The sequence below is a fragment of the Jatropha curcas genome, chromosome 1 (genome assembly GCF_041381405.1).
Source record: "Jatropha curcas cultivar XTBG-Jc1 chromosome 1, XTBG_Jcur_1.0, whole genome shotgun sequence".
Lineage (NCBI taxonomy): Eukaryota > Viridiplantae > Streptophyta > Magnoliopsida > Malpighiales > Euphorbiaceae > Jatropha > Jatropha curcas.
In genome coordinates this window covers 4,219,309-4,291,397 of record NC_143151.1, presented here as the reverse complement: position 1 = coordinate 4,291,397, position 72,089 = coordinate 4,219,309, and the positions used below count along the sequence as shown (strand labels likewise).

Sequence of the window (72,089 nt, the reverse complement as noted above, 5' to 3'; positions counted from 1 at the left end):
TTATTTTACTTATTAAATACTTTAACTTATAAAATTAAATCGATTAAATATTTATTAAAAAATAAAAAATATAAACATTATTGTTCTGAAAGTTATATAAATCACATAGGAAACCAATATTTTGCTCATAAAAATCAAAAACGTTACAATTTACGTTTTAGTGTAACGAGGTGTGAAATTATTATAAAAAAGTGAAGAAGATCGATTTAATAGTTTAAGGTGTCACCAAATTTTTTTGATCAAAATTCAGGAGTTAAATGATGTATTTATCTATTATTTATTTATTTGAGATTTAACTAGTGAAAAAATATTATGGATTCAACAACATGAATTCTATTTACTCACTAAATGGATAAAATTTAATGTGGTTAAGAGGTCTTAAACTCAATATTTCTTACTTTTTATACTTATACGAGGAAATCAATCCACCATATTTAGTTGGCAAATATTATTTATGATTCGATACTTCCATCTTGAATTTGATATTTTGTTTTTTATTCAAAATTTTCTGCGCACGTGGAAGTATTTGAACGAGGAAAAAAAATTGTCAAAATGGTTTTATTTCTTAGCAATAGATTTTTTTTTTTTTTTTTTTTTTTTTGAGAAAATTCTTAGGAATAGACAGTTGAGTCGTTAATTAATCTGGGGGGTTTATGTCTTCATCATGCCACATACAATCTATAAATAAATACAAACATAGAGCGGTCACGATTACGTATAAATCATTTGAAAATTCATTAGACTAGAGCTCCGTCCACGTAGACAGTAGACTAATGCCCTCTCTGGACTCCCAATTTAAAAAAGTCTTACTTGATTGGTATTTTTTCAAAAAAATTGAATTTTCTCATTGTAAGCCTCCATTCTATTTTTCTATATACATAAAATCTCGTCTCAAATGATGGAAATTTTATATTTTTATAAAAAATAAGATAATTTATTATCACAATTATGCTACTTTACTGTGAAACTTTTATCATCACTGTATATGATAATTTAACTTTTCTAGTATTTTATTTTTTTGAAGAGTAATTATAAAAAAATTGAATTTTGGTGACCAAATGTCGCGTTTAAGAAATGTGTTATTTTTTAGAGTTTTCCTCAAAAAATAAAAAATAAAAAAGCCATGAATTAATTTATATCCTTTATACAGCGATGGACATATTTGTATTAAACAGATTGAATTGAATTAGTTAGATTCGATTTTTAACAATAAAGTTTGTTTTTAGGAAAAAAAAAAGAAAAATCAGAACTTTTTTAGTAGAATATATAAATGGTCACTTAATTTACACTTAATTTTATTTAGGTCATATGATTTCAATTTATCATTTTTTAGTTACTCGATTTTAATTTTAGTTTCAACATAATGTCACTTTTTTTTATAATATATAATAACATTTTTTTGTCACAATTATGCTGCTTTTATAGAAAATTTTTATTATCATCCAAATACAATAATTCAACTTTCTTAATTCATATATTATATAATAACATTTTTTTATTCTATTCCATTTCTAATTTTTTTCCAAAAATAAATGCATAGCGTTGGAACCATATTGGAAAGGAGACCAAAATCATATATATATAGCAAGTATTTTTTCCCTAGAAAGTTGACATGTGGCATATATACTTGGCATTTTAATTTGACATATGATATACTTTTCCGATTAGGCTTCCACATGGCTTGATTTGGTTTGGATTTATTTTGAACTAAGTAAATTGGAGTAATAGTTAATTATTATTAAATAATAAATTATATTGCTTACTACAATTATAAGTTGAGATTCTTTTTTGAAATTCAGATGAGCGCTTATTAACTTTATTGTCCTCTATTCCTTTCTTTTAGTTAAAATTTAATAGCTATTGACTTTTTGAGATTTTCTACATGTTCGCGGATTAACCACATTTCTTTCTTGATAATCTCGGCTTCTTCAAGGAGTTGGGTCCAACTTTTAAATCTTTCGTTCCTTCCGTTTTTAGCTTGTGAAGGATTTGATTATTAAACCATTCATTTTTACTTATTAAACATGAGATAGAACACAACAAAATTAAAGAATTAAAAGTTCTAAAAGAATTAAAAAAAAAAAACTTTAGTTTGGCATATCAAGCATATGAGGCCTTTTATTTTTTTTTTATAGCTTTAATATGTTAATTTAACAATAAACAAAATAAAAATCAAATTGAGGTAAATCATAGCAAATAGACTAAAATTTGAACTGAAAACCAAATATTTTTTTCATTTAATTTAAGCATACAAAATTTTTAATTAGGCATATCATTATATCAAATTTATATAAAGTTGATGAAAAGACAAAAACAAAAAGATAATTATCTCATTAATTAACAATAAAAAGTGAAAAATTCAAATTAAATGATAAAATATAGTCATAAAAAACTAAAAATAAAGAGGTGAGCAACGGATAAATTATGTTTACTAATTCATAGACAAATTCAAGAGCAGCAATAGGAATATATATATATATATATATATATATATAGTAGACAAAGAAATGTATATATATATCAAAATTATAGTGTTATACTAAATAGAAAATGCCAAAGTAAAAGTATTAAATGTAGGAATCTCCAACTTTATATTTGATAAAGTTCAAAAATCAAAGTTTGCAACTCCATTGTTCATTTAGACTTAGAAATGATAAATTTAATCTCATCGGTCACTGAATTCTCCAACTTCATTAGAAGGAATAAGATTTTAGAAAATGAATAGGGAGTTCATTTATACTTCTGTTTCATTTGTTTTCGTAAAATAACTTGCTAAAAAATATTTTCCAAATGACTTATTTTCCGTTGTTTGGTTGTAATATTGAGAATTAGTTAAAAATATTAAAGTTTTTATCTCATAAAATCATAAAAAATATTAATAATAATAGAAATTTTATAATTTATAAATTTTATTGTTAAATATGAGAATAATGCAAAATATATATATATATATATAAATTATGAAAGTCGCCAGTGATGGTAGCTAGTAGTGGTGGTCGGTGGTAAATGATGACTAGTAGTAGTGACTACGATGATTAATAAATTAAAAAGAATATAGATCTATAAGGTTTTTTAATGTCCGGAAAAATATTTCTCTCTCGAAAATGGGAAGTTTTTTTCCTTAAAAAATGACTTAATTTCTTTTGACTAGGAAAATATTTTCCGTTGACTTATTTTTCTGAACGCCCAAATAATAAAAAATTGTGAAAAATATTTTATTGCAAGTTAATTTACGGAAAAAACGGAGCCTTAGAAATGATAAATCTAAGCACGCACTAAAAGAACAATTTTTATGATTGAAGAATTTATTGATTTCTAATGTTTATTCATTGAAATGAAATCATTGAATTATCTTAAATAAGAAAAGAAAGAGATAGATGGGTTTCAGCCCTTAAATTTAAATTTCAAAAAACTGTTTTGTTATAGATAATAGATAAAATTTTACAATTAATTCAATCAAATTATAAAAAATAAAAAATTTTATTAAATAAAAGGAAAAATGTTAAAAAGTGTATAAAAATTTAGAAAATTTGTAAAAAATAAAAAAGAAAATATTGAAAGCACAGAGTGTCAACTCAGCTTTTTGCTTCAAAATTATATATATATATATATATATATATAGATATAGTTTACTAATGAAAAACTATAAATTATTAAAAAAAAACAAGAAAGTAAAAAAGTTTTCAAAAATTTTAATGATATTAATTCAAGTTCTCTATAAATTATATTAAAAAAATAATTCTCTTAAAATAAAAAAAATCAATTTCAAATTCGCAATTATTTTAGTATTGTGTCACGTCAACACTCTAATATTCTAAAATTGTACTACACAAGCTTTGAAGGTTGAGCTTTTATATATATATAGATATATATAGATAAATAGATATTGATGTACCATAATGTTCAAGATTGTGCTTAAACAAAAGATGAAAACTTGTATCCTCTCGTATTATTTCTCACTCTATCTCTCTGCACTTGCATATATAACTTTATAATATTGATCTAAAAATTTATTTTGCGATATGGTTTTTTACTACTATATTCATCCACAATCTAATTAGACCATAAAGAAAGATTCTTTTTTTGATCTTTTCCGTGAATCCGCTAAAATTGTAATGCCACTTCCTTCTCATTGTGTTTTGTGGATGGGCGTCTTCCTTTCAGGTGGTGGGTGTAGCTCATGGTGGGTAATTGAGGCCATCAAGCTCAGAGACAGAACAACGTCTCCACTAATCTCCAAAGCTTCTCCAAATTCCCATAGACAACAACAGTATTAACGTCGTTCCTCAAGCTATCGTTGCCAATACACCATTATTATCAATCTAATTAGCTCCATTAATAGATGAGTCGATTCTCCATTGGCAAATTGCATCCTTTTCTACCACCTCGATCGGCACGGACTTTGATCAAAGAAATAAGAAAATGGAAAATTTAATCGATTGAGGAATTCCAATGTGATGGTGTAAGAGTTTTTCTTAGAAGAGAGAGCCTATGGAGCTAATTAAGCGAGTAATGTTTTCTTTAATGGGTTAGAGAAATGGCTATGGGAGAATGAGAGTTGGAAATTAAGAAAGATAAAGGTACATCAGGTGTAAATTTTGGAAGCTGATATTGAGAGTCAAGAGTGATGATGAGGAAGAGAAAGCTGAAAAAGGAACCAGGTTATTGTTATGTTGAATTTAATGGGAGAGTTCACCTATTCCTCGCCGGAGATAGAAAGCATCCTTAACTTGAGGAGTTTGAAGGAACTTGATGGGTGTAAACGGTAGGAGTGTGCATAGTGAGAAGTTCGCGAATTAATTACCAAACTTAGCTAACTCCTAACTAGCTTTTATATGTTAAATATTTATTTTTTGATATTCAAAATTATTACGAAAGTGAGAATGATGAGCCAAATATCTACTGTTAGTGTATTTCGGTACACTTACCTATATTTCTTGAATTCGACAATCTATGTCAATAAGGTAACAACTGCTTTTCAGAATAATTATATATATATATATATAATTTGATACAGCCAGTAATCTCCCTCTTGCTAATGATTGGTTTCAATTATATACTGATACCCATTATATATTTCAAAATCTCTATTTATATATTTATTTTATTATCTATTTGATAATAGAAACATATCAATACTCAAGTATTAATTGAAATATATTCAAATAAAATTAAAATTTAATTCATAATTACAAGTTCTTTTATATGTAAATTACTACTTTAAATATATAACTAAATAATTTTATAATCTTCAAAAAAAAAAAACTAAATAATTTTATAAATAAAAGTTATTTTCAAGTATTAGATTAAAAATTTTTAAAAATTCAGTTACTAATTAATTAATTAGTTAATTCTATTTAAACTTAAAGAATAAATAGGATACATACAAAAAATTAACACTTCATATTTCATCATTAATAATATATATTAATTAAATTATATAAACAACGTAAAATATATATATATAAACGAATCTTTTTAATATATATGGAATACAATTTATAACTATAAATTATAAACTATAAAATATTATGTACAACAATAATGAAATTTGTGGAAAAATGAATATTTTAATAATATTATACAATTTAAATTTTAAAATTTAAATAATAAAAAATATATAATAATAAAGTAATTAACCCGCGCCGCGCTTTACCTAGGTTTTCTTATAATACAGAAGTGGTGGGTTGGAGGGAGTACTTAATAAGAGAGCAAGAGAGATTTTCAATGATCTTTTGCCTCAATAATTAAATCTTAGTAAAGTGAAAAAATAAAATAAAAAACCGATGTCCTAACCTAAAACGTAAAGTGCTCGCCAAATGAAAAAAAGTTTTACAGAAGGCTTGCACGCGCACTACGCAGCCAATAAAACAGCGAGTAGCAGTAACTCTCTGTGAAATCCAAACAAGCAGTTGACCCTTCTGCAAGCTCAGGTTGACGCTTCCTTTGCTCGCATTTGCTTCTGTGTTTCTGTTCTCTTCTTCTTAATCTCTCTCTCAGGTAAAAGAGGAAGAAGAAGCAGAAGACACCTGTTTTGTAGACTCTGTAGATCCATCGAGATCCGCCGCAACGCAATCGCCCACAGAAATTTAGAGCTTTCTATTTTCGTCACATGCCAATTTCAATCTTTGTCTTACTAGTAGTAAAAAAGGTACGATTCTTTCAGATCTTCGGTTCTGTTTGTTTCCCGAGAATCAAAAATTTTTCTAGATTGTGATTTTACCTGAATGCAGTGAAATTGCATATATGTAATTATTAATTCGCGAGGAGGAGTTAATAGTAAAAAGAAAGAGAGAAGGAAATGAATTAAAGTGAGAAAAAGAGAAGGAGAGAGAGAGAGAGATGAATGTGAGCCATGCGTCAGTTCATCCTGTGGAAGATCCTCCGTCGACCGACGGTGGAAACAATAATAACAACGCTCCGAGAGTGAGGATGAAGGATGTACAAGGCATGCCTGGTACGAAAGGTGGTCTCGCTTTGCGAGTTTTTCAATTTATCTTCGCTGCTGCGGCTCTTGCTGTTATGGCCACCACCAGTGATTTCCCTTCCGTTACTGCTTTCTGGTAAACATCACTGTTCTTCATGAATTTTACTCTTTCACAGGTTTCTGTAGTAATTTGGAAGAATTTCATTAGAAATTGGGTTGGAGATTTGCTATAAATGATTTGGTTAGGAATAATGATAATAATGATTTGGTAAAGTATACTGATAAACAATCTATATCCCAGTATGATCTGGATATGAGAATAAGTGAATATCTCTTGCTGTTCTAAATAAGGATTGTATGTGGCAGTACTTTTTTAACATGTGTGGATAAGGTGTTAAGGTTATTATTAATTTTATAGGATGTTTAAGGTTCTGTTTTCCTTAGCATTTTGATTTCTTTGTGTTTAAAAGAGGGGAACAAGACATCAGCTCTCTTGTAGGTTCATTCTCTTCAAGGATTATGTGATAGACTTTTCACATTTTGATATCTCAGATGATATTCCGGCCCTGCTTCCACACCCAGCTTCACTTTGGTACTCAAGAGTTTTGAATGATACTATATAAATGAGTACTGGCGTGGTCTATTCTCTGTTTATTATGCATTTGAACCATGCCAATACTATGTACAATTGGATCTCCTACCCTAGTCTGATTTCATAACATTTTGAGAGCAAATCAAACACCTCAATGACACTAGTTCACAATGAAACTCTAGCAAAGTCTTTATGATATGCTTTACATTACTTAGTGATGGCAATGGGTGGTTTGTGCTTCAATCATTCCCTCTATTCTGAAAAAATAACCGGAAAGCCTAATTAGTTGTCTTGATGCCATGCATGCTGATGAGCAAGTTATTTTAGTCAATAAAATGGCATCCTGTGCTTTTATGTTTGTATGCTTGAATATCTTTGTATTTTGTTATAAAATCATGTTGCTGACTCTTTCGTGACATCAAAATATATCTGATGTATGTTATCCAGCTACCTCGTCGCAGCTGCTGGTTTGCAGTTTTTATGGAGCATTAGCGTAGCTATTGTCGACATTTATGCTCTCTTGGTGATGCGCTCCTTGCAGAATTATCGAATTGTCAGCTTATTCGCTGTTGGTGATGGGGTAAGACAATACTGAATACAAAAAATAGGATCTGTTATCTTGTGCATTCTGCTTACTTCAGTGGTATAATAGGCTGCTGGAATCAGTATTTTTGGTCTGGCTTGTATTTAGCAGTTATTCTAGTTAGTAGTGTAGGCACTTTGAATGCTAGATTCCACTCATGGACCCAGCACTTATTATTGGACTTTTACAGTCAAATGCGGCATTTCTTTATTATTTTGCTATCCAATCATTTCTTTTTCATTTATGATTTCCACTTTCAGAGCCAAAGATACTATTTTCATTACTTGCATTCTAACCATCAACTTTTTACCTTTTCTAAAATCACTATCTATTGTTTTGCATTGGGGAGTTGAATCTGATATATAGCAGAAAAAATCAGCAAATAGGATCTCACTAATATGCAGACTAGAATCAAGTCTAAATTGACTTGGACCAGATTATGTCTGCCTATAATTTTGTCCATGTCATGAAGAAGGCTTTGCTTAGAATTTTGTCAGATGTAAGTTCTTTTACTAGAAATAGTCATCTGGTGCTCAATTGAGATTTGAGGTACTCATTATTCTTAGATAACTGGTTGTTTTGGGCTGCGTTCTAAGCAAGAAGTCACGTATTGAGATTCATAGCCCTACATGTATCAGTGCCTTTGACCGTTAGTTGTCTAAAGTTAAGAAAAATATGATCAAGCAAAATTTTGATCTTGTTCCAGTTGTAGATGTGTCTACACCATGTTCATTCCATCTATTACTGCGAAATTAAAAAGCTGACTTGATATTGCTCAGAGATTTTCTCTATCATGTTTGTTCTTGTTGTTAACTTGAGTCCCAGAATATGAACAAATCCAACGTCTTTAGTACTGAACATGGAGGGTGATGAAAGCACCAATTTGCTTTTCTTCACTTCTATACATTTGGTAGCCGTGTGTTTATAACTTGTTAGTTTTCTCAATGGAAGTTTGTACTTCTTCTTGACATCTTGTGTTTTAATTGCGTGCCTATTGCCATGCAGATTACATCGACTCTTACATTTGCTGCGGCTTGTGCTTCTGCTGGCATCACTGTCCTTATTGATAATGATCTTGATAGCTGTTCTGATAATCACTGTGTGCAGTTTGAAACTGCTACAGCCATGGCTTTCATTAGCTGGTTCACTGCATTACCATCTTTTCTCCTGAACTTTTGGTCACTGGCATCAAGATGAGAAAAGGAAAAACAACTGTAAAATTAAAAAAAAAAAAAAAAAAGATTGATGACACCAGCCATTTGTGACAGCAACCCAATACATGTTCTTGTTTGATCTCTTTTGCCTGTTGTGTACTCCAATCCTCAAACACGGAACTTGGTTCTCTTCCTTAATTTGTGAATGTTTTTGTAAATTAGGATTGCAACGTAAATATTCAGAGGTTTATTTGTAGTACACAGTCCATTGTCTATTACTGAAGAAATCAGTTCGTTTGTCACTTAAAATTTAGACGTCCAAAGAAGGATTTCTGAAATGAAACAGTATGCCATTTGAAGAATGTGTTTTTCTCTCTTGTCGGTTATCCTTCCAGGCTCCAGTTTTGTTGAGAAGGCACCTGGCCTGCGTGGCTAAAACAAAATTATCATATAGATGTATTATGGATGATAATACATGGAAAATTAGCCACAAAATATTGCCTGGAACGATATTTGTGAAGTTGCGTGTTAGTGATGGCTATGCTTTTTGGCTGAATGCTCATTTATCTTTGTTCTGGGTATATACATATAATAACTGGACAACTACTATCAGCGTTTGGCAGTTGAAGTTGAGTGTATTGGATTTGGTTATGGTAAGCAATTTGCGGTGTCGTTTTGATGCTTTTACTGACGTCCGTAACTCGCATATTGAATGGCATGAGTTTACACTAGCTCTTGAAGAATGGAAGGATGGGTTGTTTCTATCTAAACCAATTCCATTCTGTGAATGCTCATGTGATGCTCAAACACTTCTTGAAGGAAGGTTTAGGTGAGGGGATGCAGTCTAACTGTAGAAGATGCTTATATGTAACGTTTACGCATCTTGTTGGAAGGTTAAGGGTATGTGCATACACAAACACGGATTAGATAAATAGATTACAATTTAACCATTTATTAATCAGATTTTTAATTTATTTTTGCTTAGTAATATTACATGGAAGGGGTGTTAGAGATAATTAAATTAATAGTGATTGTTTATGAATGTAAAAATATTTTTTTTATTGTTTTTAAGTTTGATATTTATGTGAAACATCTTGCTTGATCATATATATAGTGATTGCTTTCTTTAGGATTTCATGTGCTTTGTCTTTCGATGGCTCAAGATGTAGCTAGTGTAGCTTACATCCCTTAGTTCTTTATTTTTATTTTATTTTATTTTTTTTTGTTTTTCAAAGAAAAAAAAAAACAGCGATTGAATGGCCTTTTGTCGTAATAAGCTATTGATTAAAAAATTTATCTAACACATACCATCTAAAAAAATTGTTTAACACTTGCAACGTAACTGTTCGTGAATCAGCTAACAATTGCATAAATGAATCAGCTAAATGAAATGTCGTCTTTACCCTTTTGGAATGGATCTATTGCATGGTTGGATGAAACCCAAGTTAATGCCTTTTTCTAATCCAACCAGCTGTTGGTTAGAAAAAATATATTATATATCTTAAACTTTTTGCAAATGTGTGATCCCTTAATATTTATGTCTCTCAGGACTATAAGAAGAAGGTTTGACTAGCTTAACGTACGGACATCTCGCTCGGCACGAGAGTCATACTAGGAGAAGTAACAAAGAAGAAAGGAAGTAGCTAACGCTTAGTTTGTCTTTGCTCTTCCTTTTTTATATTCTCCCAATAGGTTTCGTTACTAACGGTTATAAATTGAAACCTAAGCAACCTGTCGTGTCCATTTCTAGTCTCAGCTTCATTGATCACGTGCTCTCTTCTTATTATATATACACCTCCATCCACCCTATCATTCTTACATTTAACTACTTTCAAAAATGTCTAGGCAAGATGATGATGCTAGACTCTATAATTGTTTCAACAAGTATGAAGAGATTGTCAAACAGGTATATTTATATTTTCCTTTTTATTTATATTGTACAACTTCATACTCCTAACAATGACTTCAAGTCGAAGTTCATTGATTTTATCTATATAATTTTACTTAACCGTCAAATTTTATATATTCAATCACTGAATTATTTTCATTACCTTCATGGCAAATCATGTTTACTTTTACAATGGAGCTAACTAAGTTGGATCTTATAACAGGTGATACTGCTTGATGAGCTTACAGAATCAATGGACCCTAGGAGGAAAACTGTATTCACTTCATTGAATAATTATCTTATAATAGAACAATTTAATTAGTTGTAATACTTAAAACTTGCAATGAATGAGATTAATCTATTTGATTTGGTTGCAGAAGTGCAGAGGTAACAACAATGGTGGGAATGGGTCTGTACTTGAGCGCGAAAGCTTTGATCAAGTGATTGTGAAGACAATAACAAAATATCTTCATGATCTTAATACAAATACCATTCATCCTGATGACAAACCATCTTCTGATCGTTGATGCATATTATCTATGTATCTATATATAAAGACAATAACAAAATATGCATATTTTGTAATTTCTTCCCTGTTGGATGTCGTTAAAAGGATTAAGAGTTTGAAACTTAAAATTAACCATATTAAACACACGTTTCCCTCAAAAGAGAGAGAGAGAGAAAAAAAAAAAAAACGTTCCCTGTCTGCATAAAATGTAGAAATAATGTAATGATTTGAAAGTGACTAAACACTTTTAAAATATCATTGAAAGGAGTAATAAAACCATTTGCATAGGCCTAATGTTAGCCTCCTTTGTTGAAAAAAAAAAAAAAAAATTAAATTTTGCTCAATCCCACATCGGGGAGAAAAGCATGTGAAGGCGGTGGATTGGCTATAAAAGGAAGCCAAAGTTTAGGTTTATTTTATACTCCAAGGGATTTCAAAAAACTTGTTTTAAATCCCTAATATAAACACATTCAAGTGTTTTTGGTGTGTTTAGAAACCTAAACATTGACTTCCTTTTATAACCAATCTACCACCCTCACATGCTCTTCTCCCCGATGTGGGATTTAGTTTTGCTCAATCCCATATCGGAGAGAAGAGCATGTGAGAGTGGTGGATTGGCTATAAAAGGAAGCCAGGGTTTAAGTTTCTAAACACACCAAAAACACTTGAATGTGTTTTATATTAGGGATTTAAAGCAATTCTTTTGGAGTCCCTTGGAGTATAAAATATTTGGGTGTTTTGAGGGTGTCAGGTAGAAAAATATTTTGTAATTGTGGTTGTAACAATTTGCCGCATAGTGAATATTTTTCTTGATTATCGTGTTATTTATTCTCTTTAATTTCTCAGTCATTATTTTATTTTGAAACCAATCCGAAAGGCGGAAAAATAGCGATTTTCCCAACACCTAAGCCTCGGCACTTCAACTAGCGAACTTAAATTAAAATGATATACACATAGCCGTACATCCCAAATTCATTTACATACTACATTTATTTTATGCTTAATATATAAATTCACCTTCGTACTTTTCACTAAAAACCTTATGTCACCTCAACTTTTATTTTGACCTATTAAATACTTTAATTTATTACCTCTATTCCATAACACTTATCATATTTAGAATTTCACGTCTCTTAAGAAAATTATTAAATTTGTATAAGTTAGAATAAATTATTGAGTAAATTCACTATATTACTCTTAATTTAATACTAATTCTTTAAAAAGAATCATTAAATTGAAGTCATAATTATTGGTCATAACAAAAGGTAAATATGGAAAAAAATGAGATTTATTATTTTTTAAAACCACAAATGTGACAAGTATTTTGGAACAAACTATTTTTTCAAATGTGACAAGTATTATGGAACAGAATTAGTATGAAATTGCATATATTAAATACTTTACTTGACGCATTAATACTCTAACTTGTAAATCCATTATACACTTATTGAATAGTTAAAAAAAATATAAAAATTATTACTTAAAAAGTTATATTAAACACATATCAAATCTATATCTTATACATAAAAGTAAAAATCTCTAAAAATTATTATTGCTAGTATGACAAGTTGTGAGATTATTACCAAAAGTGAACTTTAAAATATCATAAAGTCGATTTTAAAGTTTAAGATGCCACAATATTTTTCTTATTAAATTTTAAGAACTAAAATGTATTTGCCTTCATTTTATTTTAATTATATATACAAGCACCAAAAATAAAATATTTTTTTACATTATGAAAATAAATGTAAATTTTGAATTTATTGAAGGTTACATATGGAGTTTTCATTAGACTATACATATTAAAATACAAAATAAAAAAATTAGCTAGAGCAATCCGTTCTTTGGCAGCTTGGGTGAATGGTTAATCCATCCCCCTGATTTTGTTTTGCAGTTATCGTTAATGGAATGGCAGTAATATCTCCTTCAAAAAATAAAAATAAAAAGATTTAACTCAAAATATTAATTGTTTTGTAACTCCTTCATGACAGAAGGAAAAAAAATTATTAATTAATTAAACAAACATTCATATGAAATACAAATATTGTATTGGCCAAAATAATTTTAACTTTGTACAGGTGTTAAACACTTTGACAGATTCATAAAAAACTCAATAGAAATTACATTTGAAGAACATATGTTCAAACGATAAAATTCTCTTACATATATTGACATATCATAGAGCTTTATAAAATATAAAAATAAAAGACATTAATGGTAAATAAGAAAAAGAATAATCCTAAGAAAAAGAAATCTCCTCTATGACAGGCAAAATTAATTTCGCATTTAATAAAAAAAAAGTAAAATAAGAAAAGAAAGGGGAAGCAAAACAATTCCAACTTTGAATTTGAGAAGAAAAGTAGAAGGAAATAGACCAAGGAGAAGGAAATAATTTCATTCCACGGGAACTTATTTATGCCTTTAAAATTATGAATTTTAATAATATTACACACATTTTCACATTAATAATAATAAATTTTTTTGACTTGTATATACAAAATATTAATTTGATGAATAGTTGCCATAATTTTTGGTATAGTATTTTTTATAATTATCCGTAACTTAACAAATTGAACTATCCAATGGAAAAAATCTGTAAAGTACTTTACAAGGTAGAGTAAATGGTGAATTTATGCTATTCTCCAATAAAAATAATCAGAAAATTCCCAACTCTTCACTTTCTCACGAGCAGATTTTTTATCTATTCAATAATTTATATATTTAATGTCAGTAATTAAAAACACACGACAAAGACCTATTATATACTCAAATGTATGGAAGGAAAGAAATTTGCAAGAATTCTTGAAATGCAAAAACAAAAGCTTGCATTGTAGGTACAAAATACTTAAAACAGCAACAGTGCAACAATTAAAGACCTCATAAATACAAATCTTGGTGGCAAGGAAAAATCCATGCAAGTACTAGCAAATGCAATTTAAAGGGTAGTAAATAGCATTGGAGGTCAAATAAATATCCACACATTTCGATGAAATCCTGGAAAATATTTGCAGCAGAGCAGAAAAAGGCTAAACATAGAGCTCGTGACCCCTTGTTTGTCTACAACTCCTAAAACAAGGATTGAATGCTAAAAAAGAATGCGAAAAAAAGAAAAAAGAATGCAGAATCCTTTTGCTAGTTTCTGTTTAAAGTTTCAACAATAACCTGAAAAAGGCAAAGAAACTTTCACACCATATATGTACATGGATAAGGCAAAATCTGAGTGCACTAAATAAAAATTAATTAAATTAATATAATGCAAACCTGGAGCTTGGGTTTAAATATTACAAAACTTTTCCTTTTTTTTTTTTACCCTGATTTTCAAGATTCTCCAACCATTTCTTTTTGCATATTCAACTCTGGGAGGTGGAGAAGTAGAGGATGGCATTAAGTGAATGAAATATCATCACACAAAAGACCAGTTTACAAAGGAGAATGCAAGACAATGAACTGTGTTCTCATCTGCAGCTAAGACCTTCCAAGCAACGGCTTGCTCATATGAGACGTGACGCCCCATTGTAGACATGCAGATTCCACCCGGTAAGTAAGCAAATCCCTGAAATTAACCATAAAATTTAATGAATTAGGACATCCAAATAACAGCATAATTCAAGTACTTTCCCTAGGATTTCTGAGAGGGACTAACTTATGGTTCAGGCTTAAACAATCAGTAGGCTTTTAGCAACCACCCGTTTCAGACACAAACTTTAATTCCGTAATAAATGTTCATGGCTCATCAAAGGTTGAATGTCAAATTTTAATTATTTCTTAATACAAAAGGCACAATATACAATCAGCCAGACTGCAGTAGCATATAACATTTCCACATTAAAATTACCTGTTGCATTAACTTTGCAAAATCTGCACATAGTGCCTTGCGTCCAGATTCATCAAATATCTTATCCAATGTGATGTCTTGTAGAGCCACTAGAGTTGTCTCGAGCATGTCTAGCCCAGCTTGATTTGCAAAGATGAAAACCGGCAACGACTACAACAACATCAGGAAAACAAAATAAGGATTAATAAAAATGTTCTAGATAAGATTATGAAGTAATTTACTCAAAAAGTCATGATAATGATTGTAGCACATATGTTTTTTAATGAACGTAAATGTACCTTCAAAGAACAACATAAAATGGCATCTTGATGTTGCCATAGATGTTTCAACACTGAATCTCCCCCAAGAGAATCTGACCTCAGCAAGTCTGCCCCTAAATAGAAACTGAAGACAAAATTCTGTCAAACCCTTATAAATTATGGAAGATGTCCAGCTTGATAGTTCAGCAAGACAGGAAAATATACAAAAAAGAAAATCTCAGTTGTCACTGAAAAATATTATAATTTCTACTACATACATGATAAAAAAGATTCAAGCAGAACTTACCTGTAACTTTGGCAGATCCAGTGAGCTAATGTAAGAGCTTCAGGGGAACCAGGGGACAACTTAGGTCCTATAGCTGGGCTCAATCCTGAAGGAGATATGGCCATGGCAACCCTCTGAACAGAAGAAATCACACTACGGACATATTGACGAGCCATGGTGGCAACATTATCCTGTAAATTGCTCTCAAAGGGGAACTGGAAGGCAATAGTCAACACTGATCGCGTAATATGAGATGATGAAGCATCTCCTGAAACATGATTTGTTGCAGGTCCCACTTCAAGGCTAGATGTAAGATCCAAGGTGCGAGAAGTATTTAATGCATCCTGTGTATCCTTCTGTAGAATGACACCAGTAAGTAGACTAGAGAAAAAAAAAAGTTAAACATAGATACAAACATACTGTATAACCCTAACTCAGGACACTTCTTCTTTCCAAGTGGTACAGCTTATGAGCTCCATCAATATAAAGAATTTTATATGGTTGCTTAAAATTGAAAGTGGAATTTTGGACTGAAAACTAAAGCCTAACCTCTTGTTTATTTCAACAATTACATCAACTTAACAAGGAACAACCATGGAACAAGCATATGCAACGTAAGAAGGAAAAAAGAAAGATTCATCAATCTGACTTAACTGTTTTTGAATCTAAAGGAATGATGCGGAAACCAGAAGGTAATAGTGGAGCATCATCAGGAAACATTTCATCAATTGGAGCAAAAACAAGTTCTGAACAGGCACCAACAGCATTCTCATCAATACCACTGCATATCTGTCCAAAAGAATGAAAATGGAAAGCAGTTAAGGCACATGCAAATGGTTACAGCAAAATCACTAGGCCTCTGAGGCTGACCAAGCCAGCGCAACAAATAGTACCTCAAGAATTCCCCATAAATCAGTTCTGGTAAACTATGGAGGAAACATATTCAACAAACCCTTCATAATAGTCCAAGGGTAAAAAAATGAACCTAGATCCTTTGACCTAACTTCCTCAACAAAAAATAAACAAGTCTAACATTGAACCTGTTAAAAAACATGTGAGATGGGAATTGAGAAGCATTTGACCCCAATTGACATACAAAGTCAAGTAAACCAGGGAAATAAAACTGGCTAATGGCTACAATCACAGAAAAACAATGCCTATGACATACTACTAATAATAATACCTGTAAAAGATGAATGTCCCTTGAAACAAAAGCATCTTCTTGTGCAAGAGAATGGCCTTCCAGTCGAATTACTTCAAGTAACTAAAACAGTTTAAGCACAAGACGTGAATGTATGAAAATTGTAATGACACGACATTTACACTTATCACATTACACTAAAAAATATAATGTAACAAGAACTACATACTTCTTCATGTTCAATTGTGTGGCCAAGTGGCATAATGATTTGGCTCCCAGTGAACCTTGTGGGCCTCATTCCAGGAAATGCATATGAACCAGCTTTCAATGATGCAGCAGAATAGGCATCAACATTAAAATCAGCCCATTCGGAACGGTGCTCTCTTAGGAAGCGAACGAGAACAGCAGGAGGAACATTCTAGCATGAACGAGGGCATACAGAAATTTAATCAGTTCTGAACCCAAGGATATACTACAGTAATATCCTTTCGTTTAAGCATGCTTGATTACTTCGAGTTCCAAGTTTTCATTAGAACTGTTTATCCAAGTTCCCGGTATATTTTGCACAAAAGCAACGGAGAAATAAAGGTTTGACTTTATAGATATTTGAGACTGAAACATGATATAAAATTGTTAAGAGTAGCAGGAAAGTAAATGAAAAATAAACTGACAGAAAAAAAATAAAAAAGAGAGACACCAATTTCATTCCGAATTTTTCTTCTGAATACAAATCATAGTTTTGATATGAGTAAGATAAATACCATGTGCCAGAGAAAATTTGCAGGACAAAGAAAAGAGAGGAAAAACATTAGCCTATTTTCTTATTTAGACTTCCTAGAAATGCAGTCGCGATAATCAGGCCACAATGAAATTCGCAACAGTAGTTTCATAACTTACTTGAAGTAACATGGAAGCTTTTGCACAGAGAATCCCTCCAAGGAATGAAAGAGAATTAGCAGGATTAGTACTAATGCCCAAGTTCTTGGTTGAATTAACAGCAATTATTACATCTTCAGCGCCATCACAACTCATCAGTGACCAGCCATCATCATTAAAACCATTGATAGCATCATTAAAGCCTCTATAGAAAATGCAACAGAACGAGAGCACTCAACATCAGTTTTGTATTCACAAAATAAAGGCTCCTGAATTGAGAAGAAATTGACAAACAAAAACATGATATACCTGCTTAACCTTTGGCTAAAAGTTCTCAAAACAGCTGGTTGCCTGCCTAAGCCATACACCACCTCACCACTGGTCTCCTGAGCTATTTGCCTTATATAACGTAATGCCTTCAAAGAAACAAATTAATTAGTACCCTCACAGGAATAGGGAAACTGGGGAGAACAGGCTGTATTGAAACTTGTCACATGCCTTAGCCAAAAATGCATGTAAAGGGGTGGAAGGAGGGAAGGAGAAAAGACAATGAAAGCTAAAACTTGACTCCATATTATGGCATACCAATAGATTAATAAAAAAAAAACGTATGCCTGGGTGGAAATTTCTACTTTTCTCAAAATAAAAACAGAGGACAAAAAAAAGTGTATACAAAAAGGAGTATATGCCTAATCTCAATACAAGTCATAATTTTCATCCTGGCAACTTAGCATGCCTATAATTGCTCAATACCTATCCTTTAACCATGAATACTAAAAAACAGAAAAAAAAATTGATTAGGAAGGGTTAGATACTCATTGGGTTTGCTATGTAGACTTAAAACCATAAGATTCACATGGAATTTGTTTGAAGAAGGTGGAATACCACAAATCACGCATGCTCTCTTTCTTAAGGAACCAAACCTCAAAAATTAAGCCAATATGATGTCCAGCAAGCTAAATCAACTCACCGCAATTGTGATTTTCTGTGCCACTACTTTTGATGATTCATAAAGAGGCCTCAACACCTCAGGAACGCTCCAAGCCTGAAAGTAATGTGAAGTAAGAAAATCAACTTTTGTTTAGACATTAATTTAGCACACCATTTTCAAAAATTATACCTCAAGATTCAGGTGATCCACTATATGGATAATTGACCCTCCACCCTCACATGGCCTTATCAAATAGCCACTGGGAAGTATTTCAGCCCTCACAAACTGAGAAGCAGCTGCTGCATTTGGACCAGCACCGGAACCAGAAAGAGATCTCTCACAGACCTTAAAATATAGACAATCTAGATAATTAGATATATAAATAATAGAAGCCGTTGATCTCCAAAATTTAAAGTTAGAGTTATCTATTCGATATACATGTCAAAAGTCAATTATGCATTTAAGAGTAAATCACAGTGTGTAAAAGACATGCATACCACAAGACTGCCATTGTCTAAGCTTGTAGTATATCTCAGAGTCCAGAAATCCCGTGCAGGAGCCAGAGTAGTTGGAGCATATATCTGAAGCAATTTTTGGATAGTTGCTTTAAAAGGAAGTAAATATGCATAAACATCAGCAGAAGTCAAGATCTCTAACCATGGGTGTTTACCTGACTGTATACTAGTTCAATAGTTCCACCATTCCCCGCAGGAAACATGGTGAAAACTTCAAGGCTCCTACAATCCCGGAACCAAGATGGGCGATCTTTAAGGATCTCTGCAATCTGTACTAACAAATGATAAGACAAATATCCAGCACAAACAGCAGAAACATCTTGAAATATTCATGACATCCATATACGTGCCTTTGTAGGTTCTAAGCTTACAAGACCGCAAGCTCGAGCTGCCACTCCACTGCAACTTTGCGAAATGGCAAAGATCCCAACCGAATCCGGACCAGGCTGTCAAAGAATGATTCTTTCAGACAAGCCTCATTATCATGAAGGGCATGTAAAAGAAAATTGATTGACAGAAAGCAAAATGAAACACAGAAGAAAGTGAAAAACCTTCATCCCAGGCATCTGGACCCAATCGACAGCAGTTCCTGTAGCCTTTGAAAGGAACTCTGCCAACGTCTCCTCTGCAATGGAGAGGAGTCTGCCAAAGAAGACAAGAAATAAAATTGATCTTAGTTACTAGCAAGCAGAGAGACACACACAGATGTCACATGTAGAGGTCAACAAGATTACCCAGCAGGGTTATTGGCATCTCTCATTGTATTCTGAGGAGTGGTAACAACAGAGTCACAACTTGCATCAGTTGCTGCTGGGGCCTGCAGAAGAATCAATTTAGGAATAATGTCCATATATATTAAAGAAAAAGTGCAGAGGAGTTAAAAAAACTAAATCCCTGGAACTTAATTAGCATACTGTTGGAGGGGATTGAAATGCCAAAACAATAACTTGAGCAAATATAGAAAGCCTATGAAAGTAAATCAGGATATAAAACAGGAGTGCACTTTAGCCTACATAAAAATATAACATAAACTAATGAAACAAATGGAATGTAAAGCTTGAGACTTTTGTGCCACATGTTAATCCATGTTTAAAAGACTAGCTATATAGAATTATTTCTAGGGCCTCACTCGAATATTCGATTCCATCCATAACAGAATCGACAAATTAAGTCATATTAAATGCACATTTCACACTTTTTAAGTCCGTGACTAAATATTCGATGAAGAAGATCAGCAAGCATGACAAGTGGACACTATAAAGATACAAACAACTTACAGTTTGCAATTGTTGCCGCATGTACCCATTCTCACATACTAGCTGGGACACCTGTTTCTGAAGGCGATCATTCTCCTCCATTAACAGTTTATTCATTGCTGTCAATTTTCTGTTCACAGTCTGGAGTCTTGAAGCTTCTTTTCTTTGCTTCTCCCGACACCTGCACAGCCAAACACTATTTTTTAGTTATTAGCTTCCAGGAAAAATCCAATTCATCTCTGAACAGATTTGGCTTAGTATCAAATTTGTTTTTTTTTTTTTTTTTCATGCCAACTATAACTTCACCCAAAAAAAAAATCTAATTGAGAAAACACAACTGATAGTCAAAGTAAGCAATCTGGGATCAGAAATTATAGGCATAGCTGCATTTCATACAGCTAGTACTCTATCTAGACACAATCAGCCTCTGCTCAAGCTCACAACCTCATTCAGCGATATTTGTACTTAAATTTCTAAAGCTTGTGAAATGAAACTAATATTAGCTTAAGTTAACATTTCCCAAATAAGAGAAGAAAAAACTCTTCCTTGGAACCAAAAAAAAATTATGACCAAACTCTAATGTATTTGATATATCAAAGAGATATAATCTAGGACTTAAAAAGAGCCATCAATCAAGCACTCCAAAATTTGATTATATAATAATTCAGCAACCGAAGTGACTAGAAAAACAAAAGCAATCTATAAATTTCACTTTAAATTATATCCACTAATCTTCACCTGCGATTTTGAAACCAGACTTTGATCTGCTTGGGCTCGATATTAGCCAAAATGGGGCACTCTCTGATCAACTGTTGCCTTCGCAAGGAGCTAGGCTTAGGGCACTCAGAGTATACTCTTTCAAGCGCCTCCACTTGCTCCGCCGTGTACCGGACATACTTTCCACTATCAGTAAGGTGTTTATTTATGCTTCCACTACTGCTCTCTCTGTGCGCCACCGCCATCGCCATTTCCACCACAGGAAAAAAAATAAAAACTCCAAAATCCACCAAACTAAATAACCAAACAAAACAAACAGCTAGAAAAGGAGAGAGAAGCGGCAGTTGTTCTGGGATTTTGTTCCTCTTTTTTTATGGGGCTTATGGGTTAAGATTCTTTTTCGTTCTTAGTAAAGTCCGTTCCTTTAAAGATGTGTGTTTCTGTCTTTGTTTGTATTTGATAGAGAGAAAGAGAGATTTTTTAGCTTAACAAAGAATCTTGAGACTTTAAAAAGAAAAGGGTAAGAATTGGAGAGTAAGGTAAAAGCCAAATGAAGTTGGGTTTTGCAGAGTTAAGGCCAAAGGCTAAGATATATACAGACACAGAAAATCTGTATGTATTCTTGTTACAAAATTAAACCTTTCTTCTCTCCCCTTATTTTGTTCACCAATCTCTCAAAAACCCATCATTCCTTTTTAACCCAAAAGAAGAAAAAAAAATTCAAACCAAACAAGCTTCAAAATTTTAAAAAATCCAAACTCGAACCAAATTTTTCCTCTTCAAATTTCCCCCTCTCTCTCTCTAAAAAACAAAAAAACAGCTTCTTTTTTGCTTCTGTTTTGCGTTGATCTCAAATCTAAAGAGAACAGAAACCAGAACAAGCTAAAGCTAGCTCTCTCGGCAACAAGAGAGCCCAATTGGGTGTGGCATTAGAAAGAAGAAGCTTGAGGATAGTCAAGAAGAGGAGAAATGGGGAGAGAGAGAGCAACCCTAATTACCATGACTTCTCGAAACAGTCTATAGAGAGAAAATGGAGAAAGGTTTCAATAGAAATATTAAAGAGAGAGAGAGAGAGAGGTGACAGTGAGTGATCTGTCTGAGATTGAAGCAGTGTGAGGGAAAAAAAAAAAAAAGAAGAGAGAGAGAGAGAGAGAGAGAGCAGTTTCATCTGCACGCAAACCGACAAACTTACCAGTTTTCTTAATAATTTCGGCGCATTTACATACTTGTCCCTATACTTTCTCTGAAATGACATCTTAGGCCCAGAGACTAGCTTTTACTTTCTTTTTCATATCTTCCGATCCTAGATTAGATTCTCTTCAAATAAAAATAATTAAATTTTCAACTGGTACTTACTTGGTTAGTTTCGAACCGAAAAAAAAAAAGTACTACTTGCTTAGGTTAAAAAAAAGAAATTAATAACATTTGCATCAATTTTAATTTTTTTATTTTTTAAATACTATATACATACCACGCAGAAATAGATTAAAAATAATTACTTATCATTAATAAGCATAATATTTTTAAAAATCACGTGAAAAAGAACTGTCCTAAAATATCAATAATTTCTTGGCAGTCATGCAAATTTAGCTATGAATAAATTAGAATAAAAACAAAAAATTCATATTAGCTGATCCCAAACAATTTATAATTAAAATTTAATTAGTATTTTTACTTTGAATGTATTTATGGTTAAATAAGTTAACATTTCAAATACAGTGTAATTTATTCATTAAATAAATTAATTTTATTTTGGATTTATTCGATAAAAATAATTATTTTAATTGTGTTTAGTTATTAGTTATTTGAATAGTTTTTCATACAACATTAAAAGTTAAATGCTACATGAATTAACTTTATTATCTTAATCTCTAAAAATTAATTTAAACGCTATAAAAAAATATAGTTATGGACAACCTTTTTTATTATATGAGAGTTTATAATTGGATTGTGATAGTACCGTGTTGATACTACAGTTACCTATACTTGTATGTTTGGAATTAAAAGGTTTTGGATGTCCAAATCTTTAGCTTATGATAAGTGTATAATAATAGAATTAGAAGTTTTGGATTTTGAATTGTAGATAGAAGTGAAGAATAATTATCTTTTCTTTTTGTTATTATTTGGAAACTGAGTTTGCAAAGTTTGACAGCAGTTTTGTATTTTTGTGGAGAGCCAAATGCCTAATTGGCAATATGTGACAAATTTTCAATGGCTTTTGGCTTTTGGCTTTTGGGTTTCTATGGAAACAAAAATTATATTTGTATACATAGATTGGAGAATGAGAGATTATTATTGGTTAATTAGATTATGAAGAGGAGAGGGGAAAAAGAGGGAAAGGTTCATATTTATTTGAGCATCTTCAACATAAAGCAAAAAAGAACTACATTCATCTTATGTGGAAACTTCTAGGAGATTTTTCTTCCCTTTTTATTTTTTTGGGATTCCTTTTATAATTAGGAAAAAATTTTATTTATGAGTTCTCAACTATTTTTGGATAAGTAACATTTTTTTTTTCTTTATTACCTCAATCATTTTGGAAATTTATTTTCCTTATTATGAAATAGGTATTCAATAATTAAATTACTAGTTTAAGAATATGTTTTTTTTTTCATTATAATATACATATTTTTGAACATTTTAAATAAATATTTAATTATTATAACAACAATATATTTAATATTTTGACTGAAGTGGCTAGGGAGGTACTTCCAACTCCCTTTCTTTTTCAATGAAGAAGATTTGCTAAATTATTTTATTAGTTTTTTTTTTTTTTTTTGTCAGGGATGTTACGAAGGGTGTATTTACTATATAATAAATAATAATTATAATCACAAATCCATTAAAGGACAGTTCATTACCGGAAAAGTAATTAAACCTATCCTTCGCTATTTGACCATTTGCTTATCAATTTAAATTTAATGATTAGTCATTGAAAATTAATGAAATTGAAGGTTAAATGCCTTGAACTATATTTTAACAACCAAATAATAATAATAATAATAATAATAATAATAGTTAGTCATCCCAAACTAATTATTATTATTAAGATTTGAGGGTGTGAATGTTCCTTCCTAAGCCCGGGTGAGTAGCTTCAAAAACTATTTGCAAGTCAATGGATGCACTAAACAATTAAGGATATGTCCGATAAAATTAATTGTTTTGATAGTTATTAGATGTTTTAATAGCATTTAACTGTTAGTTATTTGAATAAACTTTTATAAGATTCTAAAAGTTAAATGTCACATAAGTTAATTTTTTATAAAACGCTACATTAACCTCTAAAAATCAATTCAAATACTATATTATTGAACACTATAAAAAATAACGTCTATAATAAAAAAAATAATGTGTATTTCATGATTGGTTAAGACGCTAAAACCTACTCAAAAAGTTATCGATGAACACGGTCTAAATGTTGGCTTTGAAATTTTATGGTTTTAAGGTGCATAAACCAATTAAAAAACAGTCCAAATATGAAAATATTCAAAGTCTTTAACATGGACTTTTGACATTAAATTGGAGAATTGTATCACATACACTTGTTGGGGTTATTCCCCTTATAAATTGAATTAACGTTTGATTCATTTTCTATACCTTTGCTAGTCAAAAGTTGCTCAAATAGAATAATTTTTGCATTCTTATTACCAATAGAATAATATATCTCCAAACCACAAATGCTTGTTTAAAATCAGTAAATACTCTGCAAATAATATTAATAATATTAATATTAATAAGTATTATGATAAATTTTCTGAGCACCTAACTCCATATATATCAGACAAATTTTAAAGATATTAATGTAAATAAACTGTGATAAGGCCGAAAGATGAGAATATTCTTCAATCAAATAAAATAAAATTAAAAAAAATAATAAATGCTTTTTACAATGGCAGTTTCGAGATTCTTCGGGCATAACAAGGAGAATTTTAGAACATAACACAGTTGCAAAGAATAATATAATATGTTACAGGACGGTTTCTTAATTCCAGACCAAACAATATTATTTAAAAAAAAAAAAACAATAAATACTATTGTGCTTCATTTTCTTTCCTTTCTGGTGCGGCTGGTCGGTTATATATATGTATTGCACATGCTATGCTATGCTATACTATACTAATATACGCTGATGTAAATTTATCTCCTTTTATAAATATATATATATATATAAATACACTCACAAAGATGTATTTTGTTGGTTATAGCTAGCAGTATTAATTATTAATTAACAAGTAGAATATCTTTTGGTACTTAACCATAATAATCATGTAAGTTGAAGTATTATTTAAACGCGCAGTTGAATATTCATATGTTATTACTAATTAAATTTTTACAATATCTGATGGTTTATGGACAACAAATCATTCAAAGATGTGTAATAGAATATAATATTTCATCTTTTATAATTCTTATTTTTGATGGCTGATTGGTAAAAAAATTATATTTTCATTATCTAAATATTTTAATTCATAGGATTATTAGGTTAATAGAAATATAACTAAGAATCAAATAAGAAATGGAAATAGTTTTTTAATTAATGTACATGTAAATTAAAAACAAATTCATTATTTAGTGGATTTGAAATAAGCATATAAATATTTTAATTCTACAAATTAAATTCAAACTGTATTTTAAATATTAAAGTTTGTAAATTTAATTAATTGAGAGGCATTTTCACACCTACTTTCTGCATGCGGGAAAAGTAGTGTCACGTGCTGACCAAAAACATTGACATAGAAAGAAAATGTCTAAATATTATTATGATTATTATTATTTATTATCGGTGCTAATGTTTCTTCATGAGAAATAATAATCAATTTGACTTAATAATGATTTTGTTGGACTGGACAATGTAAAAAAAAAGAAAAAAGAAAAAAGAAAGCACTACTCACAGGCTGCATTGAATCACAAGCAACAACCAAGAATTATATATATATATATATATATATATATATATAAATATTATTATCAGTCTCACACCAGGTTGAAATTAATCTTTTTGCTTTAATGATTGTCTATTTTTTACTACTAAATAAATTAATATTAAGAGCAGAATAATTAATAAAATATTGTGAGTGATTTTATGATCTCATCTCCATTTTGAGAGGTGTGGGCTCTTTGCATTTTCTTGAATTTTCCAGTTTCATTGGTCTCAGAAAAGAGAAAAGATAAGAAGATCAAAGGTTCAAAAAAATCCGACCATTATAATATCAATCAAGACTTAAAATTAAAAATTTTTATATTAATAAATATTTAAATATCATCAAAACGTGTCTATTAAATTGAATTTCACTTAAATAATAAGTCAAAATTTTTTAAATTTAAAAATCTAACTGAATAAAATTTAACTTTACAGTAGTAATTACAACCATTCAAAATACAAGCTCAGGAATAAAATTTGATATGAATTAGCAGTATAATAAATTAAAAATCCAAATTTTAATATATATTTATTCTTTACATGCATTTATTTCTCTAAGAAAATGTTAAAGCCATTTGACTTATAAGGATTTTAGTTTTTGAAATTTGTTAATTATTACAAGTGAAAAGGTGATTTTAATTAATGGGAATGATATTGGTTGTATGGAAGTGAATTCTGTCAAAGCAAGATAATAATCATTATTGATTCAATTTTCTTCAAGATTATCATTTTAGGCATTACATATAAATAAAAAAAATATTAGATTAAAGGGAAAAAAAGGTAAATAAAATGTCGAGTGCAACCAAAAATTTTAGAATAATTGTTTAATTTGGTCTTTGAATTTCATTAAATGTTAAATTTGATTCGCAAGTAATTTTTGAATCAATTTACCTAATAAAATTTGACTTCATGATCAATTTTTATCCCATTTTTCATATAAAAAAACAACAAAGTATTAAATTTTGAATATTCAAATATTTAAAATAAAAATTTTAATCCCATAATCTAAAATGAAAGAGAAAAACATTAACAAAAACAAACCATTTATAATTTTATATATTTTTAGTTTTTATTATTTTAAAGTCAAAATAAATATTTTAATCTTTTTTTTATAAAAAATATATTAATGTATATCTTTTCTTAAATGAAAATATAAAAACTTTATTTATCAAGAATTGAATCTTTAATGATTAGAACTCCGTAATACTTCCTCCGTCCTAAACATGTATTCCCATTTTTATTTCACATAGTTTAAAAAAATAGTTAAATTAATTTCATATATACCCGAATTAATTCACAAATTTGATTTAATGAAATGAAATTATGGGAGAAATATTATGATAGAAATAAGAGCCAAGGTTTCACTAAACTTAAGTAGTTTTTAGTTCAATACCACACAAATTGATCTTCAATATCCTTCAAATTTAATTTTTTTTTATGCTTTCAATCGTATCATTAAGTTGAAATAAGTCTAATTGGATATTCTATTTATTTTTAATATTTACATGTCAGTATGTCTTTTTAATAGTAGCGGCTAACAATGGACAACTTTAAAATTTTAATCTTTAACCTTACACATAAAAATCACTTAAGAAATCTTCTAAAAAAAAAAAAAAAAAGCTTAAGAATGTATTCCACTTTTACTCATCCTTGTATTATTGATATTTATTTCTAATGTTAATATTAATAATAAAGAAAATTTTACATAAATTTATATTAAATAATTTTGTCGTTGAAGTATTTCTTTTTTATATTAAAACTAGAAGTGGGTAAGTATTATGATTGAAACAGATCTTTGTATTTTGGATTCAATGATGGGAATGCAGATTCAATTTCAAACACCATTTTTCAAAAGGGAAAGATTATCCAATCTTTTCCCTACCTGACTTTACACCCCCTTTCATTCCAAGCACGCCAATGAGCTCAACCCACGTGGAAAAATATTTGTACACACCATTAGAATATAATAAACCTCTATTTTAATACTACTTAAATAGTTTCCAAAACTGTTGTCCATCTCAAGAAAAAACACACAAAGGAGCATAATTTTAATATTTTTACTAATTTAGTTTCAGGGTTCCTAATTGTCTTTTATATCGATTTATTAAACTTAAATTGTATTTTATTGTTGGATCCACTTATTATGGTTAATAAATAATAAAAAAGAAAAATAAAGACAAAGGAAGGTAATGAAATTGACTTTCCAAAATTGAAAATCCTCTAATGCTCCAAATTTGGTGTAATTGTCGGCATTGCTGAGTGTTTTTGCTGTGTTATACCTCTCTCTCTCTCTCTCTTTATTTCTTTTCTAAAAATAGTGTGCGAGTATATTCTTGATGGTACACAGCATTTTGGTGTCCTCGATGTGCCTTTGTGACACATGGCTTCCATTTTGTGCTAACAATAATTTGGATACACTAAAACACTTATTATTGTTCTTTCCATTAAAAATTGTTCCCCAAAGCTTCAAGATTACACATCTTTGTAACACTATTTTGTTTCTTGATTTGTCAGTAACCTAGTAAAAAACCGCTACCAATCTTTTGGTAAATCTTGTAATCTTTTATTTGTTTTCCTTTGAGTATTTATTTATTAAATAAAACATAGAGCAACATGCTCAAATTAGATAAACTAAAACAAATAGAAAAAAAAAATCTTTAAATCAAAATAACTAATGAAGCTTTGTTCCAACACACAAAGCGGATTATTTGAGATTAAACTCCAAATTTTGCCATTTTTCTCCTAAATTCGAGCATTGTAATAATATCATTGTACCATAATATCTCTCAGTTTAAAGTTATAATTTCATACGTGTTGGTTGAGGTGGTATATGACTTTAATTCCGCAAGAATGAGAATACAAATTCGATATGAAAAATGCATTTTGCTAGGAGGGCAAAAAATTTTTACACTCTATAACTCGAGGGAATTAAACCTCTTGGTTATGAAAAAAAAAAAAATTATAATTTCATTGCATATAAGACTATATCATGTCCAAAATTATCAAGCTTGATCTCAAATATATTAGGGTAATATTATAAACAGTTTGAGTTCACTTTTTTAGGATTAGGGCTTAATCAATATCTAATTAGGAGGGGAGGAAAAGGGCAATCTTTATCAAGGCAAACATACAAACTACAAGTTTGAAAAAACAAGCTATTGAGAACACAATAAAGTTGTCTATGAATAAATAAAAATAAAAATAAAAATTATTATTATTATTATTATTATTACAATCAATTGTATATGATGAGCAATAGCAAAGTCAAATGGGGTATGTTTTTGTTTTTTTCTTTTTCTAAACTTTAGGTGATGGGATTAACATCCTTCCACTTTGTCCCCCTCTCCTCTTCCTATTATTGTTATTATTATAATAATAAATTTTATTTATTAAAAAAAAAATAATTATCTCTTTTGTTTTTTTCTTTGCTTTTTTGATAGTTACCTTCTTCCTTATGGGTGGAGGGTTCCTATCTCCTTTTTCCTTGAGCCATTGCTTTTCTCTTAGGAAAGGAATAATGCCAGTGCTTCCTTAACCTCCTTTGGGCCCCATCTATTGTTCAATCACGTGGGCCCATCTTGTCTGGGCCGGCTCCATACACTACCTCTTCTCCTCTAGTAAACAAAAAAAAAAATATAAATTTTGTTTGCGTAAATCACTAGAATGCTGACGTGTCATTGCTTTGGGGGTTGGTGTCGTTGAAGTGGAGACTTGGGCCCACCCCAAGTCAGCTACTTTGACACACTGTAAGCCTATATATATATATATATATAGATATATATACCTTTGCTTGTTTGGCACACTTATTATATTTATTTATAGTGTGAAGTAGCAGGAGTAGTAGAAAGGAGTGTGATACTGTCTCTGTTCTCTTTTTTACATCATTTCACTCTCTTCATGCTCTATTCTTTTCACTAGTACTATAAAGCTTTAACCCACAAATGGATAAAGATGCCACTTGTGTTTCTTGGTGGTTAGGGGTGTTGTTGAAGCAAAACTAGTCAATTGGGTACATTTCAAACACTGCTTACTTCTATTCAATAAAAACTTACTAGGTTGTTATTATTATTATGGCCCCATTTTAAATATTTGAAAATTCTCCATTTTTAATTTACAATCAATTAAATATTATAAAAACTTCTAATTATCAGTTTTATCATTTCGGTCGCTGATAATTAGATTAATTTACATATCTTATTTACGAAGAAAATCTCAAAACTTCAAAAAAGTTAATATTTTTAAAATTTTAAAATCGTTTTGTGAGTAGGTCTATTTAAGAATTGAAGTGCGAATAAAACATGTTTATGTCACAACTTTCTCTTTTTAATTAATTGATTATAACAGTAATAGTTGGTATGATTTGATTCTTTATTTGGTTTAAAATTTTGTAACTAACTGATGTTAATTATTTCCTGATAGTCTAAACCTTACAAAAGAAAACTTACAAAAGACTAAGTATAATTAGAAATGATTATTTATGGAATTTCAAGGCTTGTTTAGGTGTATATATGCATTAATGGGAATACTAATCCATGCATTATATATATATATATACATATAGAGGAATGTTTGATGATGTAAAAGACACTCTAAACTTACCAACTTTTATTTGGGTAATTTTTGGTTCAATCATGGGCATTTGTGTTTGCTTGTTTGTTGGACTTGGAGACCCTTTGGGCTCAAAACATTAGTAGGTTTGAGAAATTTGATTGAAACATTTTAACTGTGGATTAAGAATCTAATAATTAAATATAAAGGTATTTTATCAATATTAATTGGAATGGAATGATTGAAATTTTTTTTTTTTTTTTAATCAAAGGTTTTGAGTTTGAACTTTAGGTATGAAAATTATTACAACTCAATTAGGTTTTCGGATTCCGTGGTTACATACCAAAAGAAATATACAAGTTCTTTTTCATTAATTACTAAAAAAAAAAAAAAAAAAAAGGAAATTGAGATTTTTTTCACCATAGATATAATGAACAAAGAGTGTGCAAGTGGAGGACCCCAACCAACCCCAAGACAGCATTGAATAGTTCATACCACATAAGATTTGCATGGCCAGAAAACCTATTTGATTTAGCCTAAAAAATAAATCTATTTGATAAATATCTTGGTCCACTTGAATTAAAAAAAAGTCAATTTTCATAAAATTGCCATGGACTAGAAAATTAGAAATCAAAGAAGTGCATCACCTAACACCTTTATAACAACTTGTTCAAACTTCAAATATTGTGAATGGGAAGACATATATCTTTATTGGATATCACTTCTTTCCCACTCCCACATACATAGGACCATTATCAAGTTTGAATATAAATATATACTCATTTTGCAAGAGAAGCCTATGAAATTCTGGGTAAAACTACAGTAAAGAAGAGAAAATTTATGTATCTATAAAGAAATTTTTTATTACCGTTAGATTTTACTGACTTCTTATGAACCACTAGATTTAATTAAAATAAAATTACTTACTACTTGCGCATTAGGTTAACCATATGTTAATAGCATTATTATTATTTTATTTTTTATAATTTTTATGAGTGAGATAAAGTTTTCAATCTTATAATTTTTAATAATACAAATTAAGACATTGGTTCTCTTATCTAAAAAATATTTAATTCTTTTTTTTCATTTTAATAACATAAATAAGCTAACCATATATTAAAATAATAGTATGTTATCACTATTAAAATAATATAACCTTATTATTTTGTTACTTAGACTCTTAAATTAGGAAAATCTATTATATAAACTGGCAATTATTTTATGTCCAACATGCCTTTCAAAATCAGATCATTATTATTATTATTATTATTAAATTTATAATTATTTCTAGTTAAGATGTAATTGTTGTCATTAAAATTATTCTAAATTTTACATTGTTATAAATTAAAAAAAAAATACAGTTTTGCATAAGATATAATTTTTGTTAGTTAAGATATAAGCATTGAGGTGACTTCTTATTATCTTTATAGGTTTTTAAATTTCATAACACTCTTATCATATGTTTTGTCTGATATAATATAGTTATCAAGTTTCTTAAAATTTTAAGTGTTATGTTGCGCAACAATATTATATTTTTTATTCTTTATCTATATGTAGACTTAAACTCTGATTCGCAACAAAGTATTTATAGTTTTTACTATGTAAAAATAATATTTTTATAAATTATATCATTCGGTAAGATTGTATATAAAATAGTTGTTAGTGGATAAAATAGTGTTTATTAAAATATCAATCCATCTAATGTTTAGGGTTTCTGTTTTTTAATTGAAAATTTTTGACAATTCTATCCTTAATTAACTTATATTAACAATAGTTTAAAGTCTTTCTTTCCAATGGTTGCCATGGTACTGCACGTTTGCAATTAAGTTGAAAAATTACGTTATTTTATGTAAAAATTTAAACAAAATGATTTAATAATGAATTAATAGAGGAATATGTGAGGAAATTGCATTATCATTTTAGAAATGACAATGATTTCAATTTATATAATTGGACAACAAATTATATATTAATATTCTTTTCACAGAAAAATAATAACACATTATGTAAATTATCTCTTTTTTTCTTTATAATGAGTACACTTCTATAGTCATATTTAAATATCTTTTTTTGTTATTTTAAATTCAACAGCTAATCAAACAACTATTTTTACACTACACTAACTGTTAACAGCTCATATCTAATAACTCTTAAAACAGTTAATAACTCGTAAAACCACTAACGGCTGTTAAAACAGCTAGTATTGCCGAACAGACCTTTATCCCTACTTAACCCCTTAGCATTTCAACAAGCCAAATCTACAGATCCACAAGACAGAGTTTTGATTTCTTTCTTCTTCTTTATTATATATCAACTTAAATTAGTAAATTGTAGTGTTATTTTCTTTATTTGAATAAGATTTTTTTTTTTTTTGGTTAAATTGATTGGTATTTACGTGCTTGGTTTACTTGTGAGAAATTTTTTTTAGTATTATCAATTTAAGCAAAATCTTTAGTATTATAAATCTTTTTTGGAGTGGAGCAATGCACAAGCAAGCGACTAGTTATGTACATTTTCAATCCATAACCATTAACTTAGACAAAAGAAATCCATTGGTGCAATTAATTTAACATGACATGAGCAAAAGTAGTTGGGTTAGACAGTTTGGATGTTTCTTGTTCATAGCATCCAACAGAATAATGTTGGGCCATTGATTTTGGATGATTGAAAAAGAAATTTAAAAGAAAGAAGAAACTGAACGGTCCTTACAAAAACATGCTAATTAGATGAAAATGTGTACTAAGGGAGTCTTTAAAGAAAAGGTATAAATATGCAATTTTTTAACAATGTTGGAGGGTATGCATTTATGAACAAAAAACATTAAGATGGTAGGAGTATATATATAGTTTCAATAGCAATTAATGAATGGAAATGACAATATAGATGTTAAGCCTCAATATTTGTGTTGCTTCCTCATTTTCTGGTGCCTCTATTTGTAGAAACAAGGACCCTTTGCTTCATCTTCATGATTAGCCTTTGTAAGCTTGTGGATGGTGAAGTTCAAAGTTTTAAAAAACTATGGCTATGTAGAACATATATTGTGGAAAAACCCATATGTTAATAAGAGGTTACCAGAGAAAGAAGTTAAACGAAAAGACAGCATTTTTTTATCCTCAAGATTGTAATAATGGTGTCCTACACAAGATGGAACCTACCAACCCAACAATTTAACATAAACAAGCATTATTTGAGTTATATTTTTTTCGGGGATTGAGTTGGTTAGATAAAAAATATGAAAATTGAAAAGGAGTTTGGTTTGATTCAATTCTTTTTTTTTTTTTTTGTTAATTAGGGTTTGACAAAATTTGAATTTGCAGTCTAATCTTACAATATTTGTAATAGATTGAAACTCAACGGCATTGGATTTTAATAAGTATGAGCAAGTAATTATTTTTAATTTAAAATTTATTGGAATTCAGTCGATTATGATTTACCAAAAAAAAAAAAAAAGGGATTTGAGTTTAACCAAGGGCTTTGTTTTCAACCTTACATAACTAAGGCCTATCTCCAAATTATGCCAGGCTATGAAACTAGGGCCATGAAATATTTAACCGCATTGCTCTTATTGAACATTCCCATTTGCCAGATTTATGGACCTCATCAATGAAGAATGGTTTAGATTGATTGGAAAATTAAAATTAGTAATAACTAATAGCTTTTGCTTTAAATATTTCATTTGTATTAATGACGATATGGTGGTGCTGGTTGAGGTGATGGTGACTGTGACGGTTGCGGCGAAAGTGATAGTGAATGGTAGATTTTGAGGTTAAGTTTGATTAGAGTTTAACTTTTGAGAGATTGTAATGGAACGAAAATTACATAAATTTTTAGATGGAACGATTATTACATTATTTTAAGTAATGATAAATATAATACAATTGTAATATTCATTATATTACGGAATAAGAAAAAAATTCATCCAAATATAGCGGTTACTGTGTAATATAATTTTTATTTCATCATATGGTTGATTATATAGAACCAAACATAGTCTAAATTCTGTAATTGTGCTAAAATTTTAAAAACAATTTATTCTAACTTATATGTTGTGCATTGGTTAGTGATACCTAAGGACGACAATAAGTCGGGTATGGATAAGATGTTTTATATCATCCTCCTTAGCCCATGAAGCAATATATATTGTTCACTTCACCATCCACCTCACTACGGGTCAAGGCGGGTCTGGTAATAGATCAGGTCGGGGTAAATCCATTTAAAAAAAAATTTTAATGTTATTTTTCAAATTTTTATTACAACACTCATTTAATTTACATTTACATTTTTTATTTGTATTTATAATAAACATTATTCAATATTGTATATTGATTTCAATAAAATATGAGGTTCACTTTAAGCTTTGAACTTGAATTAACTAAATACATTTATACGAGTGAGAGAGCTTGGCTTAATCATAAGAAAAATATATATATTATTATTTTTTAAATATTTTTATATTATTGCTTTAATTGATAATAAGTAATAAATAAAAATGAATTATTTGAGATGTGAAAAGTTTTTTTAATTAGAGTATTTTTATGTAATAAATTAATTATTATTATTGTTTATTTTTAATATAAATTTTGAAATAATTATAAGATCTAAGATACAAAACTACTATGAAATTGTTTTATTAGAAATGGTTCATGATTTTTTTTGTCAAAATAGAATATACAATATAATTATAATCAATCATAATTTATAATTATAATTAAAAAAATATTATTTGTTCAAGACCACAATTAAAAGTAACAAATTTGTGTGAGTGAAAAAATTGTATTAAGTTAACTCAAGGTTAAGAGTGGATCACATTAATGTATTTTTTTATTTATAATTTAAGTTTTAATCGCAATTTAGGGTGCTACTACATAAAAGATAAAAATTCAAAATGAAATTAACATAAAAGTTAAAATAGAGTGAAATTACAATACAATTAGAAGTTTAGAGTGAAACAATGCAACAATGCATTAACAAATAATTAGATTATTAAAACTATTAATATTTTTGTAATCAATTTTTATGATGATACATTAAAATATGGTACAATGTATGTATTTTTGTTATCAAAATTTCAATTTTAAACAGTAATTCACCTCCATTTCCAAAAAAAAAAAAAAAACAAATTCTTAAATTTAATTTGAGATGCGAAAATCAATCTCCAAAATAAAAAAAAAAAAAAAAAGTTGAGATGCCAAAATGTTATAATAACTTAGGACCCACCTAAATTAATTAATAAGAGATTAGCTACCCCACTAATTTATTAAGCTTGTCTTTGCATGTGATTTCCAACTGCTAATGAATTAAAAATCCTAACTCATTTATGCTCTTTAATACTACTATTTTATTTATTTATTTATTGTGTTTTATAATTAATTAAAAGTATTAAAACTGTCACTAATGAGGTAATCATGAAATCAGCAATATTTCAGCATATATGAATTGACCACCCCTTTCAATTTTCATAAATGGTTATGAAATGAAAGATGATAGCAAGTGGTCCATTTTCTTAAGAACCAATAACCAATAACAAATGGTTGTTCATGTTCTTGTTCCTGTTCCTATCTTTTCGTTTTGCTGTTTCATAGTTGATAGGGAAAAGGTGATAGCAACCCATTACCATTCGGCTCTTCTTTTGATCCAATTTTTGTTCTTCTGGGTTTCGAATTTAAGCAACACCTTCTTCACTTTCAAATTGAAAGCTATTTTTTCTCAGCTTCACAGAACACTAAATTTAATAATAATCACATAATAATAAAAACTTATTTTTTCCGTAAATACTACATTATAAAATCTAAAGTTGAAACTGTCTTTTTTTTTTTTTTTTCCTCCTGAAAAGACAATTTAAAAATATTATTACAATTTTATAATTTGTTGACCAAAGTTAAGGTAGCAATTGTCTCACTATGGAGCTTGGACTAATATGGTTAAGCAAAAGAAAGTTACACAGTGATTAAGGGCCTGTTTGGCAATGTTACATTGTGATTAAAGATTTGTTTGGCAAAATTAACTGTTTTAATAGTTATTATTTGTTTGATAGTTATTATTTGAATAGCTTGTAATAAAATGCTAAACGTTACCGGAACTAACCTTTCTTCTTCTTAGCTTTTAAAAGCTATTTCAAACCTTAGGTTACCGAACACTATAAAAAATATCAATTAACATTTTGATTGGTAAGTGTGTTGACCTAATGGAAAACGGCATCCACGATCCAACATATTTTTTTATCATAAACTGTGAGTTAACTTCAGTATACTCTTGACATATTACTTTTCTCAAACAGCTAAAACAATAAAACAAATCATAACCTAATCACAAAGTACCATGTTAATTATAGCCAAGCACAATCAAAAGAATAAATTTCAAGTAGAAGATTTTAGAGAAACAACGAGAAAAAATTGCAAAACAGAGATTCCTCTTCGATAATCAGGCCAAAGCCGTAAACTGAATTTACTGAAACGATTAGTAGTATCATTCTATACCATATGGCTATGCACTGACTGACGATACTAATACAAAGCAAACTCTTGAATTGCAAAGATATGGCACTGACCATGCTAATTTTAACCTGCAGCAACTGCGGCTTCTAAGAGAACAAAATCAAAAACAGTAAAAACAGAGAAAATGAAAGGTTAAAATAGAAACACTCATATAATAATATGAGAGAGATACTACAACAAAAGTGAGACAAGCGTAAAAATCTATCTGGTTTGTCTCCCACGGACCCCAACTATCCCAAGCCATGACTAGATTTTCAGTTGTTCCAAGCTCTGTATCGACTCGGATTCTTGTAGCTTGTCATCTATTGCTGTTTTCCCACTTTCTTCTGTTTGAGCTGGCAATTTATTTGGCATGGCAGCAGTAATAGCAGTTGTCTTATCTTCTCCTTTTGTAATGTTTAGAGGATCTTCCTTTTCAACAGCCTGAGAATCTTCTTTCTGAACACCCAGTTGATCTTTTTGAACAGCCTGAGAATTTTCTTTCTGAGCCACCGGATTATCTTTTTGAATGATCATATAATCTTCTTTCTGAACCACCGGATGATGTTTTTGAACACCCATACAATCTTCTTTCTGAACCACCTGATGATCTTTTTGAACAGCCGGAGAATCTTCTTTCCAGACAGACACATTATCATTTCGAACATTCATGAGATCTTTTCGAACTGCTGGTGAAGCAGCATATACTAGCGATGTTGGCCTAATGGTGACAGGTGGAGGTTGTTGAGGCAGTCCTCGCATTACTTGAGGAGGGAGCGATGGTTGTTGACATGGAGGTGCAGCAAAAACAGGCTCTACAGTTCTTATTCTCACCGGTTGAGCCATCCCGTGGCAATGTGCTACATATTGTCGAATAGGAACGTAAGGAGCTGCTCCTGCTGCAGGGAATTTCTGAGGATGAGTTGCCCAGAGATCTAAAGGAGGTGAGTGTCGTGCCGGTACAGTTCTATCATTTGCTGCAGTTGATGTGGGTCTAGGTTGTACATGTCTGTCAACTGCTGTAGTTGAAGTAGGTCTATTTCGCTGAGTTGTCTTAGGGCAAATTAAGGGGAGGATTTTAGATGAGGTAACAGGGGCAGATTGTGGACTTGTTGGCCTAGGGCTATGCATTTGAAACTTTTTCGAAAATGGTATAGGGGAGTTGGGGGAGCTTGCCATTGCCATTTTTTCCTTCAAACGGTAATTCAACAGGGCACGTGCAATTGTAATTTGTTCTAGCTCATCACTGTTCTCTGGTTCAGATGAAGAACTTGCATCTTCTTTTGCCACTGCCCAGAAAGAAAACATACATAACGCAAAACTTTACTTCATTAAGATGCACTATTGACAACTCTCAGATAAAAAGTCTGCACAAACAGTTAGAGTGCCAAAAGCAGGTGACTTCTCTACAGAGATGATCCACAAGAAAAAAACGTGAATACATTATATTATATATATAATAACTTTCCAAGAGAAAGTCTAGCTGTGATGAACTTAAAAGACAGTGAGCACTTCAAGCAAAATTATAATTCAGAGCCCCAACACAGTGCAATGCTACTGTCGAACCAGATAGAACTCCCATTGTTGGGGATCTTTTGGTGGACACATTCAATTTTTATTCAGTATACATAATCTATTAAGCATCCTCCGCTTGCAGAGACCTTATTACTTCACATTCGTATTCATCCACGGCAGTTATTTATACAAAGAAAAATTGGAATGGTACTCACATTGTTTTAGAGATGACCAGGCTGCCATGGCTGCATTCTTCTCAGCTTGTTTCTTATTCTTGGCAGGTTCACCAGTGAATGTAATTCCAGCCAATTCTACTGTCCCAGTAAAAACAGGTTGGTGCCCGAGGCCTGACCTGAATGTCGTGTATTGTGGCAAAGGAGCACCAACTCTTTGTGCAATTTCTTGTAGAAGGTTCTTGTATACCCCAGTTTCATCCTGACAATAAAGAGACATATCAGCACAAAGACCTCAGAACAAGCAAGCCAAGAGTAATAAACAATACTAATGCACATCTTTAGGGCTAAAAATAATTTAAGAGCCAAAAGCAACTGCTGCAATACATAAACATATAAATGTAACATCCAGAAGAAGTTGTCCAATTCGAATCTCTTGCAATTGAATTTTCATAAAGATATTTGTATTAGTAAGGATACAGACTACAGGGAGGTACTCAGTGGACAAAAACCAAAGTATGCTTTATAAAGCATATCCAGTTTTTCTGTTCGTGCAAGAGTTTAACTTTGATGAAAAATGAAATTGTAGGTTTTGTACAATGAAGTGCGATGGCACCACTCATGATTCAAATAAGTTTGCAGCGGAAATAGCTTCCATGAATAAGGCTAAAATTAGAATCTCATTTCATGAGAATTTGCACTAATTTGAAAAGCTTTTATAGAAAATCATCCTACGAAAATTATAATGCAGAAAATATGACTACACTAAAAAAAATGATCTCCAAATTCAACCCATTTAAGCCTGGGCTAGGCTTAGCTAGAAAGCTATATATACACACATATATATAGTCTTTTTCATATCATTTTTGTTCAGCTTCAATTCAAACAAATCTTAATTGCAAAGCAGACGGCAATACATGCACATCAGTTACAAAATAAAAAAAGATTACAGCTATTCAATTAAAATTACTCCCCGATAGATAATTATATTTAACCCAGCTTGATCAGAAGGCCCACTATTATAAAACTTACATTGTTCAACAAAATTTTAATTCAGCTTGCACAGTTGGATTCACCCATATGACCTTTTTTCATCCACCATCAGGAGGTAAGAATAATCAGCAAGAGAATGTAAATTTGATCGGATAATAAGACAATCATATCTAGAAAAGAAAGAAAATGTTGTTTTCAAGTGAAGCATATACTACTATCAATGCTGGAAAAACCCCTATAACTCTCGAGGGTGCAAGGGTATAGCTGCACGGGAAAATGAAGACATGCAAGGCTTTTTTCCATTTAAGGCACGTACAAAGATATACCAACTTCGCAAGATAGGATATAAGAGCCTATGGAAAGGTTGATAGTAATTCTGAAGTATATTTCAACAGGATTGTGGAAATGAAAGATAAATTTGAAGTATCCTTAAATTTAATAGAAACCAGAGAATTAGCAATGCAAGAAGCACAAATCAGGCACTTGAAGATATACAACTTTCTTAACACAGAATAATTTAACATCCCCGAAACCTGCCTTTGAGATCAATTGGAAGATTAAATTATTTGATAATCTAGACTAATCTAGCCCAGTAATTCCTGTACAGTAATTCCCGTATATTACCTTGTACAAAGTACAAGCACAAGACCACAATAAATATTATCTATGGCATCATTTTTTCCAGCATAAAATTGTTTACCAGATATGGAACTTCCATTAACAATTTCTAGCAGACATCCAACGACTAATTCTTTGACAAAATAAAAAAAATTAAAACAAAGAAAAATGTGGACAGGGAAAATGTGTGGTTAATTTAAAATTTTCACATATTGAACTTTCTTCCGTTTTCTCAGCAAGCAACCAATCGCAGAAGAGGGGAAAAAGAAGAAATCCCAAAGTTTTTAAATGACCAAAATACCCTGCCATTCAGCAAACTAATTACACGTTCACAGGGATCAAGAGTTAGAAACAACCTTAAAACAGATGGGTCTTGGTCACTACTATATCACAGAAACTTCCCCAGTTCTTACCGTTTTCCATAATTTTAATTTTATTATTATTTTTTAAAAAAGAAAAAAAAAAGTCAAAGAAAACTACAACCGTCCATTGCCAATTGGAGCAATGAGGGCATTTAAGTCATTCAACATCAACCTATCCCATCCCTGAATTACCCACAATCTTAAAAAGCTACCGGTGATCAACAAAAAGCCGCGTGCGCAGGGATAAGCAGGGATAAGCAACTAGACCTTATTGCGGCGCACGATAGCATCTCCCGAACTAAAAAATTGGAAAACTGACGTTAATAAAAAAAAAAGCACATACGGCACGGCAAGGCAAGGCAAAGGGCATTTCCGTCAATCTAAACAATTCGCCGGTAGCAGTGATGTGTGGCGTGCGTCAGGAAGCAACACGAAAGCAGAGAGAAGAAAATATTGAAAAAGAAAAGGCTAACTGGAAAGCAGCAAGCAACGCCCCCAGCGCACATTAGCGAGAGCAAGAACTGGTTACTTGAAAATTCTCTTATTCAGCTTTTTAGTAAAAGAAGCACATCAGGAGAGAAAATAATGGTGATCTTTAATAACCAAAGAAATAAAACTAAAAACGAAAAATTAACGAAACAATTAGTAAAGAGAAAGAACAAGAGTACAGTGTAATTTGCTTACCAGAATGCGAGCAGCGAGAGAATGAGAAGGGCCACGGTTAGAGAGGGAGTTCAGGGCGACTTCGGCGGCGGAGTGCTCAGCCTGACGAAGAGTAGAGCAATAGTGAGGGCTTTCAAAGGTTTCGCCGTTGAAGTTAACGGTGGCTTTGAATCTAGGCGCGTGGTCAGGGCCTTCCCTTATGCAGGTATAAGAAGGAAGATTAAAGCAGCTCCTCTGCGCCAGCTCCTGGAGCTGGTTCTTGTACATTTCGTAGCCTTTGTATGTCTATCTATCAATTCGCTGTAATTTCCCTCCGTTTCTTTCCTTCTTTTGTACTTTAGGTGGAGGAAGGAAATGGGGGATCGGGTCGGACCGGAGATGGGTCCGGCAAGATCAAGGTTTTTAGGGTTTTGATGGTTTTTGGATTAGAGAGAGAAAGAGAGGGAGGAGAGACGGGAAGTGAGAGAGAGAGAGAGAGGAAGACAAGGAGAGAGATGGAGGAGTAATGAGTAATTTTAGCGAGTGGAGAGTTCTTTTTTTATGTTTTTAAGTTTATTATTTTTTGGGAAGATTAAAATATTAAGAATTTATTAATGCTTTATTGCTGGGAGTCAACTGAACGTTAGGCTGCATGGATGTGATCTTTCCTCTAGATTTTCTACATTTATTTCTTCAAATATATTTTTGATAAATAATTTATTGTTTTTAGAACTGATATAGAAAAAAAAAAAAAGTTAATTACTGCAATTATTTGATAAATGAATTACCGGTGTTCATCAAACCGTTTAAACTGACTAACAGCGTAAATCGATCTAAATATATTAAAATTGATTCAAAATTGTGGTTTTAAAATATTAATAATTTGATTTGATTTTATAAATTTTAAAATTGAGCTTTTGGTTCCATATATAATTTTAGAATTAAAACCGCCCAAATCAAAACCAAACTCTTATATATATATCTTCAATTTTTTTCATTGAAAATTTGCTTTGATTAATTTATATTATATATTAAATTATGAGATTTGCTATAGTGGATAATAATTAAATATTTTTTATTCATTAGATAAATTACATATTATTTTATAAAACATTCAAATGTTAAAGATTCATATAAAATTAGATTAATATATATGTACAAACTATACGTGTGTAAAACTTTTTTTTTTTTTTAATTTTTAGTAACAGACTATATTTATAATTTGCTTAATTGTTATCTTATTGAATATATAACATTTTTATACTATATTAAGAATATATATATATATATATATAATTTAAAAATTTTTAATAACTATTCAAAATCATGTGTATTTTATGACATAATTTTTATTAATTTATTTTCATATTTTGTATAATGTTTTTTTTTTTCTTATTAACTAAATGAACGAGGGTGTTTAATTTCTCGAACCATAGAAATTGTCAAATCGAACCAAATAACATCAAATCACCATAAAAAATTTGATTTGATTTGAAATTTTTTATGGTTTGGTTTGACTTTAATTGTTTTCAAACCCCCAATTTAAATTTGGTTGGATTATCATATTCAAACCCACCCACAAATAAGCCCTAAATGACTATTTTTTATTTTTACCAAAAAAATTCCTGTTTTCTTTATTTTTTAATTTATGTGCCATTTTTAATAATTAAGATAATATTAGTTATTTTCTTTCAATTTCATTCGCCTATGCATTATTTTGCCTATAATAAACATTCCGTCGTTTCAGTCAATTGTGATCAAATTTTTAATCAAATAAAATTAAAATCATTTAACCGAATTAAATTGTCATTTTTATATTGATAGCGCCCAAAATTAAAGAAAATAAAAATCAAATTAAACAAATGATTTTGGCTGAAATATCTCGTTAATCGATTAACCAAATTAATCATAATATTTTAATCAAATTAACCTTAATGTTTGTTTTCTAATTATAAACACTAAAACGATATGGTTTTATTTTTCGGTTCATTTGATAAATAGGATTATATTAAATTTTAATTGAACCATAACTGATTACGGAACAAATCCAAATTTATTGATCAAGCCAAAGATCGATTTCCAATTCACTGAATAAAATTGGCTGATTAATCAAATTGGATGAAAGTTTGCTCACCCTTAATCTCCATGAAATTTTATCTCAATTAATTGAGCATTAATTAAAAAGTAATTTAGCCAATTATAATTTTTTTTATAAATAATTCAATAATTTTTTAATTTTTGAATAAAAATAAAAAACTGTCAAATTCATCTAAACATATGAAATAGTATTTAAATATTTTTTCATGAAGGCCAGTAGACTTGGAGTAATATTTTTGCTTTTCAAGGAATATTTTCATTATAAAAGATATAACTATTTATAATAACTATTTTTTATTGGTTAAATAAAAAGCACAAATGAAGCATAGGACACTTTGCTTCACATGCTTATAGCAATTTTGTAAAGCCCGAATACAAGTTGCATTTAAGTATTTCAATTTATAAAATTTTTCTTATTAAATATTCAATTTATAAAATTATATCGATTAAATACTTATGAAATATTTAAAAATATATTATTTTAAAGTATATAATAATCATACATTAAATCAATATTTTATATATAAAAATTAAAAATATAAAAAATTATTATTATTAGTGTAAACATGTATATAATAGTGTTAAAATTCATAACTTTTGAAATACAAAAGGGTAAATTATATATATGTATATTTTAAACGTGTGTTACTTTTAAAAATATATATATCGGTGGTAGAGAGCAAACTTTGAATAGTGAGAAATTGCATTTCATGCAATTGTACGAGGAGGCCAAGTTAAAACTTGAAACCCTACGTGTTAACTCATATTTATCCACATATTTTTAGGATAAAATTTACCCACACCTAATGATCTTATATATTGAGTTAATAAAAAAAAAAGAGAATAACCTCATTTAAACCAAACGCTATATGTTATAATTATATAAAATATTCACACATAGTATAAGTTTTATATGAAAGAAAAAATAATTCCTAAAGGATCGAGTTTGTTTGCCATCCAAACCAACATTTTATTATTAATTTATAAAAAAAAATTAATAATAAAAATAAAAATTTTTACAATTACTTAACATTGTTAACACAATTATCTTTTATAATTTGTTAATATTTTAATATTTAGTTGTAACGGATTAGGCAAAATAGAATTAGTCATAATATCAATGACTACCATAAAACTTGAATAAACAATTATATTAAGTTGATTTCAATGCTATAATGACTATGAGACTAAATTATTTATGTGTTGCATATTTAATTTTAGAAGTCAAATTTATTTAAACTCAATTCACATTATAATTCTTGTAAATTGTTTTTATTTACTAATTAAATAATTATAAGTTTATTCAAAAAAAAAAAATTATAAGTGCCCATCAATTTTCAACTTTAAAATAGTAGAAATTCATAGATAGACTCGGTCTATCACATCAGTTATAGACCCACCAATGAAATAAAGCCATATCAGATTGATATGTTAACGAAACATTTTTATTTCTGTTAATTCTTTCACATTTTTCTGTTTAGTTAGAGATAGGAAACAAATTGCTTTGATTAAGGAGTTAATGATGTGGAAAGAGTTAAAACGATATGCTGAAGCGACTTTATTTCATCGATGAATCTATAATTTACGTGGTAGACTAAATCTATCAATTTCTTCTAAAGCATATTTATCCTCAATAGGATAAACATTAGATATAGTATTTGCATAGGATTCAAAGTTTTATTATTTGAGAATTTTATTTATTTATTTAAATCATGAATATTTTTCAGTTAATTTATCCAAATTAAATTTCTGTTTTACATAAACTTGAGGTAGATCTTGCACTAAGCTTTTTTGGTGAATATATATATATATATATATATATTTGAGAGTCTAAAATAAACATTCAACCTGAGAATGGGAAAAAGTTGAATTTTCGTTTTTTGTTTTTTTGAGAAAATGATAAATGGTGCGATGTATTATTATGATTATGTACAGAGAATTAATGGCGTCAAATCCAACGAAGGATTGGCCCTTCGAAGCTCTAAAAAGATTATAATTAATTAGGGAACGCGTTTGGGACCCCAACACCGATAGTGTGAAAGGCTTGTCCGCTGTCCACACTTTTTATTTTATCAAACCCTAATCCCAAACTAATCCTTAACTCTCCTGTGTTTATCACCATTTTCGGTCCAATCCAACAATCAAAATGATGTTCAAGCTTTGGGCCATACCTTTTTTTTTTTTTCAAAGAAAAATTTCAAAATTCATTAAGGAAATAAAAAAGAAATACAATCAGAAATAAAATCTCACTCTCACTGTTTATTCGAGACAAACGTATCAATAGGAGACTCTATTTAATAAATGAGCTCCTACATTGGCTTGTCTATGTATCTGTCGAACAATAACATCATTCCTGCATCTAAAAATAATTCTACAATCCTCAACGACCAACCCAAACATAGAACAATTGGGAGAAAAGGAATGTAAGACATAAACCAGACGGTGATAATCTAAATAAATAATTCCCAAATCTTGCATATTTAATTCCACCCACAAAAGAGTTGATGGTAGAGCCATCGTCTCCACAATTGCTGGATCATTATGCAAAGAAAATGCCCAGATAGAGCCATAATCTAATACTTCATTATATTTTCTTTTCTAATTTATTCTTTTATCACTAGTAATATTAATAGTTCATGTTAAACTTAAGCTCTATCTTAAATTTAGGGGTGTAGTGGATTAGGATTATGTTAGATTTTAAAAGAATTATTGAGTTTGATAGAATTGAAGAATTTCTTAAAATTTCCACATATTCTACTGGAATTCTACATATAATTTTATGAAATTGATGAGACTTCTTTTATAGATTTTGATTAACTTTGATGAAATTACAATGATTTTTATATATTCAAAATCAAAATTAATTTTAAGATCTAATTAAATAAATGAAAAATAATTAATTCGTCTCTGAGGTTTGACCAAACTAACTCGTCCTCGTCTTTATCAATATTAATTTATGATCCCCGAAGTTTACTTTCGTTAAACCCTTCAGTTTTTTTGTCCAATTTTATTCTGATTTTGACGTTAAAATGTGTGAAAAAGACAAAAATAGCCTCACAATTAAACAAGAAAAGACAACAATACCCCCACTTTCCTTCTAATTTTCTCTCCCCCTATCTCTAACTTTCCACTTTTCCAAACGCAACGGTTAACTCCAGTCGAACCTCCAAATACAATCCCGCCACCGACTACAACAATTAGAAAGAGAATGGGGAACTCCCATTCTTACTAATTGGATTAAGAAAATACAACAAAGGTCACCGGTTAAAGAAGAACCAGAGGTTATAAATATTTAGGAATTCATTGAAGATCTTGAAGGAGGAGGAATAGCCATTCCGAACCATTTCGAGAAAAGCCCTGAAATTAGGGCTTTGCTTCATGGGTTTGTAGATATGGAGGCAAGAAGTCCATTAAAGTTCTTGAATCAGATTGGGTCGCCAAGAAAAGCCAAGACTTTTGGTGGGAAAGAAAATTTTAGATTTTAGTCCAAGACCAGTTATAATCCTCTTCATCTACAATGGTCCTAACTAGCTTTTGGAGTTCCTTCTTTAATTCAGTCGCCTTGGCCATGACCGTCTGATCGGAATCAAAGACACCGATCTTGGCCATGAAAAGAAAAATCAAAGAAGGTGATTAAAACAACAAATTGATGTGCGTTTAATGTTCAGTGGGAGTTGTCGTGCCAAGAATGGTGAGACAGAGAATGAGAAGGAGAAGGAGAAGGAGAATGCCCTGTTTCATTCTCTTTCTTTTATTTTCAATTTTTATGAGAAAATTATCTTTCTTCTCTACATTGTGAGGAATTAGAAAAACTTTTGAGGATTGTAACATTGTAAGATCAATTCAATCACATCACATTCATCTTGTTGAAAGAGATATTTCAATGGATTCGGATTTTAAGGAGGAGCTAAGAGGGTTAATGGGTAAAAAAGAAGTGAAAAGTTACACTTGTGTTTGTTAAAGGAGGATTGATTGGTGGTGCTGATCAAGTGGAGAAGTTAGATAAGGAAGGAAAATTAGAGATTTTATTTCATGGGATTTCTAAACAACTTGCCGAAGAATGTGAAGGATGTGGGGGAGTTAGGTTTGTAATGCATATGGAGTGTAGTGGAAGTTGTAAAAGTCTTGGATGTTGCGCAAAAGAAGATGGTTAAATGTGGTGAGTGCAATGAGAATGGATTGATAAGCTACCCTGTTTGTTGCTAATTTTTTTTATTTGATTAAATCAATATTTAATTGAAATCAACATTAAAGGGTGTATTGGATTAAGACTCAATTAGATTTTAAAAGATTTTTGAAATATTTAGATTGGATGGTGGATTTGTAAATTACTATTTTATTTATAACTAACTCTCTGAAATCTAACGAAATCAATAATTTTATAGAATCTTTCTAAATTAGTAATATTTTTGAATACTATCAAATTTGTATGGACTTTTAAAAAGTCATAATTGAATACCATAAGATTTTTATGGATTTTGTAAGAATCTGAACTGAATACCATAAAATTTTAACAAACTCAAAAAAAAATCTAGAGAATACCATTGGAATTTTAAAATCTTATAGAGTCTTGATCCAATACACCCCTTACTTAAATCACGTGAATTGCTATCTTTCCAAGAAGGCAAATACTACTATCTTCGTTCCATAGTACTTATCACATTTGAGGTTTCAAGGAATAATAATTTTTTTTTTCATATTTACCCTTTGTATATGATCAATAATTACTACTTCAATTCAATAGTTTTCTTAGAGAACTAGTATTAAATTAAGGGCAATATAGTCAATTTACTCTATAATTTATTATAACTTAAATAAATTTAATGATTTTCAGTGGACATTAACTAGTGCAATTAATGAAACTTTAATGCTTTCTTTCAAAAAAAAAAAAAAAACACGAAACTTCAATGCTTTCTTTAAAAAAAATGAAATTCAATGCTTTCTTTCAAAAGAAAAAATGACACGTCAATGCTGGATAACGATTTCACAACTTCCTATTTCATAAATAAAAACTCTTTAAATATTAAAAAATCTTAATATGGTTTGTGGTTTAGTATAATTAAATGGCAAATCAAACAGTAAGATCTCGTTATAATGGTATGGACACATGAACAGTAACGGCCAACCCCACACATGGCCAATCACGTGAGCACTATAACGGGCCATGTCATAAATTTAGGACCCAATATATAAATGGTGGAATAAATAAATAAATTCACATCTCAATTTTATTAATTTGATTTTGTGACCGTTTTAAGTTTTATCTTATCCATTAAGTACTTCGATTTATTAAGTTACATATATAAAATATTTTAATTTATAAAATTATTTTATTAAATATTTCAACTTATAAAATTATATCAATTGAATACATATTAAATAATTAAAAAAATAAAAATTATTGTTTCAAAATAAAAAATAGAAACCCTTAAAAGTTGTTATTAGTATAGAAAAAGTAAATAATATTTACCAAAATTTATAAATTTAAGGGGACAATAGTCAACAGGTCTCCTTCAAAATTGAAAGTATTATAAGATTAAAGTTATAAAATTAAGGAACGAATTTATATATTTAACCATTATAAATTAAGAATTAAACTTCATATGAAAATATAAGTCTAAACACATAAATTTATCTATGTACTTATCATAGAAAACTTCGTGGTACCCGAAATATTGTAGAAAATTCTATTATATTCTAAAGTTACGAATTTTAGTAATATTACACACATCTCCATATTAGCAACAATGACTTTTAGGGTTTTACATTTTTATACATAAAATGTTGACTTAATATACGGTTAGTATGACTTTTGAACAATAATTTCACATTTATCAACTATCTAGTTGGTGTTTAATTTAGTTTTTTAAGTTTGAGCATTCAATATAATGATTTTATAAGTTAAAATAGTGCAAATTTATAAGTTAAAATGTTTAATGAATTAAAATAAAAGTTGAGAATGTTTATGAGAAATATATTTTAAAAAGTCAACTTTTTAATTTATTCGTTAAAAATTATAAAATTACAAAGGCTATTACATAAATTCACACGTGAATTTTATAACTTTAATCTTGTGATACTCTGAACTTTGTAGATGACCTATTGTGCACTCGAACTTAAAAATTATGATAACAATACAGACTTTTCTATAATAACAACAATAAGGGTTTTTAGCTTTTGTGTGTAAAATATTGATTTGATATATGGTTAACTTTTAGACAATAATTTCCATAATTTTCAACTATTTAATAGGTATTTGATTGATCTAATTGTACAATTTGAAGTACTCAATAGAATAATTTTGTAAATTTAAGTGTTTAATATGTGTATTTTTCTAAGTTGAAGTATTTGACAAGCTAAAATAAAAATAAAAAGTGGCATAAAATTAAAATACAAAATTTAAGAATTAAATGCCAAATTATAAATATCGAATATTTTAACTTATAGATTATTTTATTAGACACTTAAAATTTATCAAATTAAATTAATTGAGCACATATTAACTTATTAAAATATACGTAAATAACTGTAAATAATTATCTGAAATATATAAAAAATATTATATTTATTAAACACTTATCTGATAAATAAAATAGCATCCAATAGATATTATTTTACAAGTTAAATTTAAATGACATAAATTAAAATTTAAAATATGAACTATGCAACTAATAAAAAAAAAAATTGAGATGATGATGGATTGATTAGTTTGTGGTATGAATAGAAGTGGTGGTCTCCACACACCATAGTCATAGTGCACACTTTAATAAAAATGATGGTTTAATAATAATTGTTTCGGTCAGAGGATGACTATGGAATCTCATCCAAGGCCAAGGGTATAAAAGTACCAAATTACCCTCGCAGAATATTAAATGGGAATGAAATCATAAAGAGTAGAATGGTAAATAAAAGGCTAGACTTCATTATCATGGAGAAGGTAAGTGGGGAACAAACTTTTTTAATCTCCGAAATTGATGAAGTTTGACTAAGAAATCACAAATGTGCCACCAAACCATTTGAGTTAATGCTTTTTTTTTTTCCAATAAATAAAGATGTCAGTTTGAAAACTTACACAATCACAATATATAGTACTAATTGTTATTTGGCATTAATTGGGAAGAATACTTTGGGTTTACTCCGTCTGAATCCTTATATTGATTACCGCTCCGTTTTATAATTTTTGTCATGATTTTTTTAAATGAAAGAAAAACTTTATTAAACCAAAGAAAAAGTGTTGGTACAGAATTACGGACCGAACTGAATTGAAAATCGAATTTATTTATTTTGATTTAATATTGTCAGTCGTTAAAGAAAGATTGGCTTATTTAGTTTGGACTAAATTATTATTATTCAGTATGATTCAATTTTTTAAAAATTTATCGATTGAACTCAAAATCAAATCGATATGACAAAATTCGAATTAGCTGAACCAACTGATTCAATTCGAATCAATTCGACCAGATGACAAATTCAATATGATTTAGTTTATTATCCAAAAATTTCGATTTGCATCTTCTCATATTGGTCAAATCTAGTCGACCCCCTAGCAGATAAAAACTGGACGATAGGAGGGCACCTCCTCTATCCAAACGGACTCATCTAAAATTAAAACAAATTAAAGCTTAGATAGCTGATGAGTAACTTTATTATTAACGCGAAAACAATTAAAATAAATAAAAGAACTAATTAAGGAATCGAGCTCTAAAAGGCCTTGTTCTGTATTTAGTATTGGAAAATTCTCCGAATTGATGTGCGGAGTCAGAATCAACGAGTCTTGCTACTTGCTACTGCTTCTTCCAAATTAGCAGGAGGGAGGAAAACAACCCGTTTATAAGATCTATAAGCCAAAATTGCACCAAAACAATCTCCATTTAAAAAATAAAAATAAAAAAGTTTCATTTGAGAAAATACTAACATGTAAGACTGCAAGCAACCTAAAGTTTCATTTAAAAAAACAAAAAAAAAAAAAAGAATTCATAGATCTCTATCCAATAAACTAATTAAACCTACCGTCTGTATTCGTTCGTTCCATAATATTTATTACATTTGAGAAAATAGTTTGTTTTAAAATATTATTTAAAAAAAAAAGTTTATTTTAAAATATTTATCACATTTGTAGTTCGAAGAAGTAATAAATATTTTTTTCATGTTTATTCTTTATATATGATCGATAATTATTACTTTAATTTAATATTTTTTATAAAAAATTAGTATTAAATTAAAGATAATATAATCAATTTACTTAATAATTTATTATAATTTAAATAAATTTAATAGTTTTCTTAATAACGTGAAATTTTAAATGTTTCAAATATTAAGAAACAGAAATAATAAATGTTATTTTTCTCATTTTACACATGTATTCCGAATCAAATTTGTCTGAATCGATTTGGATTGCAATTGCTTTAAAGAGTAATAAACTTTATACGGCTGAAAAGGTAGATCAAAACTGTATCTGTTCGTAGGCTAGACTGTGAAGAAAATAAGAAATTGTACCTTTCTCAAAGACTAAAATCTGACCCATAAACGGATATAGTGAGAGCACCATACAATGATACATCAGACATTGAGTCTGTCTGACCCAACACAAGTTGTTTACTTCAGTTGTTTTGTCGATCGTAAAGCACCTAATTTAAACAGTTTCTTGTCTAACCTTGACCTCTATTTCTACGAATCAACCAAATAGACGTTATGATTGCTAAAATGAATATATCAAACCCTTTTTCTCCGCCCCCTCTTGGCCTTGGTGAAAGGGTAATCATGCTTGCTTATCTATCAAGTATGAAAAATAAATAAGACCATTTGACATCTCAATTCATAACTCGTACTTGCATTCTTTTTCAAGACAGAAAAAGAAAAAAATTCTTTTTGAAAAAAGAAAAGAAAACGAAAGACCTGCCTGGTTGTCTATTTCTCTATATAAGGAGTTATGATGATTACCTACCAATGCAGAAAGTCAAATCAAACTCTACTGCTTTGAAGTATCCATACCGTAAAGTCGGTTGACAATGACCTGGGAATATCATTTTCGTCTCACAAACTTATTAACACAAGTAAAAATTAAAATACACTACTCCTTTTTATAAACAAAAGTCATTTCAATAATTTTTTTTATAAATAAAATATTAAGAAATAATTAATAAATTTTTTTAATTTTACTTTATATATATTACATATATTAATTATTAATAATATAAAATAAATGATAATTTTAGTTAAATTAATAAATTTTTTACTCTTATATAGATGAAATTGTTTTTTAAATCAACATATGGAAACCTAGGATAATTTTCACTTGTGAATAGAAAAAGTACTACATTCGTTTCAATAATTTTAGCATTCAACTTTTTCATAATAATTAAGAAAATATTTTAACTATCTAATTCTATATAAAATAAAGGTAATTAACTAAATTACCTTTTAATTAATTATTTGTAATTAAGAGAGAAAATTTGCTTGAGATACTTAAATAAGAGAAAATCAAAATCAAAATTAATAATTATATTTTTTTTCTAAAATTGTTGTTTTTTATTTTGGAAGAGTCTAAAAGTGTTGTTTAAGTGAAAAAAAATCAAAGCAAGGTAGTAGTGGTAAAAGGAAGATGTCAGAACTTTCTATTTCTTTTCTTTTCGCAATTAAAGTGATTTTAGTTTCGTAAATAATGGGAAATTAAAATTTTCTAACTTTCAAGCATTGATTGAAATTGACAGACCAGTAGTCAATAATACCACACCCTGGTTTTTAACACCTTAATTAATTATCTCCACATGGCATGGAACCTCTTAATTCATTATCTCCACATGGAAACCTTCACAGACGCTGACATGGACAGGGTCTCTTAATTGCTGAGGTATAAATAGAATAAATAACACTGTATAAGAAAGTCATGTCCCAGCTCAGATCAATGAGAAAATTATTAATCAAAAATCAAATTAAGATAATATTTATATAGAATTGTAGTTAGAAAGAGGAATACAAGAAGTTATTGAAAATATTTTTCAGATCAATAGGAAAAAAATTAAGAAAAATGTTTTACTTTATAAAATATTATTATTTTAAATTTTGATATATCATTTATTAAAATAAAATAAATGCTAAATAATATATTTAAATAATAAAGCATTTCTAGCAAGCTTCTGTTTGGAAACATGAGCGGTGGGGGTTGAGTACAGTGAATCTAATAAAGAGGTGGTTACATGGACATAGATCCAGCTGGGACCATATAAGTGATTGAACAAAACGACTGAACCGTTCAATCCAATATGGCTATACTTACAGAAAAACGTTACAGAACAGTAGAATCCAACGGCTGATTGATTTTTATGCACATAACAAATTTTAGCATCAACCATAATCTCATTGTCTGGAGTTTAAATGTGAGAAGAAAAAAAAAAAAGAACTAGTAATCATAACAAGGTTTTGCTATCACAATTAAAAGACTGCTCTTTTACAATTTTTTGCTGCAATTTTACATGCAAAGCCTAAAGTGGAAATAAATATGTGGTGAACCTATTAGCATATGCATATTCACTATGACCAGTTTGCGAAAAAATATGTGAGATTTTTTTTTTTTTATTATTATTATTACTTTTAGCAATACTAGTATACATGCAACGTCGCAACATATTTTGGGATATCACCATGAAAAAGGGCTTGCTCCCAGCAAAAAAATCTCATTTTCGACGTCTTTCACCCATTGACAAACCCTGTTGCAAGTCTTTATAGCCAGAGCCTGCAAGTTCAATTCAAAATAAAAAACTCAACATTCAATCTTACTATATGCGGAAATAATGCAACAGATTGATGGTCATGTTGCTAAGTGTGACCAAATGCACTTGTAATATAGGCATTTTGCAATTTGACTTGCAACATTGATGACCATTAAAGATTTGAATTACAACATGTTGGCTCATTTGATAGATGTGAGAGCACATGTTTTGCAAGGTAGAAAACTATGGCAAGCATATAAAAATATTGTACATATGAGTAAATGCCAAACCTTGTCTGCGAGAGGATCAAATGCTGCATAAAGTTCAAAATCCGGAGTGACCCAACAGAGTAGAACTGTTACAAAGTAGAAGAAAAAAGAAATGTGAATCACCACTAGAGATTTTCAATTAAGCATCTAAAGGAGTGAGCATTTTTTCACGTGCAAGTGGAACTAGCATCAAGTAGCAAAATTGAGAGAGAATTTTTCCAACAATGCAGAAAAGGCCTATTGAACAAAATACCAAATTGCTCGAAAAAGTTTTTCATATATGTTTTGTCATCATGAGAAAAGACCTCAAAGATAAAACATTTTATGAATCATGAATGTGATAAAATATAATTACACATTTCAGTATATTTTGCTTATTTTGGCTTGAATATGGGCTAAAATAAAACCAAACTAAATAGAATGTAACCAAAGAGAATGCAATTTACCATAGTTTTCATCTCTTCTAAACTGGGTTTTGTGAGGCCCATTTCCTTTATCATGCATTGAAGCATAAAGTTTCTGGTAAGCCCTGTACAATCTGCAAAACAAGATATTAGTTCTTCAATTAATACCTACTGCAAAGGGGAATTCAATGATTAAGGACAAAATTTGGCAGTTACCTTTTCTGTTGTTGTGGGCTATTAATTGGCGATGAAAACTCAGAAGATACATATTGATCCAGATAAATACTGCGATATATAAAGTGCCAAAGTCCAGCGGGACCACCAATGCCTACATATGATTCTCTGAATCTCTCAGGAGAATCAGTTGGTAGTCTATGCTGCCCCAAATGAGGAGAAGCAGTTCCAGAACGAGGCAATGGATCACCAGGAAGATCCTCAACATGCATCCCACCATCTAGCATGGATCTCTGCACTTCGCTGAGAACACTGGACTTTAGAAGAACCATTTCGATACGGATCCTGTAAAAGTTTCATCAACAATTTCTGAACATGATGTAGAATGAAAAAGATCATAAAACATTGCTTACTCCACAATAAATTAAGATGTAATTTCAATAGACATGTTCAGAGAAACAATATTGCATTCCGTTTCTATCATGTCATTATGGCATGTGAGATGTTAAGTAACCATGATAAACCTTGCCCCTCTTCCTGTTCCCAGAAACATTGCAACTCTATTTTCAATGTTAACAGAAGATAAGAAATAACAAGAACAAATGAAGAAAAGTGAAATTTAATTCCTTGAACCTAGTTTCAGAGCTAAAAAAAGATCAGAAATGATGTAATGAATGGTGTTATCACAATAACAATATCGTAGCGTTCCTCATCTATATATTATTCACATATGATGGAGGGGAACAACACTTACAGCAAAACCTTGTACAAAAATAAATTCAATGTATTAGGCCTTAATCCAGTAAAAACTGAAATGCATTTGATTTTATCTTCCCAATAGTAATATAAATAGATATTTAAAATAAAAATTTATAAGAAAGAAGTTGGGCTTCAAACACATTATGGAAGTGTATATTTTAGTTTGACACTTTAGAAACTTATTCAATAACATGAACTCACAGCATATATGGGGATTTTATTATTTCTAATTAAAGGGTGCTTTTGAAATTTAACTAAAGCAGAAAACATTTTATTTAAAAAAATTTCACTTGAATTCTGCTCTTCATATCATAATTTTTGGAATCATAAGGATTGTAATTTCTCTCTTCATCTTTTCTCATTCATTCCAAATGAAATAATTTTTAAATCTCTGTCCAACATTATAAGCCACAGTAAACCATCCAATAAACGTAAGCAAAAGTTTACCTGCAATCCTTAAGATGATAAAAGGCATCCGAACTAGTAGTAAGCAGCATCAAGTAGGTATCAACCTGCACAATAGATTGTAAGTGTCATGTCATTTCCAATGGCACTGTAACAAGAATAAAGAACATGATTGACAGCAGTTGACATAAATGGAAACAAGTATAATTTAGGGAAAATAATGCCTCCTAAAATCATGACAGGAACACAGAAAGTACAAAGTCTGTTTGAATATGCATCATAATAAATGTAGTGAAACTAAATTTGACTCACATCAAGGTAATGGACATAAGCATACAAAAATGCCATGGGATTGTATCTTGGGAGGCAAATTGGTGAGAAAGACTCAGATGTCCTGCAAAAAGCCCAGGTAACGTGTAAGGCTACACTCCAAAAAAAGAGTTCACAAATCACCACCATACATCAGTTTTGAAGTCAGCAACTAGTCTGAAAAGGAAGAAGCATACAAAACAAGGAAAGAAGGAAAAAAGTGAAGCCAACAACCACCAATCAAAAGGATAATGAAGTCATTTTTCCTATAGTCACTCAATTGTTTTTAACTTCCATGCATAAATGAAGAATTGACCAAATAATTAGGTAACAGCATGCATTACAAAAATAGAAAGAGCATGGAAAGGTTGACTGTCGACATGTAATTGCCCCCAAAAAATAGAACAGGATAAGAGAGTTTATAACACTTCTATATTATAAGCCTATCTACTTAAAGAAGTTTTTATAGGAAGAGTTATCAATAAAGAAACAATGACTTCATTAATATATGGCAACATTACTATCACATAGTGTTGAATATTTCCTCATTATCTTACACATTGAACACAATAATTAACAAGAGAAGGTTATCTCTACTTGCCTAAATGATTCTGATGACATAATAAAGTTAGAAAGCAGCAGCATGTCATCAGGATGAAGAGAAGCTTTCTGAGCACCAACTAGACTAACAACCTGAAATCAAGCTTCAAGTTATAAAGAGCTTTAACCAGTAACTGGAACTTTACAAGAGGGTATTCCTGCGTGTAAAAAGGATGGACAAAAGAATAAAGTGTGGGAAAGGCATGTATTTACTTTGTGTTTGCACATTAATATTGCAAAAAGGACACCTGAATCAGCAACATCTTGCAATATAGCACATGCAGCTTGTCTTGTTGCATACGCTAGGGGAAGACAAGTATATGCATGAAGAAAGGTGGCTGGATTCCTGATCAAGAAAAGTAGGAATTTCCATCAGCACCATCTGATTTAGAAAGGGGTGCAGAAAAATATGGATATTCCACTATTAGCTTATTGAAAATAAAGTGCAAAGAGACAAAAAAAATATACTTGTAAACTGCTTCTTAGACATTTCAACTTGCTAATCTTAAAAGGCAAGATATTAGAAAACCACAAGAACACTGGTACATGCACACACTGAATGCGGGAAAAAGTAAAAAAAAAAAAATGATCTACTAAAGTTCAAAAATCAAGGAACATTTTAATACATAACAGACAGGCAGTTCAGCTGATGCCACAGCTCTTTAGTTATCTGACTTTGTAAATACAAATAAAAAAGGTACACATTAAAAAAAGTCTTCTGTGATCATTTAGCATCAGTTGCATATGATAGTATGCAGAAAGTGCAAAAGCAGGTTCTAAATTATTTCAATCATTGGTTTACAATGTTCATTTGTATTTACAGCAACAGGAGGTGGTCTTTTTTTCTTTTCTTACTTTGGTGTCATTCAGAAAATTTTATAGCAACAAATATGTAGTGCATATTACATTGAGGGTTTCTATGCTTTTTGCATCAACACCTTATGAAATCAATAAATCAAGAAAAAACTCCCAACCATCAGAATATCAGGGATAAATTTTAATTGCTCGAACTCCAGCAAAAGTGAAAATGTGAAATAGGGACAGAGAAACAAACCAACTAAATGAATGTATGAGAGAAGAGAAGACAACATCTGTTCCTCCAAGCAATGGTGTCATATCAAACTTGGAATTCCTCTCGAAACATCTATTTACAGACTTTGTTAAAATGAGTATCATCTGCGTCAAGATTATAATAAATAACAGGAGAAAATAATTAAACTGAGTGAATAACTTTTATTCACTAAAAGACGGTAAGAAAATAATTAGTGAAGTTAACAGCAAAACATTCAATGACTACCTGACCATAGATAAGTTCCAACTGCCCTCTTAACGATTCATATGGCTCATCTGTGCAGCTGATGCAAACTAAGTAAATTGGTCCTTTCACAAGAAAAACCACCTAAAGCAACAAAAGTTTCTCAAGAGTTTGGCAAGATTGAAAATGATATATCTATCACATTTATCCACTAAAACATCTATTTCTTCCACAGAAATATAACAGTAGTAGGTTTTCCAAGGCAGATGCTTTTCAGTTCTTCACCAACTAAAAGACTTGCATAACATAGTTCAATAAAGCAAAAAGCACAACTAATACAAGGGCTTTTGGAGTAGTATGTTCATGTGCAACTCCTCTATCAATTCCTAATAATGTTAGAGGGTCAAATAAATTTTTGAAGAATAATCCAGAAGTTGTATTACCAAGAGGACAAAAACAGAATTTTCAATTTAAGGTTCCAGGAATGAGATTAACACAACAATAAACAAAAAAGAAAAATGAAGGTGGCGAGAATATATGAGTAAACCTGATGCTTTCCTGCCCTAACCAGTTTGACACGATCCCCCCTGAAGAATAAATGGTGAAGAAAACTATTGTGAGTCTCCATAAGATTGACTGCAAAGTAAAAATAATCCAAGTAATGGGTGTTGAAAGACAAGATTTCTTAAATTCATGTACCCATTCTCCACAAAGGAAATGATGGCCTGCAATGTTGCTGAAAACCCAGCTAGCCTGTGCTCATCGCCATATCTGAAATTTAATGAGAGATATTTAAGAGGACAAGGAAACACAAAGCAAATTATTAAATTTTCACTCTATATAGTCCATTATAAGCTAATTTACCCACACTTTGTTGCAGGATTGCTACTGAATTTTTTTTTTTTTTATTTAATCAATGTCTATTTTATTAATAGAATTTTTTTTGTCAAAAGCCTGTTTTATTAACATAAAATTCATGTTATAAATAGATAAAATAATATTATAAATTGCTAATGAAAGAAAAAAGATAATCTTAAAACTTTAAATATATTGTGTTTTGTATATTAAGTTTTTTTATTTTTATTGGTTCATGTTGCACTCTCAAAATTTTTATATTTATCCATTTCCATGAAAATAAAAACATGTCAAAGGATCTTTTATTTCACCATTTTTTTATTATAAAAATTATTAAATCCATGCAATTTTTATACTTTTAAGCTTCTGGAGTATTAACTATTAAGCAAAATTTTTTTAAATAATCTAGATATTATCTATCACAATTTTCTCATAATTTTACTTTTACCATTAAAGAACTTTTCAGAGTGATATGCAAAGAATTTTAGTGATGAACAATAAAATATAATAGTTGTAAAATGATTTTTTTTTTTTTTTCACTTGTTATATATTATTGTTATATGGTTACAAACATAGTAGTTCTTCCTATATAAACGAAAAAGGAAAATTTTCTTATTAACATCAATAACATTGATTTCAAATGGACAAAAATAAATGTTGAGATAGCTTATTTATTAAAAATGATTATATAAAAAAATTGTATACCTATGGAACAACTTTTTTTTTTTTTCAAAAAAAAGCTTTTGATTTGAATCAATAATCCAGTTGGTCAATCTATCATCAACAGTTCAAAATTCATACTTATTCTCAAATTCATACTCATTTGTTTATATACATTTAAGACATTTAAATTAAATTAAAAAGAATAATTTTAAAAAATAAAAATGAGATGAAGGGAAAAAAAATTTATTGGACATCCACTTGCTGTTGCTGAAAATGACCTTCTGACATTGAACCTCTATACATAAATCTTGAAATGACCTTCTGACATTGAATCTCTATACATAAATCTTGAATAAGGTATTGTTATAGTATTTTAGGAAGTGGAAAAATCAATAAGGACAACCAAAGAGAATATTTTGTGCACAAAATTATCAGAATACTATCCTTGGAACAGTAACTTTCTAATGCATTTTACTATATAATAAAAAAATTTAAAAAATTAAAAAGAAAAAAAAAAAACATGGCACTTATGTTGTTAGGCCATTGGAAACATATGAAACAATTTAAAAACTAAAAAAAATTAATTCAGAAACTTGCTATCGTTATAAATTGTGACTTTGATAATAATCTGGTTCATTGGAAGGCCCAATAGGCAAAAATAATTTTAGTATATATATAATAATAATATAATATAATATAAAGCAGCCAATCATGATGAGATTTTAGTTAAGAGCTAAATTTCTAAAATAAAACAATAAAAAAGTCCATGCATATAGATGCATTATTTATGAGAGGGAAAAAATATTGAAGAGAGTTAAATGGCCCAAGCAGATAAGCAAGAATTGAGAAGATCATAAGTCATAACACATGTCCCATGCCGAGATTCAATAAAAATGGATTTTGTCAAATGTTTATTCTATTATGGTTTTCAAATGAATTGTCCTGTAGTTTTCCAACTTCACCTATTCTTTTTGACACAATTAAAACTATTTCTCATGGAGCAGAATTGTCAATTTCTCCAAAATCACTGTTCCCGTGAACAGTGATTTTTGCATCAGTTTTAGTGTATATATGATAATATAAAGCATTAAGGTGGATAAATACTATTTACATGCTACTATGGCATCTGACTCAAACCTGGAATATATTGGTTTCCCGGAGTGACTCAAAATAAAGAAATGCTTCTTCCTTTTTCTCCATGATATGGAAGCATCATCCTGCACTTCATTTATTAATCAAACAAGACATAATATTGCAGGAATCCAGTGAAGTAATATACTTTTTAGCACATATGGTGACTGGTACATTGAATAAACAATGGAATATGTGGCTGGAGTTTTAAAAATACACCAAATAATTGAATGAATAATATAATGATAAAAAAAACTAGTAATTATGACAGAATGCATGGTGTGCACGGGCAATGGTATGCTCATTTATCTGCTCTTCCCCACCCCCCCCCCCCTTCTCATGGCAATTTTAACATGGAATCATGCACCATGGATGATGTTCATGGGCAAATGGCATGCAGAAAGGGCACAGTGCTCGACTTTAGGTGTGCCAGTGTCTTCCAATAAAACGAAATGTTTCACCTCTTAAAGACAAAAACAGCTCCAAGAAATTATTAACGAAAAAAAGACGGCATATAATTAGAGCTTTGCGTGCTTTTTCCCCCTTCTTGTAAATGAATATTTTGCAATCCAGGCATGTATCTTGGCAGCAGTAACGGAATATCTAGATTATTTTACCTCTTCGTCACTTTTCAGCATCTAACATTTCTCTTAAAGTTTGCATAATGTTCAAGGTACTCTTGTTTTAAAAGTTTCCTAGAAGAAACGGAGAAAAAAGAGCTGTCCATCAGGTCAGCAAGTCTATGTCAGCAGTAGCTGTTCTATCTGGCAAGTGGTGAATTGAGCGATGGAAAACACATATTGCAACTATTGCTGATTATGTGGCAACAATTGTCTCTCAGTTCTTTTTTTCTCACTTTCTTGAAAGGAGCTCTCTCCCTATTAAAAAAGATTGGTACCCTAAAATTCCAATCTACATGGTGCCGAACATATAAATGTTATTAAAGAAGACTAGTGATGAACAATTCGAAAAGTCTATATCGAAACACTAACTTTGCCAAATATCTTCCAAAACTGGAACCTGTAGACTTTATCTTTATTGCTAATCCCAATGTACTAGAAATATATATTAACTAGGAAGACTAGTAAAGAACAAAATTCCTGGCTGTCATTTCCTGCAGATTCATAATCATTTGAGACCCACCAAGAGCATTCATTATAATAATTTTCTTCAGCTACACAGACTACCAACCAAACAGGTCATCAAATTAATATAGAAGGTTCAGATGTTGAGTGTCTTTTAAAGTGTAACGCCAGTAAGAAGTAGAACAATTTCCGGACAAACAGTTTGGTGAACTAAATAGATGAATTTCCCTTCTGCTAAAACATACTATATGAAAGCTAGGTTATATAAGCTCTCGCTTTCCTAATGCCTACTGATGAACTGGTATTTCATCTCAAACTAGTAGTTTAGAGATATTTCACTGTATAACTAAAATTCTAGAATTCACAACAATTAGATTGCTAGAAATTAGTCAATACACTATAAGCTGAAGGTTAATGTATGAATCTAAGCAATGCAAACTAACAAGGATCCGTTAAATTTATAAAAGAATTACGAAATTGAGAAAAAAAAAATGGAATCTGAATAGTCTCAAAACCACAGTACCTCATCGACATGCCGTTTCCCAGGCACCCACGCTGCCTGTGAGTCCAGAACCCCATCGACTCGACCATCATTCCCAACTTCCTGTATCTCATCTTCACTCACTTCACCAATCCTCGACGCACTGGTCGCACTACTACTCCCTCTCTCGCCGGCGTATCCACTACTGCTAGGGCTCGAAGGTCCATCCACCTCCACCTCGGAGTTCGTCCTCCACACAATACCACCACTGCCACTGTCAACGCCACCGCATTTTCCGACCTCTATTCTCTCTTCTTCGTGATTAACGTGGTCATCCAGTGATCCATTAAGCGATGGCACTTGTTGTGGCACCGCCAATGCTTCGTCGTTTTGAATTATACCATTGGATTCTTCAAGCGGCTGCACCGATACCTCGTCGTTTTGGATTATGCTATTGGATTCTTCAAGAGTTACCGATTCGAATTGGTTTTCAAGAGGCTTAGGGTTAGGGATGGGATTAGGATCGTCGCCAGATGAGGAACTGAAATCGGAAGCAGAGGACATTGATGTAATTTCAAATATACAAGAAGGCTAAGCTTAGAAGTTCTGGCGAGAGAAATGGTAAAGAGAAAAGATGTGGTGAAATTTTTGGATTATTGTTAGTTTCGTTGGTGGTCTACCAGTCGTTGGTGGTTGTTTCGAGGCCCTGCAATGAGAGAAACTCAGAGAGAGAAAGGAAGGAGAGCGTCTGACCGGTAGGTTGGTTAGGAAGTTTCGGTTAACTTGGGTCCGAGTTCACTCGTTGTTGGACTCGTCGCGGGTATAGTTGGAACTTGGAAGGAGAAAAGGTTTAAGTTGATAATGGGTCAAGCTTAAGATTTGCCCAATTTGGAACAACAAGGCTCGAAAATTGTAATATAAATGATATTTTCTGAAGTTTTTGTATTTGTACTATTTTTTGTTGCATGTTATTTATATTTTTGTATTTACTTGTGATTTAATTTTTTCATATATTATTTTTTGTTTATGAATAATATTATATATTATTTAAAAGTCAAAAAACCAAAATTAATTTCGACTACATAATTAAGATGACAAAATTGTATGATCATAGTATATTATGAAAATAAAAATATAAAAATTTCTACTCGAAATTAGGGTTTTCATTAAATCGTATAAACCGATTTAATTTTATTTTTAAAATTTTGATTTTAAAAAATTGATGGTTTTGTTTGATTTTGTAAAATTTGAAATTCAAACTTTTGGTTCAGTCTACAATTTTAAAATCAAAACCGCCTAAATTGAACCAAAGCCTTATATATTTATGTGTATTTTTAATTTTTAATTTAATTATTTTTTTATTTATTTCAAATATAAAATTCATTTATATTAAATGAAGCGTTAATCTAACCGAAAAGGATGAGTTTTGAAATTATTTAGAAAATAATTATAAATATATAAATTCAATATGAGGAGAATGTACTCTAAGATTGTCAAGGAATAATTTAATTAATTCGAAATTAGCCCTCATTATCAATATAAAAAACAAAAGTACAATTTAGGCTCCTTTTATTTTTGAAAATTAAAATATTTTTCAAATGACTTATTTTTCATTGTTCAACTATAATATTAAAAATTAGTTAAAAATATTAAAATCTTTAATTCATAAGACTATAATAATATAAATTTTATATTTTGAAAATTTTATTGTTAAATATGAAAAAAATGTAAAAAAAAAAAGTAAATTTTGAAAGTCGCTAGTTACCGAAGGTGGTGGCCGATGGCTGGTGATTAATAAATTAAAAATAATATATATTTACAATATCATAATATGGGTGTCAATATCCAAACAAATATTTTCCTTTCTTCAAAATGGAAATTCATTTTCCTTGAAAATGACTTTATTTTACTTTGACAAAAAAATATCTTCTGTTGATTTATTTTTTAAAAACCCCAAAAACAATCAAAAATTATAAAAAATATTCTTCTATAAATTATTTTACCAACATAAAAGTAGCCACTAATTATTTTCTTTATTGAGGGTGTATTATCCTTCTTGTTTCTTTCTATTTGTTTTTTTTTTTTTTTCAAGGTACTTTTACACTGTAATTAATGAGATTACAAAGGAAATGAAGAAAATATTTTGAATTTATATTTGTATCAGTTTTTTCCTTGTCGGACTTGTACCGTAACATTTCAGCGTATGACACAAAAAAGTCCAAGTATACAATGCCAAAATGGAAATTGACAGAGCAGAACAGAGCCATATCTTGGACACAACTCATAAGGCAGTATTAAATGTGCTATGCCAACTCAATACTTTTCAATGTGTCATTTAATATATGACTTCATTTTTTTTCATCTAATATTTTAAAGATAATTTTCTATCTAAATTAAAACTGTTTAATATTATTTTTTAATTTATTAAACTTTTTCTATTTTTTTATATTTTAATTGGATCAGCTAAAGTGTTTTTTTAATATAAAGTTAATTATAATACGATAATTTAATAGCAGTGCTTTCAAATTCGGATCAGACTAACTTGTTTAACTTATTGCATTACAAATTAGTTATTTTTTCAGTTCGAGTTGAGCTTAAATTCAAAAATGGTCAAATCCGTGCATTAACTAATTAAATTGGTTGAATCGGTTCAAATTTTATTTGAGTTGTTTTTAAGTTCATCAATTGTTTTTCATTTTAATTTTTTTTTTTGGTAAATATTAAATAAAATTATTCACAAATATTAACGGAAACTATCCTTACAACTTCTAGGTATATATTAAATAAATTGTATTTGACTATAAATAACTTTTACTGCAAAATTAATTGGGTGGATATTGCCTATATAATTACACGCATTTTTTCTAAAATAGACATAGAACTCATGAAAATTAGGACAATCGTTCGTAAATTTCAAAATGTTGTATTGAAAATCAAATTTATGGCCAAATATATAAATTTAATTATGTACTTTATCGAAAAATTTTGTAGCATTTCAAACTTTGAAACAGACCTATTATGCACATGAAACTACAAATTTTGATAGCATTATCTCTAGAGATGGAATCGGGGTGAGTGGCTTTGAATTTTAAGCTACTCATACCCATATCTATTTAAGATTTTCTATTCGTATTCGTTTTAAATCCGTTTAAATATCCATTAAAATACCCGTATCTGAATCTGTATAAATTTTTACTATCCATTTAAATTTTTACTACTTGTATCCATCTAAAATCCATTTAAATTACCCTTATAGGGGTAAGTTATCAGCAAATCTTAAACTATCTAAATCAAAACTTATTTTAAAATATAATTTTTATTAATAGTAGATATGATACCTTTATAAAATAGCGAGTAACAGGTAGCAGGTACTCAAAGACCTATACCCGTATCCATAACGGGTAGTAATTTTCATTATCCATATCCGTTTGAAACCCATTTATAATCATTTATATTCTCTTTAAATGTATCAGAGCGAAAGAGTACCCTAAAATACTTGTACTGCTTCCATCCCTAATTATATCCTTCACTATATTAGTAATAACTGTTTTTTGTGTTGGTTTCAACCCTTAAAATCAATGTCAAATATAGGATTAAAATAATATGCTACATTCTAAAATAAACCATTATTTTTAAAACATTTCAAATTTATTAGATTTAAAAGTATAAATTTCTTGATCCATATCATTCAAATCTAAAACTAAATATATTTAAAAAGTTAAAAATTAACAAAACATAATTTCACTAATACAAGTCACAATAATCTGCCGCAAAATAATACATCAAATCTATTAAAAAAAAAAAGTTCAACACCTAACGCATCGCACGGATATACAACTTTTTTTTTTTTTTTTTTTTTTACCATTTGAGTATTAGACAAAAAATTTACTATATCGATGGAACTAGAATCATGATTATTATTCTTTTATTTGTCAATATAATGCTTTCATTAATTTTTTTTCAAATTATTTTTCAAAATACATGTAGGTCAGTATTGATTAGAGCTTATAAAACGTTAAAAAAAAAAAAAAACACTACGAGTTAGATTAATCAGTCGAATGATTTCATTTTAGATTTTTAATTTTAATTTTTTAATTTTCGATTGACTTTTGGTTTTATCCATTAAAATCTCTCTTCAATTAGATTTAAAGAATAATTTTATATATAAGTTATTTTAACTTTTTTAAATTTAAATATGTTGTTTAATTAAAAAACATGAGTTGATTTTTCTTCTAGTCTTAAAATGGTGGATGTAAAGCTAATCAATTGATGGTTTGATTAGTTTTTTCCACTTATATTAGACCTAAAAAGTCTAAAATTCAAAATTTTTTAATTATAATTGTTTTTGACGAGTCAAAAGAGAGCTAACCTTCTATGGATAAAGATGTGGACAAAATTTATTGCCGATAGTTATGATAATCGAGCATGAGCAACAGGGCTAATGGATCTGTGTCGTGTTGACGTGAATTGCAAATAGAAGGAATTAAATGTTATATTATTAGTTTATATTATATAAATTTTAATTGCACTGCTAACTAAATTTATGCTTATTTAGTTTTGATAAATGAATTAGTTTTTTATTCTAAAAAAAAAAGAATTAGTTAAAAAAAAATTTTTTTTTTGATAAATGAATGAAATCAAAGCTGCTTTTGAATAAATTAAAAAAAAAAAAAATCTCATAGTCATCGAGTAAAAAATCAAACCAGTTAACCAATTCAATTTTACCGATTATTCATTAACTGGATAATTGTTTATTGGGCTAAACTTAGAACTTTGAAAGCCCAAAACATGGCCCACGAGAAGTGAGAATACGAGGAGGATATGATGGAAAAGAAAAAAAATTGTAGCTTAGCAAAAGACAAGCAATTAGATGAAGAAAGAGAGCAGTCGCAACGGATCACTGAGCCTAAGTTAAGACACGTAAAAAGTCAAGGGCCCACGTGTAGGGTCATATCAAGGCGACTTAAACAGCCAACTAGTTAGTTAGGCGGTTTCCTTAGAATTGAACTAAATCCCACATCGCTCGGTTACTTCAACAAACAAAGCTTCATAACGCAGGGCGATACGCACTAAGATCGTCCCTTCGGGGACATCCGATAAAATTGGAACGATACAGAGAAGATTAGCATGGCCCCTGCGCAAGGATGACACGCACAAATCGAGAAATGGTCCAAATTTTTTTTTATTCTGTTTGCTTTCTTAATTTTGGATGAAATTTATCATTTTCGTCCTTTCTGTCTTTCTGAAATTTTGGTGAAATTTATCAGTTTCGTCCTTATAATTTTCTTGTATTCTTGTTATGGTCAATGCTTATTTTATGAAGAAACCCTTGGTCTGTTTTCCCTGTAATTTGTTCATCTGTGTACTTCATAGTTCAGTTCTTGCAAATGCCAAAAACCTATGTTCAGTGTCTATAATTAGAGAAAGATGAAGGATTTTGGTTTTCCTCCTGCAATTGAGGTGCTCATAGATCTTTTAGACTTGTATATTGTAAAGTTGCTTTTGTGTGAGCAAACCATATAGAGAGAAGTAAAGGACAGGCGTGTTTATGTTCAGAATTTCTGATTAATGCAGAACATTTACATATAAATGCTATGGCTGCTCAGCAATGTCAGCATTCTTCGATGTACACGATGATTAACAGTGAATTGGAAGGAGAAGAGACAGCCTCCCCTTTTATGGGCCTATACCGGCACGTATTGGGCTAGAAACAACTAGGCCTAATCCACAACTCATGACACTCTGGTGGGCTCTAACGAACTAGGCCCAATCCATTTAAGGATGACAAGCATAAATTAAAAAAATAATCTAAATTGTTTTTTCTTCCTTTTCCTAACGTTCAATATAAAGTTCTTTTCTTGTTTTTATTCTCCATAATTAATCTTTAATATTCATATTTTCTTATTCCGCTTAAGCAACATTAAATTAGTTCCTAAATATTTTGATAATTCTAAATTCATTAGCTTCTCATCCCACATTGGTTTGGGATAAGGTATTTAAGCAAAATATAAAACTTAGGCAACTCTCCTGCCTTTGAGCTAACTTTTGGAGAGTAAGTTAAATCTAATTTATTTTATTAACACTGAGTGTGGGCGTGAAAAGAAAAGAAAAACAAATGAATGTCTAAAATTGTAATATATAATTGTTGAAAAATATAATACTATCATTTAAAATTAATAAAAAAAAAGATGAAATTTACTAAACCAAAATCAATTGTTGTGAATAATTTTAACAATTGGCTCAATATACGAGGTAAATATTAGATTTTTTGAATAAAATGTAGTGCAAATGACAACTCATACGATGGGAAGGTTAATATGAATGTATGGATATTGGGTAATGAGCATCTAAAGGTCACTATCAAGTTCCAATATCTCAATAGTGATCAAGGCAAATGATGTTTAGAAATAGTTTCAAAGTTGCAAGTTACCAACAACTATAGCCAAGAGAGTCTTATGTCTATACCCAAAGGTGTCATTACCAACATTTGCTGTAATTTACCCATTAGGGATAGCAATTTGTAACTTCTAAGACATTATATGGATGTCTTAATCAATATTATGGTCCATAACTTTATCTTGAAAAGGAAACAATGCATAAATCCTAACCTTCCAATTCTGTAATAGTAGACAAATAATCAAATATTTTAACTTTGCAATTACAAGTGAGAGCTTGGTAGGATTTTATAGTTCTCATGGCCCCTCAATGTCTTTATCTTTTAGCAGTGGCCATTAGAATTGCCTTTATTATATATATAAATGGACATGTCACAAGGACCTACATCTTGCATATCATCTCCTTTAAGACACTTGGAGGGGAGTGCCTAACTCCCAATTGGTACTCTTCAATCTCTATCTAGCCCCCCTTTACCATCTATAGGTAGCACATGCATTTTCGTCCATATACCATACTTTAAAAAGAATAATTGCATTCTATCGAATAATAAATAGTAACGCAGTAAATAAAATTGCATCAAGAGTTTATTGAATGTTTCATATATAGTTGTGTGTATCCTATATTTTGAAACTCGACTGATCAAATTACTTCAATAGGTAAATTTGAAAAGCAGTAGTAAGAATAATTCGAGTCTTAATCTAAATTTATTGAGGATATATTTATCTAGTCAGATTTAACTAAAAAATCAATCAAACTGTCAAACAAATCAATAAAAATTATAATTAGAATTTATCAATAAGTTTATTTTAATAAATGCTACTAATTCCAATCTATTTAAGTTCGCTTAAAAATAATTTTTAATTTTTATATAATATATGATAGAATATATAATAAAACAATGATTCAAAAGTAATTAGCCAAGTATCTAATCACAAACGACCAAGCATTTTTTGTAACTACCAATACATAATAAATATTTAATTAAATTACTATCAATAAGTTCAACTCTAGTCTTATTATAAATGCTTAACATACTCGTATACATTTGGAAAAATAAAATTGACACAAAGTATAAGAATAAGAAATAAATTATATTTTTAATTGAAAACTATTGTAATTTTTAGGAGGTTTACTGTGGAATTGATTCATCACAAGAGATTATAATTTTAATAGTGAAATTAAAATATTAATTAGTTTGTTTATCACGCAAATCACATAATTAAATCATATTCCAAATTTTACGTTGTACATGTTATATTATAACTTTTCTTTTCAAGTGAATCACTTAACCAACCTAATTTTTGACTTACGGGTTAGGTTCTTGTTTGCATTAACCAACTTGTATTTATGGCCCGCTAACTAAAACACGAGGCAATGACTTGATTTATAGGCATTGACCCAAAAGTTAGTGTTACTTACTGTATTGGAAAAGGACTCTGTGTGGGGATGAGATGCCGTACCCATATGTTACGTTATATTAATAAGTTCCTATTTTCTATTTTTTTTTTTTTACTATATGTATCTAGACCCTATTATTAGGGACTCTTAAATCCGACTCAAAATTTAGTCACAATTAAGACTCTTCGCCTTCATAAATGAAGAGTGAATCTATTTATTGCGCAAATCTTAACTTATATATAAAATTTGCAATATACCCATGCTATGCACGATTAAAAAAAATAAAGTAAAAAATTGAAAGAATATATATATATATATATATTCTTGAATGAAATTTCTTTTATTATGCTATTAAAAAATATTATTAAGATATATCAATATTTTAAATTATTAGAGTAAAAATTAATAGATAAACATATGTTCAAGAATATGGACTAAAAATGTTGAAGTTTATAGAGATAAATAAAAAAAAGAGGTAAAATGAAAGATGCTAATGTTCATTAATTTGATATATTTTAAAATTAATGTAAAAATAATTAACTTGTTATAAAATCCATGAATAAATAATTTATTTTATAACTAAAAGTTGTATAAATTCATCAATTCATCACGTTATTAATTCTCTAAAACTATAATTAATCAATTATATTTAACATAATTTAATTTAATAAGAAATAATTTTTAATTTTTAATATGAAATAATAACTTTCCATATCATTAAATTCATAAATTATGGGTCATTAAAATTTATATAACTTGTTACTTAATACGTTATTAATTTTCTGATGTTATATTAATCAATTACATTTAAAACGGTTTAATTCAATAAATAAACAATCATAAATTAATTTATTTTAAAATAAATATAAAAATAAATAATTAAGCATTACACATATCATTAAATTAGAATCCTACGTGACAACATTAGGGAAAAATCTGCCTACTTTATATATATATATATAAATATTGATTACTTAAAGCCACTAATACATTAAATAACAAAACCAAACCAAAAACACTAATTCAAAATAAATTCAAACCAACCCAATACATTAATATATTAAATAGTCAAACCAAACCAAATCAAAAACACTAACTCAAAATAAATTCGAACCAAACTAATACATTAATACATTGAATAATCAAATTAAACCAAACTAAAAACACTAATTCAAAATAAATTCAAACCAAACCAATACATTAATACATTAAACAATCAAAGCAAACCATATGTTGAAGATACATTAAAGAAAACAGTTGGTATTTGAGAGTAAACATTTGTTACAAAGCAATACATTAATACGTTAATTGAATGATTCATTGTTATTAAATTTTATCATTTTTTAAAAACTAATAATTAATAATAATTACTTAAAACCATTAATACATTAAATAACCAAATCAAACCAAACAAAAAACACTAATTTAAAATAAAATAAAATCAAAATAATACATTAACACATTAAATAATAAAATCAAACCAAATCAAAAATATTAAATTAAATAATAAAATAAAATCAAACCAAACTAAAAACATTAATTCTAAATAAATTCAAACGAAACCAAACCAAACCAATTCATTAATACATTAAATAATTAAATCAAATCATACCAAGTGGAAGTTTAATTGGAGGAATATGTCACGTGTCAAATTAAAATGACTAATAGATATACCACATGTCAACTTTCTAGGGAAAAATGCTTGTTTTATATATATATATATATATATTGATCATCTCCTAAACAGTTATTAGAGCAGTGAGTTTAGGGATAAAACTGGGATTTAAATAAAATGAGGGCAAACTTTGTAGCACAAAAGTTGGAGGGCCAAGTGGTATGAATACTTCAGAAAAATAGAAAAAAACCAAAAAGTTGAATCGGGCCGACCTTCTTCTATACAAGCTGT

At 29.4% G+C, this 72,089-nt stretch overlaps 5 protein-coding genes, 1 non-coding gene and 1 pseudogene across 8 annotated transcripts; 4 read left to right on the top strand and 3 right to left on the bottom strand.

Moving 5' to 3' along the window:
- Window positions 1-5,733: 5,733 nt before the first annotated feature.
- Window positions 5,734-9,118, top strand: LOC105628086 (CASP-like protein 5A2). 2 transcript variants are annotated; one of them, XM_012209425.4, is made up of 4 exons: window positions 5,734-6,151; window positions 6,234-6,563; window positions 7,467-7,599; window positions 8,608-9,118. In XM_012209425.4, the coding sequence occupies exons 2-4, from the start codon at window positions 6,343-6,345 to the stop codon at window positions 8,797-8,799; spliced, it is 546 nt and encodes a 181-aa protein (XP_012064815.1). In that variant the 5' UTR covers window positions 5,734-6,151; window positions 6,234-6,342; the 3' UTR covers window positions 8,800-9,118. The 2 variants fall into 2 exon arrangements, with proteins under 2 accessions (XP_012064815.1, XP_037493246.1); XM_037637318.2 differs by lacking the exon at window positions 5,734-6,151 and having other exon boundaries at window positions 6,158-6,563.
- Window positions 9,119-10,593: 1,475 nt separating this feature from the next.
- Window positions 10,594-11,294, top strand: LOC149498844 (uncharacterized). The gene is made up of 3 exons (XM_089715345.1): window positions 10,594-10,662; window positions 10,868-10,918; window positions 11,022-11,294. Exons 1-3 carry the CDS (start codon window positions 10,594-10,596, stop codon window positions 11,169-11,171), a joined length of 270 nt encoding a protein of 89 aa, XP_089571471.1. The 3' UTR covers window positions 11,172-11,294.
- Window positions 11,295-14,248: 2,954 nt separating this feature from the next.
- REV (Homeobox-leucine zipper family protein / lipid-binding START domain-containing protein) lies at window positions 14,249-22,060 on the bottom strand. The gene is made up of 18 exons (XM_012209426.4): window positions 20,970-22,060; window positions 20,253-20,412; window positions 19,710-19,792; window positions 19,527-19,617; window positions 19,326-19,421; window positions 19,131-19,244; window positions 18,958-19,041; window positions 18,650-18,805; window positions 18,500-18,574; window positions 17,839-17,945; window positions 17,551-17,734; window positions 16,883-17,071; window positions 16,696-16,776; window positions 16,167-16,301; window positions 15,534-15,868; window positions 15,266-15,371; window positions 14,988-15,137; window positions 14,249-14,705 (listed from the first exon to the last, which is right to left on the bottom strand). Exons 1-18 carry the CDS (start codon window positions 21,197-21,199, stop codon window positions 14,556-14,558), a joined length of 2,526 nt encoding a protein of 841 aa, XP_012064816.1. The 5' UTR covers window positions 21,200-22,060; the 3' UTR covers window positions 14,249-14,555.
- Window positions 22,061-36,829: 14,769 nt separating this feature from the next.
- On the bottom strand, window positions 36,830-41,770 carry DRB2 (dsRNA-binding protein 2). Of its 2 annotated transcripts, none has more exons than XM_012209427.2 (3): window positions 41,236-41,770; window positions 38,621-38,840; window positions 36,830-38,179 (listed from the first exon to the last, which is right to left on the bottom strand). In XM_012209427.2, the coding sequence occupies exons 1-3, from the start codon at window positions 41,479-41,481 to the stop codon at window positions 37,158-37,160; spliced, it is 1,488 nt and encodes a 495-aa protein (XP_012064817.1). In that variant the 5' UTR covers window positions 41,482-41,770; the 3' UTR covers window positions 36,830-37,157. The 2 variants fall into 2 exon arrangements, with proteins under 2 accessions (XP_012064817.1, XP_020532589.1); XM_020676930.3 differs by lacking the exon at window positions 41,236-41,770 and adding an exon at window positions 40,272-40,474.
- Window positions 41,771-45,186: 3,416 nt separating this feature from the next.
- Window positions 45,187-47,603, top strand: LOC105628321 (uncharacterized protein At3g28850-like; annotated as a pseudogene).
- Window positions 47,604-53,693: 6,090 nt separating this feature from the next.
- LOC105628089 (SAND family protein) lies at window positions 53,694-63,278 on the bottom strand. Its single transcript, XM_012209428.4, has 14 exons — window positions 62,432-63,278; window positions 60,830-60,909; window positions 58,874-58,945; window positions 58,722-58,761; window positions 58,217-58,318; window positions 57,974-58,095; window positions 57,133-57,265; window positions 56,921-57,012; window positions 56,323-56,404; window positions 56,053-56,117; window positions 54,889-55,191; window positions 54,715-54,806; window positions 54,290-54,354; window positions 53,694-54,022 (listed from the first exon to the last, which is right to left on the bottom strand). Exons 1-14 carry the CDS (start codon window positions 62,951-62,953, stop codon window positions 53,927-53,929), a joined length of 1,866 nt encoding a protein of 621 aa, XP_012064818.1. The 5' UTR covers window positions 62,954-63,278; the 3' UTR covers window positions 53,694-53,926.
- A 4,188-nt stretch (window positions 63,279-67,466) lies between these two features.
- Window positions 67,467-67,569, top strand: LOC119370052 (U6 spliceosomal RNA). The gene has a single exon (XR_005177631.1). It is a non-coding gene; the product is annotated as a U6 spliceosomal RNA (small nuclear RNA).
- The last annotated feature ends 4,520 nt before the right edge of the window (window positions 67,570-72,089 follow it).

Coding starts and splice junctions, on each gene's coding strand:
- DRB2 (XM_012209427.2), bottom strand. CDS start 41,481: ATGTACAAGAACCAGCTCCAGGAGCTGGCGCAGAGGAGCTGCTTTAAT. Junction 38,841..41,235: donor CTCTCGCTGCTCGCATTCTG/GTAAGCAAATTA, acceptor CTTTATTGTCAG/GATGAAACTGGGGTATACAA. Junction 38,180..38,620: donor CTGGTCATCTCTAAAACAAT/GTGAGTACCATT, acceptor CTTTCTGGGCAG/TGGCAAAAGAAGATGCAAGT.
- LOC149498844 (XM_089715345.1), top strand. CDS start 10,594: ATGTCTAGGCAAGATGATGATGCTAGACTCTATAATTGTTTCAACAAG. Junction 10,663..10,867: donor ATGAAGAGATTGTCAAACAG/GTATATTTATAT, acceptor ATCTTATAACAG/GTGATACTGCTTGATGAGCT. Junction 10,919..11,021: donor TGGACCCTAGGAGGAAAACT/GTATTCACTTCA, acceptor ATTTGGTTGCAG/AAGTGCAGAGGTAACAACAA.
- LOC105628089 (XM_012209428.4), bottom strand. CDS start 62,953: ATGTCCTCTGCTTCCGATTTCAGTTCCTCATCTGGCGACGATCCTAAT. Junction 60,910..62,431: donor GGAAACGGCATGTCGATGAG/GTACTGTGGTTT, acceptor AATGAAGTGCAG/GATGATGCTTCCATATCATG. Junction 58,946..60,829: donor GGGAAACCAATATATTCCAG/GTTTGAGTCAGA, acceptor ATTAAATTTCAG/ATATGGCGATGAGCACAGGC.
- REV (XM_012209426.4), bottom strand. CDS start 21,199: ATGGCGATGGCGGTGGCGCACAGAGAGAGCAGTAGTGGAAGCATAAAT. Junction 18,575..18,649: donor TGGATCACCTGAATCTTGAG/GTATAATTTTTG, acceptor CATTACTTTCAG/GCTTGGAGCGTTCCTGAGGT. Junction 16,302..16,695: donor GGGACATTCATCTTTTACAG/GTATTATTATTA, acceptor TCTTTTGGACAG/ATATGCAGTGGTATTGATGA.
- LOC105628086 (XM_012209425.4), top strand. CDS start 6,343: ATGAATGTGAGCCATGCGTCAGTTCATCCTGTGGAAGATCCTCCGTCG. Junction 6,564..7,466: donor CCTTCCGTTACTGCTTTCTG/GTAAACATCACT, acceptor TATGTTATCCAG/CTACCTCGTCGCAGCTGCTG. Junction 7,600..8,607: donor TATTCGCTGTTGGTGATGGG/GTAAGACAATAC, acceptor ATTGCCATGCAG/ATTACATCGACTCTTACATT.